General features: G+C 37.1%; 3 protein-coding genes and 1 pseudogene across 5 annotated transcripts in view; 3 read left to right on the forward strand and 1 right to left on the reverse strand.

Moving 5' to 3' along the window:
* Positions 1-1,368: 1,368 nt before the first annotated feature.
* Positions 1,369-9,652, forward strand: LOC105426925 (uncharacterized). Of its 2 annotated transcripts, XM_011638373.2 has the most exons (3): positions 1,377-2,719; positions 6,601-6,782; positions 8,879-9,652. In XM_011638373.2, exons 1-3 carry the CDS (start codon positions 1,855-1,857, stop codon positions 9,095-9,097), a joined length of 1,266 nt encoding a protein of 421 aa, XP_011636675.2. In that variant the 5' UTR covers positions 1,377-1,854; the 3' UTR covers positions 9,098-9,652. The 2 variants fall into 2 exon arrangements, with proteins under 2 accessions (XP_011636684.2, XP_011636675.2); XM_011638382.2 differs by lacking the exon at positions 6,601-6,782 and having other exon boundaries at positions 1,369-2,719.
* Positions 9,653-45,562: 35,910 nt separating this feature from the next.
* LOC105426972 (dolichyl pyrophosphate Glc1Man9GlcNAc2 alpha-1,3-glucosyltransferase-like) lies at positions 45,563-47,712 on the reverse strand (annotated as a pseudogene). The gene is made up of 8 exons (XR_016138948.1): positions 47,697-47,712; positions 47,504-47,525; positions 47,131-47,404; positions 46,813-46,979; positions 46,546-46,755; positions 46,239-46,458; positions 46,020-46,163; positions 45,563-45,886 (listed from the first exon to the last, which is right to left on the reverse strand). The product of XR_016138948.1 is annotated as a dolichyl pyrophosphate Glc1Man9GlcNAc2 alpha-1,3-glucosyltransferase-like (transcript).
* Positions 47,713-48,107: 395 nt separating this feature from the next.
* The window catches only part of LOC105431312 (putative RNA methyltransferase CG11342), a 238,840-nt gene continuing 214,858 nt past the window's right edge, over positions 48,108-72,089 (forward strand). Inside the window, exon 1 of the mRNA XM_089075702.1 lies at positions 48,108-48,248. The gene's annotated coding sequence lies outside the window, so the exon portion shown is untranslated. The remainder of the gene's footprint in view (positions 48,249-72,089) is intronic.
* Positions 48,123-72,089, forward strand: part of LOC105426937 (uncharacterized) — a 26,496-nt gene continuing 2,529 nt past the window's right edge. Inside the window, exons 1-2 of the mRNA XM_089075680.1 lie at positions 48,123-48,248; positions 71,624-71,907. Of these exons, the coding sequence (XP_088931806.1) occupies positions 48,235-48,248; positions 71,624-71,907 (298 nt within the window). The 5' untranslated portion in view covers positions 48,123-48,234. The remainder of the gene's footprint in view (positions 48,249-71,623; positions 71,908-72,089) is intronic.

The following is a 72,089-nucleotide window of genomic DNA, read 5'->3' on the forward strand; positions in this document are numbered from 1 at the left end:
TTTATTCGGGGGTGCGGGCGTCGGGCGCTTTATCGGCTCTCCTATCGGGACTCATTTGTTTTTGCTTATCGCGAAGTTACGTGACGGAGCCACCGTAAATATGACGGACGGGTGCGCGACGATGGAATCTCAGCGCGCCCGTCAGAACAAACGAGCGTCACAGACGAACCCCCAAAAATCTCCCGACACGCGGCAACGTGAAGCGATGCGACGGCTCGATTTAGGGGCTGAACGTCGAGAGGGAAGTCTCGAGACTGAGAGGGGTTGACGTTCGACGTTGCGAATCGATATGCCTACCTACCTACCTACCTACCTACATGCGCGAGCAAGCCGTATCTCCGTTACTGGACATCATGGAAGACATGGCCGAAAATTCGGAAATGCTCATATTTTCATGTTTCAGGCACGTTTTTGTCGTTGTCGATACAACATTTCATTCTTTCAGCTATGATTTTGACATTATGTAAATTGTGACATTTTATAAGTTAATTATGTCATAATTAACCTGATATAGTAATTATGACTTAACTTTTTTTACATATTGTAATCGAAGTTATAGTTATAGTTTAGAATAATAAAACAGCTTCTATAAACAAATCGCTTATTAATTCACAATAAACATGATAATAAATTTCAATGTATTTTTAATTTTTAACAGTAAATTCGCTGCTAAATTTAAAATCATACGTTTAATTTTAAACGTCCAATCTGTCGATTAAAAGTTAAACCAGAGGTCTTGTCATTTATTTTTTGTCTTGTAATTGAATTAAAAGCGATGCTATCTTGCCAATCTTACTTTTGAAACGAGATCCCACATTAAATTGTTATTAGAAGAAAAAAAAAAATATTCAGCTATTAAAAGATTTATCAAAAGACAAAGTTTTTTTCGAAATGTTTTTAGTCCGCTTCCAAATGATGTTTCACGTCGACTAATCCAAACATGATCTCTCCGCTTTATCGGTGTCACTTAATGCAGCGACAATTGAAAACTATCTCATCCGCACTCTTAATTTTTTTTCAATCTTAATCACCACGCCTAATTGCTCAATTGCGCTCATTACCGTCTCCGACGTAGTAAAGCGAGTGGCGATTAAATCTCTCCCCCGTCGCCCCCCTCCCCCTCTCCCGTGCCGCAATTCCCCGCTCCGTGACGGCACGTCGCATTTGCACGAGAGAAACTTATCCCTCGGTCACAAAAATCGCTGTATAGATAATTCCTGCTCCTGGGTCCCAGCCACGGGGCGGAGCGTCGCGAGGAATGCCCCCGTTGGCAGTTTCCAGCCTCGCCCCGTTCTCTCCTTCTCGCTCTATCGCCCTCTATTCCCCACTTCCACGGGGGAGGGGGGGGGGGAATCTCTCTTCCGTCGACGAGCGTTGCGAGCCGTCGGTCCCCACTACCGGGCGCTCAGCCGGAGGCAAAAGGAAAAATCAGGGCGGTGCTGGCTGAGCGGTCAAACTCAGTCCACACGGAGAGCTCGGCTTGGTTAGAGGCTACTCAGAGCCGCTGGTCAGAGCTGGTCATCACTGATCCACAAGGGCACTGTCAAACGTCGGACGAATATATATTCCCGGTGTGATCGATGTGCCTCGCGCGCGTCCTTCCCTGAAGCTGACCGTGGACGAAGGAGATCCGAACATCCGAACGAAGATCCGAATTCGTGAGAGGCCAAGATGCGCGAGTCAGTGAAGAGTCATTCGTGAAGCAGTGAAGCCACACCGAGCCTCTTTATCGCGGAATGAAAGGATAGCTTCTGTACAAGCACAGGAAATTTCACGAACGTGCATCTCTTTCTTTGCGAGTCCGAGCAGTGCTAATCGATCGGAAACGGAACGGTGATCCATCGACGTCCGAGAATGACAGTAATAAGGATGACCTCGCCGGTGACGCCTGCATCGACCAGCCCAGACTCGGCGGACGAGGCTCAGGCGCTGCGGGCGAGTCCTAAGCCGGCTCATCGATTGAGCTTCTCCGTCGCGGCTCTGCTGGCGGACACCAAAAGGACACCGTCGGAACCGTCGACGAGGCAGGACACGCTTCTAGCGTCGTCGAGATCGTCGGCGTACGCGCCAATTCGACAGGAGCCTCGCGTGCTGAAACACCCGTACGACTTGAAAACGTCGAGATACGCTCTGTCGTCGTCGCCCAGCCTCAATCAGGAGGCCAGACTGATTCACTGCGTATCTCCTCACAGCGCTTCGGAGTCGAGAACACCGCCGAGGTATTCCGAAGCGATCGATTACGCCTGCAACATCGAGTCGCCCGGCAAACGATCGACTTCCGATAGCGTGGACTATCGCGTGCATCCATCCACCGACGCCAGTTCCACACCGGAACCAATGGTAGGTTGTTCCTCGTCTCCGAAGATCGTCGGCCATCACGGCCAGGATGCCGGCTCGCAGTCGCCAAGAAGCAGCTCCCACGGCGAGGCGCACTCGAGGTGTTCCGAGACGGACGACATCGAGGACGACGACGAGAGCAGGCTGGTCGACGTCGAGGATCTTCAACATCATCCGTCCAGCCCGACTCCCGTTAGGCCGACGCCGGCCTATCTCGGCGGTTTTTCCACCATCGGCGGTATCCCGGAGATTCCGCCTGGTCTTCACCCCGCGGTCTGGGGTGGCGGACATCAGAATGCAGCCGCCGCCGCTGCGGCGGCCGCGGCGGCCGCGGCCACGGCCTTCTTCCCTTCTCATTTCTCTCATCATGCTCCTCTGAACGGTAAGCTGCAATCTTTTGTTTTTTAACCGTTTACATTTATTTATTTCCTTAACGTTGAAAATGTCTAACCAATTAATTCGATATTTTAATTGATATCTAAGCGGATCGATGATCCGCCGATGATATACCGATAATATTAAGAGAAAATGACACTTGAATGAGAAATCTCATTTTCCTTTATGTCCCGCATAATGGTTTTCCTAAGTAGCCATTAATCGTTTCATTTAATAGTCATTAATCATTCGCTCGTTCTCAACGTCAATTTCAAAAGAGCCGAGCCGATTTCACCGTGCGACGACAACTGTGTTTGCGATTGTCTTTGAACTTTGGCGGAGTGCCAATCGCCCTTGTGTTCCTCGGTAGATTCTTTTCATGGTTCATTGCGGCTAAAGCGATTACGCGGTTACAGATGCGCGGTTTACGGATGGCAATTTCTCGCTGCTATATAGAATCCAGACAACTTTACTCCTTATCGATACGTAATATCGTACGTGATGATATTCTGAAAACACAAGCTCCGCAGAAGGTTATCTTGTGGTAATAATCACGCAAATGTACTTCTGTTTACGGTTTTACAACACAATGATTCAATCAGCTCGTAACAACTCAATAATTTTCTATTAGTCTCCATATAGTAAATCTTCAATTCTCTAATAGAAATAATTACAACATTTTTTTAACTTTTGATAACTGATTTGACGAACTGTACATAAACGGCATTATCTCTGGTAATTATTTTAACAATTTACGAATTACGAAAGTCAATTATCCAAGAGATAATTTGCTTGGCGTCATTTTGCTTGTGTTAAGGAGTTCACTAGAGATGGACTTAACAGAGGAGAACTTAACTACATTTTGCTCGTGAATTTTTTTAACGAAGGAATGGGTGATTATCGCAGAAGGATGTCCCGAGACAAATCGAGCAAACAGAAATTGATTCTCTAACGACCGCTTCAGCCACTGCTGAACGATAGCCTACCGTCGCTCAATCGGGCTAAACAATTCTCACGTATTCCCTGCTTGATAAATAATTGTTACGAGAGAGAGATTGTGATTTATACGTAAAAATTTACCTAATATTGTTATATAATAAAACCTATCTCATCCTTCAAACATTTAATCACTTTATCATCCAATTTAATAAGCTATTTTGTATTTCTATATTGACTTTTTTATATACAAATCCTTTTAAATGTTTCTTTTGAATACAAAGTTTTTCTTAATTTATTAATTAGTTTTCATTATAACGATTGTAGGAACTTTTTCTTATTAATTCTTTTATAAACTATTTGATTAACGTAGATTAATTTGTAATGAATATGCATTATTATGTAAAGCATTCAAGCGATTAAAAAAATGTCGATACTGCCGTAGTTATTACTAATTTAACTGAAATAATATTGATAATAAGTGTGTATTAAAGAAATATAAATACACATAAAGTAAAATTTAGTTCAAGAATGAAGATATCTACTTGTGCCTTATCGTAAGCATAAAAAAATCTCGGATAAGGTCTTATATGAAATATACGCACAGTACAGGCGAAATGCCATAATTCTGAAATATGAACTCTCATAGAAGGTACTTTCACAGATCGGCGCACCCCTTCAAAGTTTTATACCACCGTTCTTTTATCATGATTATCTTAAATAAGTGATTCCTGTACCATAAAAGAATTCACTGGTGATACAAATGTGAAAAAGTTCAAATAGTTTTATTTTTAAATTGTATGTAGATAATTATAAACAACACGTAATTTTTCTAAAAATATTATTGCTTTTTACTTTGAGTATTATTGAACAAATGAATATATGACAGTTTTATCAAAGTTGAGGTAAAAGATTTAAAAAAAACTTATGTATTTGAAGCAAAATGCATAAATTCATCTTTTGAATTTATTGAAACATTTTTTTAAGCTTTTCGTAATTATCTGTTTTTTTTATCATTATTTCTTTTTATACAGATACATACATGAATTATAAAGACTCCTGACTTTTAATGCTGTTTTTATTATAAAAATATAATAACAGCAATAGTCTTCACATTATTATTTATTCCGCTCGTAAATATCCGAATTTAAGTATATTTTTAAAAGGCGCAGAGCGCCATCGATACACGAGGGCGATGAGGAGGAAATCGAGCACGTTAATCCTTTCGATCGTTATGCAACGCAATAAATAAAAGACACAAGTATCCAACCGTTCACAATCCTTTCTTTCCAGTTTGCACTACGTCCGATGATCGTTGCATTCGTTTGGAGCGCGCTTGCTTATCTCGGCGGAATCAGCTAATTATTTCGAATGCACATTCTCGATCGGTAGCCCCGATCGGGATCGAAATCGGATTGGCCTCCGCGTTTTTGGTGGCCCTGCGACGCGGAGAAATCACCGGATGCCGAGACTAATTGGAATCCTTAGCGAGCGGTGAGGAAACGTATACAAAGGACAATTCCGAAGTAGGAATCGCGAGCATGGCGCATACTATCGCGTTATAAGCCCGGGCTGATGCGTAGAGAATCTTGGAACGGCGACAGGGAGGAACGAGAACGAGGCGCGGAGAGGCGAGCGAAGGGCGGTTCTCCGACGACGACGAATTTGAAATTCAGAAACGGCAACTGCCAAGACGACGACGATGACGACGACGACGACGACGACGACGACGTGGCCTTTTGTCTCGTCGTGATCTCAGCTCGTTGCTTCGGTACAGAAGCTGTTCACCTCCGCTCTACAAATCTGTCAATTGTCTCGAGACAAATCTCAAGGAATATAACCAATATATTCCGATACCGGACTCCCCGTCTTTCCTTTCCGTCTTCTGGCTCGATACGACTTCTCGATTATGTAAACATAGCGTAGAACATAGCATAGACATTCTCTGTACATTCAAAGATTTAAAATATCTTAAATATATACGAACAATTATTTTCTTCTCGAGTATTGCATTGTTTTTAAATATTATAAAATTTAGCAAATATCGTTTTGCATTTTATTTTGAGAGGCAAATAAAAAATATCAAAATATTGGATATTAAATCATTAGAAAGGCGCAAATTTTCTCTTTGCATTCTTCGTATCGGTTTCTAAGATTAAATTATTTATAAAAATAACACAAGTACTTTTATTATCTGCGTCATCTAAATTCTCGCAGTTTAATAAAATTTCCAGATTACATAAGGCTTTTTCTCACCTTAGATTAAGACGACGGTATTACAACAGTTCAACAAATTGATATCAATAAAATGCGGATCTATCTAAATTACCGTGCTCCTGTTTGAACACACGAGAGACCACACACAATTTCACGATGACCGTGACTAATAGAATAACGCAACATTAACCATTGATGAGCCGTGTTTTCTAACGCGCAATTAACGGAGGCCGCAACCGTGTCTTTTTCTAAACAACGAGCTCGGAGAATATCGAGCTCACGCCAACGACGACGTCTTCCCTCGCGCGAGCAGGCGTTACGATCGGCGCTCTTATGCGAGCGGTAGTATGCCGCGGCCCGGCCGTGTAGAAACAATTCGCGGCCGGAATTTTGCGGTCGGCCGGCAAAAAAGTAATGAGGCCAGTTTGCGGCGCCGTTCCGACGGAAAAATTATGAATTGCACCCTAAAAAGACGCGTTTGCCCTCGCCGGGCTATTCCCAGTCGGTTCGAGGCCGGCAAAAACGGGACATTGCGGTCTCGGGGGGGGGGGGGGGGGGAGGGGGGGAGGCCCTTTCCTCCGTTGGCCTACCTATCCCGAAGGAACACCTTCGCGAGAGGGGACTATCTGTCCGTCAGTTTGTTCGTATGAGCATAACGCTCGCGCTCGTCGCTCTTCCCATGCGCAACATGCACCCCCCGACTGAAAGCGTGTTCTTTTTTTTCTCCTCTTCCAGAGAACGGCGAGCCGGCTAAGATTAAGTGCAACCTGAGGAAGCACAAGCCGAACCGAAAGCCCAGAACGCCCTTCACGACCCAGCAGTTGCTGGCCCTCGAGAAGAAGTTCAGAGAGAGGCAGTACTTGAGCGTCGCCGAGAGAGCGGAGTTCTCTTCGTCGTTGCACCTCACGGAGACACAGGTTAAAATCGATTCTACATTATTATTGTTTCGCGTACGAGTTAACGGAATCCTGAATTTTGCATCAAATTCGCTCTTAACAGACAATGATGTTCGCTGCATCATATAGCATTTTTAACTCTAAATAGATATAAATGTAATCATAAATAATTGCTATCGACAAAATGCATGCAAAGCACTTGATTGAATAAAGTGAAAAATGTCTTCTTGTTCAATTCCTTTAATTTTTTGTAAGATATATAGAGATGTGAAAATCAAGATTTCTCGACATCGAATCGAATCTTACTTCTTTGTTTGCATCCAAATGGAATCGAATCGACAAAATTTTACCGGAATCGAATGAAATCGAATTGAATCGTTGAAACATCACTTTTAATTAACGACATAATTATTGTTAGGTTGAGTTTTAATATATAGATAATAGATTTCTATGTAAAAAAAAAAAAAAATAATATTGATATTAATGTATGTAATTTATATTTGAAATGTTTCGAATTTGTATTCGAATAATTCGTACATCTCCAGTGAAATATGACAACATGATTTTGCAAATATTTCTTAACCGTTAACGTAGTTAACGAATAAACTCGACTCTTGCGTTTATTCGACAAAAGCCTTAAATTTATTGTCGATTTATTGAAGATTGTTGTACAGCTTATATATATTATAGCTTATATTGTAGATTATTATTAGAGAGTTTACGGAGATAATTTATCGGAGAAGCGGAGTTGGGGAACGTTTTATTGGGAATCATAAATTCTTCACCCGTTATGCAATCAAATTAGCACATTAGTAACCGACCCGCGGTGAGGATCGTAATTTCTAGCGAGACGCGGCGCGATGCGGCGCGGCGTTCGCTAAAATTCGCTGAAACTGGCACCGGCGGAACGTGTGTACGCTCCCCTGCCATCTTTCGCCACTTTTATCTCCTCCGGTGCCGGGTTGCCATTCACCAGTCAAAACAGTCCGTGCGTGTCTCGCGAGACTTAGTTATGGATAGCTATAGCTGGCTCGGCGGAGCCAGTCAGATGTGCGGTAATTAGTGCGCACGTAAACGCGCGTTATCCGTACATGAGTACATGATGATACAGGGCAAGGAGGACGGTAATTTTATTAATAGACTACAAATTGTCTGAGATGCGTTCCACGCGATAGCACGCGATGACCGGCCAATTATCTTCGGTTGAGATCCCGATTCTCTGGCAGCGATTTCCGCGTCTGGAAACGCATTTCGCGCGCGCGCGCGCGCGCGCATACGAGCGGGCAGGGTAAGCGTGAATCGGTAAGCGAGCTCATTTCCGCGAGCGAGCCGTCGCACCGCTCCGAAACGATTCCCGACAACAACCGCGCCGATTATTTGATTAAGATAGACGTTCGATAAAATTGCAGCGAGGGGTAATGATTTGTTTATAGCCCGCGGAGATGCGTCGCCGCGATATCGCGGATTATTTATCAGTTTCCTCTCCTCGACTTTATCGTGATGTCATCGAAGCGCTCTTTGCCAAAATTATAAGTGCCTCGAAAGTGACATTTAAATGGGATTTAATGTGCCTCCATCTTCCAGTTTATTTTAAAGATTTTAAACGCGATGCCAAACGCTCGAGCTGCGAATCCCAACAGTCCGAACGAAATTACACGAAAATTATACGATGTTGTAAAATTGATACAATTTATTTCCATCGTAACTTCAAATTAATGTCAAACAAATTTTGTGTTGATACAAGTCTAGTCGATACAAGTATTACCAGACATTATTTTCAATATAATAAATTTTTGGCCCGTATTCTTTAACTTTAAGTAGGAAATAAATTATTTTTTGTATTTTTTGTATACATAAAACTTTTTAAAATTATTTTGCTTTTTTAATTGTATATTTTCTTTATTATTATTTGTACGTTGATATAACGTTATTCGCTCGGAGCGCGAATATAAATTTAGAAGCTGCAACTCAACATTATTCTCCCCCCTCCAAATAATTGTTACGTCGTCCCGGAATATTTGCAGACACGAGAGTAATCATATCCCATATTAGTTATCGTGTCGGAACTCATTATCCTAAATATGCCGTTGTAAAATCAAATTGATTTATTGTTGCAGGTGAAGATCTGGTTTCAGAACCGACGTGCCAAGGCAAAGCGTTTGCAAGAAGCGGAAATCGAGAAGCTAAGAATGTCGGCCGTGAGACAGCATCACACGGCGCTCTATGCTTCGCACCCGGGGATCTTAACCCCCGCGGGACTTTATCCTGTAGGAATGCTGTCTCATCCCGGGTTGACGCCCCATCATGCGATCACTCAGCATCCCGCGAGGGAATGAGAGCAGTAGTGTTCGATACTGGTCTGAAACCGCTGAAAGAATCTGTCATCGAATTGTTATACATTCAAAGGAATGATTTGGACTATGCAAAAAAGGCAGACTTGCAAATTATGCGATTGTAAAACATTGATTAATAAAATGGTTTTAAAATGATTGCAGAGAGAGAGAGAGAGAGAGAGAGAGAGAGAGAGAAAGAATAAGAAAGAGAGTATTTCATCGGTTTCGAACTTTCCAGTATTAATTTAAAAAAAAAAAAAAAAAAAAAAAAATGAGGGCTCGTGGGCCCGTTAAAAATTTGTCAGTGCCAATGTCGCCTGTCTTGAAAAGATTGGAAACTGTAAATAGAATTGTAAATATTATTCATATACCGCGCGTTAATAATTTTGTACATAAATATCTAGTGATTATTCTTGAAATGGGATTGCATTTGCGTCTGAGTGCAAATAATAAAACTCTTGGTAGTTTGGAGAAGATTCTTTTTCCAATTTTGTATAAATGTAAAGCAAACATAATGACGATCAAAAGAATTTATTTAATAAATTGTATTATCATAAATTATAGAATTTGTTCCCCTCCCTGTCTCCTCCTATCTTTCACAACAAAATTAAAAACAAAAAAGTCTTAATCACAAATATAAATTTAAATATGAACTAATTTTACATGTTATTTTATTACTGAATTTAGTAATTGAATTAAGTTTCTGTACTAATTTCATAAAAGTACAATATTTTAATAACATTCGTTTCATGAGAAATTTTTTGACAATCTGAAATCAATCATTTAAAATTTGCCATGATTATTATTCATTAACATCTTCGTATGTTTTATATATTACTCTTTTAAAAGTTTTGTTTTAAAAATTATAATCACATAAAACATAATATCCATTCAAATTCATTTAATAAGACAAGTTTACGTTTTCGTTACACTTCAGAATAAATTTGAAAGCAGATTTTATATATTCTGAATTTCCATAATTTCCATTAGTTTTAATTTTCAATCTTGAATCACTCCAATAAAATTTTAAAGTTTTAAATAACTTCTTTTTAAATAACTTCATAATAAAGTCTATCATTTTCATCAAAATTTACGAATAGAAAAATATTGACATTGAAATGTTGCATGTATAATTGTACAATAGGGAAAATGGACTATTTACCATTTAATTGTAAACAATGATGTGCCACGCTACGATATTGGACACCGGTTCAAAGTCCGTGTCCTCGTCTAAGTTTGAGCACCTACGTGAGGATGTCGTCCATGCAGATCTCCACGGCGTACGGCGTACGGTGATTACGCGAGCGCGATTACGCGGTACCCCGAGAATGGCGTCTCTGTGCGTATATGTCGTTGGGCTAAATTAGCCGTGGCAATTAGTTTCGGAATCGACCTCGCCGGGTGGTTGGCGCCACCATCTTGATTACGCCCGGGGAAGAGCCGTCGAAGACAGTAGCCAGCACTGTTTGCCGAAAGGCCCGCGCCGTTCGCGCGGGCTAATTAGCGATGCCCACCGAGATATCGCCGACGTGCGCTAATAATACCGAGTATAAATATTCCGAATTTTTTCGTCTGATAGCCCGTCCGCTCCTGCTACCCCCTCCTCTCCCTCCCCTTCATTCACGAGCGGCTGCCCGCGATATATCATTTTTGCATTTAGTTTAGTAATTGCAGCTTTGTTCCGCATCTCTCGCAATTTCGAACATTAGCAGACAAAAGACTCTAGGAGATCAGACATCGATAAAGTCAAACAAACATTCTACAAGTTTGTGGAGCTGTAGGTTGCAGTGCCGTAACTATTGCAAATTGTAGAAAGATCGTGCGCAAGTATGAGAGAGTGAGAGAGAGAGAGAGAGAGAGAAAAAGCTACGGAAAGAACACTAAAATAAAATTTTATAAAAACTAACATATTGCGTTGCATCTAACCAATGATAATTTATTATAAAATTTCCATTAGCATTAATTATTAAATACTCTATATTAACCGTATGAGTTTTAATAGTATGAGTTTTATTGAAAATAATTGGAATTCGCTTATTTATAAAGGTTGAAGCTGCACTGCGATTGTCAACAGATCCATTTTATCTTCCGAGGGTTAACTACAAACACATATATATATATACAAATTTAATCAATTTTATCTTATCGTTTTCATGATGCAACCAAAGTTAAACATCCTCATAAGGAATATATCATCTACCATTTATAGCGCAAGATTAAATACTGTTCGAGTAATTTTTATGATTAAATTAAAATTAATGAACGATATGATAATAAAACTTTTCCATTGCATAAACTTAGCTGGGGAAATTGCTTGTTTCTCCATTCACTTCAGACATTTCTTCATAAAGCTGTGATATATTTTAAACTTGCTTTTTATTTTAATTTTAACACCTTTTTTTTCAAATCTACCTAATATGTTATGAAAAACCCGATGTTGGAATGTTTCCCAGAAGTGAATGGTACGTGCCTGAATTTTAATCGCGCAATTAGTCGCCAGTCATTACTGCCTGCTTCGACGACTGTTTCAGGAAAGTAAGATAACGTCAGATTGTATCACGCGAACTACCGTACTGCTTGTTAGATTTTATTACGAAGGCAGATCGTACATTACATACTTGACTACTTCTATTCCTTGCGTCGGAAAAAAGCAGATCACATATTTACATCTTTTATTTTTTATATTTTATTTTTATACCAGAGTATCTTTTTAGTATTTTTTAAAATATTCTTATTATTAATATTTTAGTTGTATTAAAGTAAAATAGAGATCAGTATACCTCTAAATTTTTATCGTTACCTCAGTAATAAAAACTAACAAAAAAATAATATATAACATAAATTATAATTCTTATAACACATTATGTGATTACTTTAATATATGTAACAAATAACATTTTCCGTATAAATGTTCAATTTTTACATTTTTATAAAATATTATGTTAGCTATGGCATAATAGTATTAATTTTTTTCTTTTTTTTTTAAATAACGTTTTCTCTGTAATAATTAGATTTAAAAAAAAAAAAGATTATTGGTTGTTGTAATCTGGTTTAAGGCTTTATACCGAATACGTATCGATAATTCATTAAAAATTAAATTAAATTTTAATGAAGGCATTAGAAAACATTTGATGTTCTCAATAAAAAAGCAATAAGAATATTCAATTACATTTATAAAGAATTGACGTTATTATTGACGTCAAAATGCGTTTTAATTACACTTCTTACGAAATCAATGACGAGCAATAGTTCCACATTTTTTATGCGCATCTCATTTCCATCGTAAATATTTACAATTTCGATAAGGCTCGATTAAGTTCAATCAAATGTCGGGTCAAGATCTTTCCACGATTGACTTTAAAATATAAAATTACACTTTGAATGTCTAAATGCAATTCGATATATATTCATGAGTCATAGTTAATTTTCTATTATATATTTTGTAAAAATCTTTGTTTACTACATTATCTTTGTTTACTACTTAATATGCTAAATAACTGCTTTGGTAATTTAACCAATTCATCAAGAATCTTTGGTATTGATTAAAATATTTAAATTAATAACAATTATTAGTAATTCAAAATAATAGAGTGTGTCACATAAATTTACTACATTATATAGTTAAATTTAACTTAATAAAAAAATAGTTTTCTGGCAGTGGATAATAAGTATATGTGTATAATAAATACGACATTCAAAATATACATCATCGCTTTCCTTATTTTCCTGAAAATTATAATGATTAATAGTGTGTGTGTTTTTTTATCGAATCTTCAATTCTGGAAAAAACATTGATATGATACAAATTATTTTTCATAATTGCACAACTAAATGGCTGTTGTAATATTATAAACTGTTTGATTGCATCAATGTAAAAACAATATGATATCTCGATATATATATATATACATTATATCGTAACGTGCGTAAACAACGATAATTAATTAAAATATCATGTTTAAAATAATAAACATAATTTAACACACATTTTTTGATCCAACAATACATCATACATCATACGTTTCTTATATGTATGAATATTGATACACGCATCAACACGATATGGGGACCTTAACGACCCAGAGAGTCCGATTAAAAAGATCAAGACCTAGATTTATTTCAAGATTTTCAATTTATATATTTATTCCGCTTTGTGAAAAAATAAATTACGATAACTCCGTCCGTTATCGTATAAATGACAAATAGGAAAGGAACTTCTTCACTCAACCATCAAATTTTTTGACAAATTTTGAATTAACTTTTTTGTTTAATTCTTTTTATCAAAAAAATTATCATCTCTTTTGCATTTCAATCCGTTTTATGTTATGGTCTCCATAACAAGGCTTTTCGTTTATAAGATCGTCTATCCATTAGTCTCTCAATTAAATTCATCGACGGTGAAATTAGCAATGCAAGATGAAGACATTAATCATATAAAATCTAATAATCGGAAGAGAACGGGAACGGGTTTCGCAACGTTTTCGCAACGTATCAACGTGCATCGCTCTGCATAAAAAGGGCCTCCCGATGCGAACTCATCTCGCTTTCGTTGTTAGGTAACAAACGACAGTCGCCAGAAATATGTGATCGCGATCCATCAATATTCCGGCGCCGCGACGTCATTTTTATCGCGTCGATAGGGAAACTCATTTAAATGCCGAGTCCGCCTACGTAACGCAAGGGGAATCGTCGCCGTCATCGTCGCTGTCGATCGTTAACTATCCTCTGTAATGATTTAATTAGCGTACCTTCCCGTGGAGAGCTGATGTGTTCGCCAAGGCCCGATCGCGCCGTATCCGCGCCAGGACCCGGCCCGTGTTTTTCAATCCAATTATCGGTATTACGGCGCGATCAAAATTATCTGTTGTCGAATTAATGCGCGTGTCCCGCTTTTCGGAGAATGCGACGGGACGCGGGGCCGGGGACGGGAGCGAGTTTTAATGAGCGATTAACCCGGCGTTACGCAACGAAATTAATTATCTGCCGATAAATGCCTTCCACGAAGGGTGTATTAACGATCGCGATAAACCCGCGTGGCAGAAAACACGCGACGGTACAGATTGCAGATTATTTCGTGCCGCTAAACATGCCAAGTTATGCCGATGCATCGTCGCTTTATAATAACGCTTAACGAAAACGTGCTCAAAATGCGAAAATAGATAAAGTAAAACGTCTCACATTTTTTTGCGAAAAAAAGCGAAATAAAGAAATTAGTTATGTATTTTAATATCATTAATACGAGAAGAGAAATAAGCGGTTTTCTTCCCTCACACAGTAAAAACTGTGCCTTGTTAAGCTTTTAAATTTATTATTAAGAACGACTTCTCCTTCTAAAACTAATTATAAGTCATATTGATGACTGTATTAGCATAAAATTTGAAAAACAATTTCGAAAGGCACATATATAATTACGTCGTTATTAACATAGAGTAGCGAAGTAGAAATTTTCATTCGAGCGAAATCACGTTTCGTGTAAATATATTGCGTAACAATAATGTTGCCAGCTGTTATGGAAGGAGCGATAATCCCGTGTCACAAAAATCACAAGTGTTAATTAGACGATCAATATGAAATATCAAAGCATTAAATTGCGTAATTAGCCTTTCAGATTCGGAACAAATCGTGTAGCACAATAAACACGAAAATCACGAATCGAAACGTAAATTAATTAAACGTAAATAAGAAAATTAAAGAAACGATAATTTGTCTCGGAGATAATATTTTCTTGTTGGGAGAATTATACATAAGATCGATCATAGACTCTAATGTGAAACGCAAATTTGTTTATGATAGCACTCGTTAATCTTGTTAATTATAATTACATCTCATTCAAGATTAACGCGTAAAAAATCTTGTTTGCCAGCTGCGTTATCAATGCGACCGGTTCATGGTTATCGGATTGCAACATTTCATTTACACAATTTTCGTTCGTTCGTTTATTTGTTTTAAATATGAGTATCTGATTTTACAGCATTAGTAGAAATCAGTACGGTAAAACGCGCGCCTCGCGCGCGCCATTTATTTTTTAATATTACACGTTATATTTATTTTTATATAAAATATTTACATTACATATTGTATAATCTTGCTACTAAAATCTCACATTATTACTAATATTAACTAACGATTATTATCCGAATTTTCATTAAAATTTAATATTTATTCCTGTTTCTGATATTTCCTCCGTGTGTAAAGTCCAACGGAAAGACGTATACCTTATATAAAATTTTGTTATAAACGTTGAAATCTTTATGTTTGAGATAGCGATACAATAGCGCGCGACCTTGGTACTTTGTTGTTTGTTATTTGTTCAACGGGGTATTGTATACAACGCGCGCGCAACGCGTTATCATTCAACCACCGTGCGGGCGGGTGGTGTTACGTATCGCTCCGCATTTTCATATCTTCTTTACGAAACGAAGTCGCGACGAATTCTAGACGATGTTCGGAACATCTTACGATGCATGTTACGACAAATGTTGATAGCTCGCGCAGTTTATGTTATGAGTTTGTCGGATTTATACGTACATATCAAAACACGATTTGTTTTATTTGAATATTATTCCGGGCGGCGAAAGCTGAGTCGTATTCACTGATCAACACTTATCTTTTGAAGCATAGTAATAATTTATTTTTGTAAACGACACTGTAACGACGGCGGGTATTGCCTTAACGGAATGACGGAAGGGGTGATTGCGTATTCCGAAGGGCTTTCTTTAATGATCTAATTCGAGTATCTTCAATCTATAAATTCTCCGGGAATGGTGCTTCTCTGCTTTGAAATTCTCACCGATTTAAGTGCAATTTGCATTTTGTAATGCAACATGTGTGTGTTTCCAGCACACAGGCGTCCAAACAAACGCAAAATCTAAATGAAAGAGCAAATATATGACAATAGAGATTTTAGAAAGTAAAATATAACGATTATATTATTTAATGTTTCATTATCAATAGATGTTATAACGCTTCGTGAAAATTAAATTTAAAATAAATTTGTAACATGTGTTGAATTTCGTCTAGCCAAACTATTGTTGTTATTAATTAAGAGTTTACGTGCCGCGGCTGGTACGTCACGTGTTTACAAGCGCTCCGCGCGCTATCAATGTCTCACCGGCGTTCGTAGGGGTGTGACCTACCCCGCGGTGTACGCATCATTTTTCGCATTTCTTTAATGCTAAATGATACCAAATTGTGTTGTATCTTATGAATGTAATAGTAAATGCTTCTTAACGCGCGTGATTAACGAACCAATTTACGAGTCGTAAGCATATCGAAATGATGAATCTTCAACGAAGTATATACGTATCTAACGTGATTTATTCCTTTGATATTCATGAACTTTTATAACGATTTTATAACGATAACCTCTCCAATGGGTACGGCCTTGACGTGGCAGAGGGGCTCAGTATTCCGAGGGATTCCTTTGGGTTCCCCAACGGAATCCCAAAGACGAAGAAGCTAACAGTACCCGTTGCACCGTTATTAGTAACATTAATATTAACATTAGGTAATATTATTGTTATTAATACAGCGTAGCCACGAGTCGTTCAATGGCTCTTGTGTGGCAAGTTAATCGATCGGTTTTTCTAATCGATCGTCATTTTTCCGCCGCCGATTTTCAAACGTGAATGAACGAACCGCAACCAGTTCGTCGCGCCGCACAAGCCGTCTGCTTCGGGAGTGCCGTACAAGTGACCGGACTAAAAGACTTTTATTTAAAATTAGTCCGCGTGCGATTGTAATAATTCGCGAGTGTTTTACACGAGTGTCCTGTGCTGCGAGGACATCCGACGATTCGACTCTCGAGAGGAGGTGGAGGCCTAGGAGAGGCATCGAGCACCGGCGGAGCAACCTTGCGGTAAATATACAATTTCTTTCTCTTAATAACTTAAAATTAATCAGTTTCACATTTAGTTGGATTAATAAATTTCGATAATTTAAAATAGTTATAGTTTTTTCGGGAAAGAAAAACAGTTTAAAATATTGTACGCCTTTATTTCTATAAAGATTTTTATTGAAAATTATTTTATTATTTTAATGAATATTTAATTGAAAAACAAATATGTAGATTCAATATACGTAAAAGCTATTTTGTAAAATATCTATCATTTGGAGCGCTGTTATAATTTAAATGTTCTGTTTCTGTGTTACAGAATATCATCGTAGCTACGTGGCAGATTCACTCCGCTGTTGCGCATCGGATCGGTAAGTGACACAATTTTTTTTATGGGGATTAAATATCTTAAAATCGATATATGAAAGTCATATACATAGTGTGTATAACATATTATAACGCAGTTATGAAAACGATTTCCGCAATAACAGCCGCGTGAAGTGCAGCGAGAGAACTAATCGGCACAACGGAAAACCGACAACAATAATTTCGAGTATCGAAACTTAACAACTCGTATCGCCTTTTTTAGAAATGGATTATTTCTGTAATATTTGATAACTCAATTATAACAACTCCACTTACATTAATTACTGAAATTAGCTAGAAATGTTTTTTTCCTAGAAATATTTTTTGTATCCCTTTTCAAAAATTATATAAACTGCGTTCAGTTTCGATTATTAATAAGAACATTCGCCGTATTAATTTTTCATTATTTGTAATTATTTTTAATCGCATTTAAAATCGTTAAAAGTCAGTATCGTTGAATAAATTGAGTGTTGCGAACTTGAACTATCGTAATGATGACCTAGCCAGTCTTAATGATTGAATACAATGAGAATGCATAAGTATTAATTTGCATTACGCAATGCAAATTATCACATTTGCTCACCAGCAAGTATCGATATTGTTTTCTCTTGGCACAAGAATACTTTAATTAAAACATTCCGTCTATAAATGTAAATGGAAATTTACTAATATATGTTCTAAACATTTATTTAAGTATAATAAAATTCAATTTCTAATTTTCTAATGATTTTATTGAAGATCGTTTAAAATTTTCATATAAATCGTTTAATTCTAACTTTTACCAAATATATTTCGCTTAAAATTTAATTAATATTTTCTCGTCTTTTCGCGGTCTTGTAATTAAAATATTGTGTGTACATTTGCATATAAAGCGCGAGCTTTTTACAATTAATAAATTTGCAATTAGTAAATATATAACGGTAAGAGGGACAAGTATAATATCCATTCGAAGCATAACATCCAAATATCTTTCCTTAGAGAAAGTTATTCTAACGAAACGAAGATATCCAACATCACCTCGTTTCAATAGTCGTTAAATTTAATTGCGAGATAATGAAAATAACCGGTCTCTGTTTGGAAACTTTCGCCATTAGTATCGACACCGTGTTGGGAAAGGAATACGATTTATTTTAATTACCTTAATTTCGATTTAACGATATCTTCAAGATCTCCGGCGCCGCGCGCGCGCGCGCGCGCGCGCGCGAATAATATACAATCTCTTCTTTATAAGATAACACACTTCGCCTCGTGTTAGTCAGCGAGGGCATATACGCATCGTGCAACACGACGTCCAGGGTTAACGTCCGCGCAATTAAGCCTGATGGAATATATTGCAAACGCAATGAATCACCAGTGACATTATGTGGGACACACGTATGTACGCCGCGCGTGCCGAAAAATCGCGGCGAAAGCAAGAAGCGAAATCATAATGTTAGATTCACTCGACGTCAACATTAAACGTTATGGATAATGGCGGACTCATTTATCAGCTGCCGACAGTTTAATCGCCGGGGGTTGAATTAACGTTAACTCCAACACGCTATCGAATCGATCTTAACGTTAATTAATATCTCCGTGACAGTGGGAGAAAGAAATAGAAAGAGGTATCGAAGCTGAGCTGAAGTGAAACCTGACGGCAGCGAGCCGGTGTGTTAGTTAATCCTAAACCGGTTACAAATGCGTTGGTCATCGCGGTATCTTTGACTTACTAATTGGATGGATAAGAGACAAATATATTCTCTCGCGGAGAGAAGGCGGTGGGCGTTCGTGCCGACTAATTTACGAAAGATCAAAGAATATTTATGTCTCACTTGTACGTGTTTTTTAAAATTGATATATAGTTAAAAATTCGCGATTCGCAATTGCGATTATTATTAATATCGATATCGATATAAATTGTAATAAGTAGACTTCGTAGAACACTTCGTAGTAGAAAATTAAATTTATAACGATACATTTATTTGTTCCTGTTATTTACATTTACAAAGAGATGAGTCTATGAAAAAAATCGAGCATTAATAAATGTTTATCAGTAGGTACAGGAAATTATTGCACGCGGTAAATATTTACTGGATTGCAAATACATATATATCTCACGTCGAATAACTGCTCGAACATCTCGAAATATAATCTCGGGACAAGCCGCCATTATCGTGAACTTTTATGCGCTTCGATTATCCCGCTCGTCATTAACCCGAAAACGAGGCACTCCAGGAAGCCGTTGCGCCCACCGCGCGACGCTCGCGAGTCTCTCTATCGTGCCATTTATGTGACATAATGTCACACCGTAATTTCGCGTAATTTATTTGACGGTAGAGACATTTGCTGAATTGTCGTTCGTCGCCACTTAAGTGAGCGCAAAGTGGTAGCCCGTGTAGCTGACCGTAGGTGGCCCGTAACATAATACGAAAACACGGCCGTGTCGTAAACTTTCTATTATTATTGTTTCCCGCAACGCTCCCTTATCGTTTCTGCAAAATACTCCCTGTGATTGCCGTATCGAATATTTCGTACGTTAAGACCCTCCTCCGCTCCTCTCGTTTAGATAATGCTCATGCTCGCTCGTTAGTGCAACGTTATCGAATTATATTGAAAATTATGTCGCTCCGATAAAGCGACGCGACATTTTCACTTTTATTTAAATAAATTGTAGCACTTGTAGTATCATCACTGATTTTTTTTTGTTATATTGAGAACCGGTTGAAACTTTAAGCGCAAAGTATTGTATTTAAGTTGTATACAAGTATCGTTGTATTATTATAAATATATATCTCGATGAGAGATATAAATTAACGCAATTCGTATTTATTAAGACATTTTACGTTAGATAATACGTTAGATATTTTTCAAATTCTGAATATTAATAATCAACAGATGTAATATAAAAGCCACATTTAGCACGGGGAAGGTAAAGTTATTTCTACGCCACTGCATTTCACCTACAGTGCCCCGCACTGTTACACGGTTACTTTGTGATTTTCAAAAAGGCAGAAAACGGGGAGTCACTTCATAGAGATTGAATGGTCGACAGTAATAAAACGTCTTCTCTTGAAAAGGTCGCGCACTTTATCCAGCATTGTAAGGTTGGAGCTTCTTTCGAAGAACATCCTACACTTGACGGTGATTTCTCGTACACGAAAAATAGAATGATCGTATACTATGAAGATATTAACACCGCACTTTTCACTGATATTGTTAGAGAGGAAGAAAGAGATGCGCGCGAGAAAAAGTTTGTTATAGTAGAGCAGTCGAGCGAAATGACTTTATATCTCTACGACATCTTCAAGTTCTTTAATCTCGATCTCGAGGGAAGCGATCAGCTACTCTTATATTTTGGAAACATTCTAGTTTTCTTACTCTAAATATTATGCTATTAAAAAATTATTTCATATATTACAATTATTAAATCATTGTTGGGCCACTTTTTTTATGTTTTACTAAATATATATTCTACATTTCTGAATAACGGAGTGGAGTTTTTTCAGTCATTTTATCTTCTAACAACATTTCAAAATTAATTAATTTTCTCTTTTAGTATTCAAAATTAAAATATTTTTGCGGAAAACAAACTTCTAACATTAATTGTAGTTGTTCTTTGTCAAATAAATTTTCATTAAATTTTAAAAACTATAATGTTAATAATTTCTTAAAAAAATCATCCCGGAATAATACAAAAATTTATGCATGCGTTTGTTAATATTTTTAATAAGTATAAATGACATATGCGATAAAAAAAAATACAATTTTTTTTATCTAACGCTGCTAGTAATTACAGAAAAAGAAAGAATTGGAGAGATGATCCGATTTGTGATTCCATGGGGAACACGCACACGCAAACAAGCTGAACTCGCTGAACAAGAGGACGATGAAATTGAAAGTTTTTTAAGAAAAATTTGTAATTACCCAGGCCGTTGGCCTTGGTAGATTCACTCGTTTCCTCGTTTTTCGCCGATAAGGTCGGCTCGGCCACCGCCGAGCCATTTACCTCGCACGCTTTGCCAACCCTTACCGGAGGTGGTTGAAGGCGGTCGCTCGTGCAGGATGCTTATATCTGATTGTCCCCCGGGGCTGCTGTAATTAAACTCAGACCAAAATTGCTGGACCAGCCCAGCAAAAGTTCTGTCCGCCAACTCTCGCCGGACACAGCTATTTCTAATGACTACACGGTAACGGTTATATGTACTTTCGTGCAACGCGACAAAGTTTTGTAATTTTTATATTAATCCTGTGTCATTTTCGAATCGGTTTCTATTTTTGTTATTTGTTGCAATTACATTAAACGTCAAACAATTCAATCTGGTATAATAATCAATTTCATTATTAAAGTAGCTTTATATAAGTAGAGTGTTTTACATAATTATATTTTTGTTAAATTAAAGATAAAGTTAAAATTATTTCGAGAGAGAGAGAGAGAGAGAGAGAGAGAGAGAATATTATTTATATTATTGATTATTGTTATTTCATTGAATATTATTTATAAATTCTCTCCTTTAAAACATTTCAACTTTAAATACTAAAATGGAACAAATTATAAATTATAAAACTTAAAAAAGTGCAATTAATTGCAGTATATAGAATTATATAAAGTAAATAGAAAAAAATCTCTCATTTCTAAAAGAAGGGATTCTAAACACAATAAATACAATGTAAATAAAAGAGTTATAAGAGAAATTACGCATCACAAATACAACATATTTTTCAAAAAAGCTTCATTAGAACTTCGAGCGCCATTCCTTCCATTTAACTATCTTTTGTTCCCGCAGTCATGATGTGCGTAACGTTGTAAAAAGAGAAACCGAGGCAACGGAGGGATGAATCTGGCATAGCCACCGTGGAGCAAATACGGACAAAACTATCCCTGCGCTCCGTCGTTCTACAATAATTAACGCCATTATAGCATTTAATTGCCGCAAGTGCCAAGACCACCCTTCGCTTCTACCGCCATCTTGTTTTTCGTTCTCCCTGCTTTTCCACCCCGTGGAAAGTTTCTCCCCCCCGTTTCTCCCCGTTTCGCACCCTACGCGACTCGATGCTACAAGCGCAAAATGGTGGTTAATCCCATTGGGCGTGCGCTTAAATTTCAAGTTCCAGCAAAGTGAACTTCTGCCCCTTCGAATTTATTCGAAAAAAGATTTAGTATTTTTCGTTCTACAAAAACATGTAACTTATTTTAAATATAAACATTTTTATAAACACGTAAGCCAAGCTCACTCGTGACTTTAAACTACAGGAAGTAAAACTAAATTAAATCAAGGATTTTAAAAATTATTTTGTGCCAAAATAAAACTTCCATAATAAAAATAGGATATTTCTATTTTAATAGTATGCATATTCATATATATATATAGCTATGATTTGTTAGAGAGACAGATTATCGACAAGTTTCTTCTAATTTCCAAGTTCTTTTAATTTTTGCGAAACATCTTTTATCCAACTTTGCGTCCCGAAGACAGGTAATTTCCTTATTATAATCAGATAAATCGCGTGGAAGTTATAATTCAAACAGATAACGTGAAATAAGTAAGCCTCGGAAGCAGATCATTAGTGCCATAATGGTGCAGTAAAGATAAGATTCACAATTCTTGGAATGTTTTCATATATTACCATTCAATTATCATTGTAGCCAAACGTATTATTTTCTAAATTCACATTTTCTATACAGCGTTTATTTTTGTTTTTCGAAAACAAGATTTGTGTTTATAAAAGTAAGTTCATAAATTTTACATTTGCTTCAATACGGATTTGCGTCAATATGGTAATTCAAACTGACTGTGTAGAGTTTGTGCATACTTCATACGACTACGCTAAGCGATTCATAACTCGATACACAAGCACGAATGAAGATGTCTTTGTCGTGGTCGTTTTCTTGCGGCACGTTTATCGGTGGGAGACAATGCAGGACATAAATATTTCACTGTTTCTCATATGTTAGATAGTACCGCGCACGAGAGCACACATAAAGCAGAGTCAATGATGGCGAAAACGCGATGGACTGAACGGAGATGCATATTGTTACACGCTTTCACAAAAGAAGTTCAAATTCATAAGGAAATTTCACGAACTTTCTTCAAATTCACGTTGATTTTTCCATTCGCTGCTCTATGGAAATTCTAATCTCATGTAGAGATGAGATAAGAAAATAATGGTATAAAAAAATCTAATTTATGATAAAAAATTTTGTTTCAAGAAATGAAAATAAAATTTCAAGAATTAGTCAAAAGTCACGAAGTTTTGTCACAAAATTCATAAAATTTAATTTGTTGCATAGTTATTAATATTTAATTTTCATTATTTTCATTATTTTTTGACAATTAGAAAAAAAGAGAATAATCCTACGAAAGCCTACGAAAAGGGCATTATTTTTATACATCTTGTATTTTATTTACGCATAATTCTATATATAGATGCTAAAAGAACCAACGTACACTAACTCTGTCAAGGAGTTACGCGAGAGATTTTATTTCCCGCAAGCATACAATCTCATACAATCGACTTCTTCTGGATCAATGATATTTCCCGCCGTGGAATCGAATCTGTTAGGTTGGAAGAGATCGATCCGTCCCTCGCGTCATTTGTCATCGTATCCCGTCGCAGCCTTCATCGAAACGGGGAGAGAGGGATGGAACCGCGGAGGGAAACGCGGGGGAAACGGGAAACGGTGCGAGGCACGTGCTCGACGGCGTTAAAACGATGTATCGGTGGACGATCTAAAATCATTGGACAATAACGAGCTAACTGGATAACTAGCGGGGCTCTCTTATCTGCGCGCGCGATAAGCACGACGCGCGAGAGACCCTTCCCGACCTTCGTCATATTACATTAGCGCCCATAGAATAATATATCCAGGGGGCTGTACCCTCGTAAACGGGCTCGCTCAGCCCCTCGTGCTATACGACTATATTCACATGGTAATGCGAGGCCCCAGGCGCGATATCTTGCGCGACGAGGGTGAAGTGTTATTAACAATTTGGGGTATCGAGAATCGTCCGGTGTAGGTGAGACGCTGATTTCGGCCGGGGAACGACCGCTTCCATCCCCTCCGTAACGACCGTCGAGATCTCGGCGAGCGATACGAACGCGTAGGCAGCCGAAGGCAGCCCGATTTCTCGGATGCGAGGATTTCTGTGTACATAATGACGCGAAGAATTACGTCACGAAAGTTATCATAGCTGCGGATAACTGTTGCAAGTGCGATTTTGCTGTGGCTGCTGTTTCATGCACGTTATGTGTAAATGCTACTGCTAATTCTTGAAAGGTTACCTGACATTCGCAGAACATTGAATCGTTGACGAATGTCAGATAATCTTGTATACGTGTGTGTGTATGTATATATATATATATATATATATATATATATATAAAATTCTAATTATATTTAATTGTAGAATTTTTTCTCTCTTATACATAAATAAAAAAGAAAAAATTCTACAATCAAATATAATTAGAACAAAAATTTTCAAAATCGAAACAGATAAAACACAGTGGCGCATCGTCCCATTTAGGCCAGTGGGAGACATCGAGTTAAGGAGCGTATAAACCGACCATTAGTATCGCTCGGCCACTGTCCATTGTTTCGTTGTTTGCTGAAACAATTGACGGGCACCAGCCGGTGTTCGGTCGTCTCGTTAGCGCTGCGCCTCCAAGGAACACAGAAGACAGCATTGTCCATTGCTCTCTACTCGCCAGGATGGTTAGCGTCCACGGAAAAATTCTAACGAGCTCTCTCATTCACTCATTCTCTCTCTCTCCCTCTCTCTCTCTCTCTCTCTCTCTCTCATTTTCTTCCGCATCATTCTCCAACCTCTTTACCTTCAAATCGCATATTTAACATCTCGTATAATTTCACGAGTGTCATACTTCCGATTATGCTTAGAATAATGCAAGCGCGATTATAATTTGCTCGATTGAACGCTAATACGTTAATTTATATGCATTAGGATACGTCACAAACGTATGTATTCATGTTCATTTTCATGTTATTTTAATTTTCTCGGTTCGATCGATCCATTATACTTAACGTCCATCAGGTTTAATTTTTGCTTTAGTTTATATTGATTTAATAGCCTACAGAAAATATTAGCAGTGATTTAAATTAGGTAGCAATGTCCAAAATATGATGTGTGGAATGCATTGGAATGTATATTGGCCCGCGCTTCGAGTTTTTGCCACCTCACTAATAGCACCCGCACATTTAACACCTCCGCGATGAATCCCGGTGAGGACGGTAATGTGGTCGCGCCGGCAATTGCGTCGGTTCTCGAGTTTCGTCTTTTGAAAAGCTCGACGCCGCGCCGCCTTTGGTGGCCGCTGCTGGCTCCGGCCGAAGGAAGGTGAGAATTAACGACGACCGCTAAAGGCGATACCGTTTCCGTTGCGCCTCGCTGCGGCGGAACAGCGAGCGCGATTCATCGGCCGCCTGTGAGAACGAACGAAACGTTTGTCGGATTCTCTTGAGAAGGCGAGCCAAGCCGAATGTTCTCGTACAGGAAAGACCGCAACGGTATCCTCAATCTACTTATGTAAATAAAATCAAAGTTCTGGCCGTTTAGCCGTTCGTTAACGCATCTCGCTAAAGCGATAATTGTCTCCTTTATGTAAAAGATACGTAAACGACGATTGTTGTGTGACATTGGTTTAAAGACTTTCCCACATTAAATAAAAATTTATATACAAACGCTAGAGTTTAAAAACAATGGAGGCTCTGCTAATTGAATTTTTTATATACGCCATAGGACAGATGAATTGCATTTCTCTCCTCTCTTCCTCTTTCCCTTACTAAATCACAAGCCACAGGGTGCGATAAATATTCGATTAATATTCTGCGTCGTTGATCTCATTGCATTCCTTTCAATACCAGCAATTACGTATTCTATTCAATTATCTGACCATTGTGATTTTCAATTATTCGAGAAAATGGCGATGCAATCCATTTATTTCCTATTGAGTGTTACAAGATTATAACAAACGATTTGCATGATATAATTTTCTGAAGTTGAAAAACTAAGCAATTTCCTTGTCACCTCTGATCGTATATTTATGTAGATATAATTTGTTTAAATAAACACGAAATAATATACATTATTTTCCATGATATTTGACATGGCCACTTTGCCTCGCGCCGCTTCCTTTCCATTTTGACTGTTCCAAATTGGTCTCCACCGCCAAAACATTTCCCATCCAAGTATCGGAAAACGTCACCGTTAACCAATGGCCGTGGAGAGAGGAGAGAAAGAGCAACGGGAGAACGCGAACGTTTCGGAGAGGCACGCAGGGGTTTGGCGAGGGGATCGAAAAGCAGAGAAAGGGCGAGGTTAGAAATAGGAGCTAACCGAGCGTGAGAGATTAACCCCTCTAACAGCGGCCGCCCAGTATATCAAGGCCCCGTGATAAAACGCCGCCGGCCTCCGGCTGCGTGTTGCCACCCCTAACAGTCTCTATTGACTACCAGAATCCAATATATTCTACTCCAAAGCGGCAGAGAAAACCGACTAGGAGGCGCCGGAATTTCATACATCTTCTTTTGGCGATCCATCGCTTGGGGTGAGACCCATCCCCTCGCCCCTCGCGCAACGCGTCTACCTACCGATACATCCCACCCTCTTCGCGGCAACTATCGGTGGTGGTTCTCACGGATACTACGATAACGGGCGCGATCGCTCGGGATTGAACTCGTTCACCATTGAATCGAAAATCCAGGCACACGATCTGCCGCTGTATCGGCACTTGCATTTATTTCGCCGCTGGCTACCGGCGGCATCGGCAAGGGTGAGTGAGGGGCTACGAGGGAACGGGACGTGGTGGTGTGAGATGGCGAGAAAAGTGGCTCGTAAACGCGCGGGTGCAGGGAATGTGAGGCTATCGAAGGAGCAATTCTATTAATTGAGGCCGCACGTAGCAGAGTAATCGAACGGAGCGCACCGAGTGCATAATTGAGGGTATCGACGGGGGATTGAGAGAAATGCAAGACGGTCGTTCGACCGGAACATTAATCGAGTGTTTATCGCGACTTGAAGATAGTACAAGAGAAAAAAAGAGAGGAAAGAGAGAACGAGATTTAATTTATTTATATATTTTCACAAGGAGACAAATAAAAAAATTCAATTAGAAAATTTTCAAATGCAAGAAATGCGTAGGGATGCAACTGTCTATATGAATTTATGTATAATTACAATATTTATCATAAAAATATTTATTATAAAATAAATAATTTTAAAATATTTGTAATAAAATACCTAAATATATATATATATAAAATTAAATGTTACAAATGAGGCATTGCATGTTAAGTAATACACGCATGTAGTAGCTTAACCGCATAAAAAATTGTACCATTAAAATAAAGAAAACTTGTTTGATGTAATTACATATGTCTCGGATATTGAGTGGCGATTAACAGACAAGAGTGCCAAATGGCTAATACAGTTTCGGGAATCAGTGGATGTCAGAGAGTGTAAACATAGTGGTTGAAGCGGAGCAACGAGGGATGATCCACTCCGTTCCCTAATGCCTAAACACCCTAATAGCTCCGTAAACAGCGGAACCGGCCGGTAACGCTTTGAAGTAGACGCGATTTCGAATTTTCGAAAAGATCCAGGCGGAAACGCTGGGTCACGTTTGACTTGTAAGCGGATAACGTTGAGTCAATGGCTTATTGTTTCGAAGGGGTCGTGGATCGGAACAGTTCGAGGGTTATCGATGGGATTGTGTTTGCCCAGTTGGACCAATAAACGACCTTCCTTCCCGACACCGAACAGCTCCGTTTTCGGGATTTCCGCCGCAGAACGTCGCGATAGAAACGCTTTGTCTAAATTGCATCGGGCTAATGCTACTTTGATTATTAATGAACATTCAGTAATTCTATCTAGCTATTAAATTGAAGAAAAAAAAACAATGACAACGAATATATACAGAAAAAGAAAAAGAGAGTGAAAATGTTGATAGACGATAAAAATTTATATTCGCAGAACGCAATGGGACGTCATAGAAAAATGGACGACCAGAAAAAGAAGTGAGAATAAAGAAGAATTGCTGATAATAAAGGTCAAACGATATTCGGAAAACATTCTGTTCAATTCCGAGACTCAATTTTATTTGAAATTTGCCATTATTTTTTCCGTACTTATGATTTACAACTACCATAAAATGAATTTGTCCTTTTTTAATAATAAAATCTTTAAATTTCCTATGGATTATATAAAAGTGTGTTATACATATAAAAGCGTATAATATATTTATTTAAATTTTATAATATTAATTAAGATTTTTTGGCTAATAAAAAAAGATTTACTTTTTATTTGTTTTTTCATAGAACTGAAATGGCAAAAGTTTTTACAAAATTCTATTGCAAAATGCTATACAATAAAATAAGCGAATTATTTGGCGATTTGCAATGTAATGCCAGCATTCGAAACGCGTCTTGCTTGAAGAAAGTAATTCGAGGATGAAATAAAGGTGGTTATCCCAGGGGCCAGCAGGTGACGCAGGAGCATAGAACAGATAAAGGACATTTTATCTCGAAGAATAACGCCCCGTAGAGTGTGAATTCGCTTCTCCCTACTCTTCTTTACTACCCCTTCGGCAGCCACTCATCCTCCCGTGCCATCTCTCTCTCTCTCTCTCTCTCTCTCTCTCTCTCTCTCTCTCTCTCTCTCTCTCTCTCTCTCTCTCTCTCTCTCTCTCTCTCTCTCTCTCTCTCTCTCTCTCTCTCTCTCTCTCTCTCTGTCTCTCTCTCTCTCTCTCTCTCTCTCTCTCTCTCTCTCGTTCTCATCCGCCCTCTTCGCTTCCCTCGCTAGCTTTTTTTTATCCCGAGCATTCGCGTTATCCGCATCGAATCTTTCAATAAAAAATTTTGTAGCCCCGCGGAGTCAGCGCCATTTTGTGAGTTTAAATGGAAATCCGGCCGGGAGAGTGGCAGGGGGTGGCGACCGGGAGGACGGCGAGCACTCTTAGCATGCAAATTAAAGTGCTGCCATTTGAATGCGAATAAAACGCCCCCGAGAGCGGAGAGCAGCGTAGAAAAAGAGGGCGGAGGGCGGAGAAGAGAGAGGAAAAGAGATAGAAAGAGAGAGAAGGAAAATGACAGAAAGTTCGGAGGGAGAGAGCGAACGGAAAGCCGGGCTTGACAGATCGCGCGACAGAGGTGCTTACGCGGTCGAAGAGGAAATTTCGAAAAGAATTTCTCTTCCATCCCTCTAGCACGTCGAACTACGCCCACATTTGGAGTCGGCCAAATTTGGCTCGCCAGCTATTCATATTACTGCCAAATTTCTCTCGGTTTTTTCCCGAGAGCACCGATTTTATTTAGACCTCTTTATGCAGCTCATTTTTATATTTACATGATATAAACAATTTACATAATTTAACAATCGCAACAATCGCAACAATTTATGTAGCTTTTTGTTTTATCGTGTTTTATTTTGTTAGATCTTCCGTTAGCGTCTAAACTTGCTCACAAATAGAGGAATGAAGAACCGTCATGCAACATTCATAAGCAAGTATACCGAAAGGCGAGAGAGATACAGCAGGTTCAAATGAAACGTATAATCTGTTTCACCACAAATCACGAGTACATCCCCGTGCCGTCTTTTTCGAATTTCCTTCATTCCAAAGGCAGAGAGAAAGGGGGAGAAAGGGAGAGGGAGAGGGAGAGGGGAGAGAGAGAGAGAAGAGAGAGAGAGAGAGAGCCGACCTTTTTTGCTTTGGTTATTACTCGGAGGATCTCTTATAGCGACGAGGTCCGTCCTCGCGACAGTTATGAAATTTCTTTAGAATTATTTCGCTCGCCTAATGCCACCCCGTAGAAGTTCCTCGGCGCAATTCACCGGAATAAGAAATAATATTTTCTTCCACAAGATGGGGTGTCTTTATCTCCCCTGCCGAGCGTCCTGGCCACCGCGGTACGACATAACGCACTAGATGCCTTCGCGAGATTTAATACGGCTTTATGAAAACCATCATGAAAACTCTTAATTGTCGGAGAAGAATCTGAGAAATTATGCATCTTACAGGAACTGGGATCTTACTGCGGTCGTTCATGCGTTTCTTACTAATGTATAGAACAAAAGTAAAATGTACCGCATTGAAAAATACGGCGATTTAAAATTTATTTACATTTTGTTTTCATTCTTTTACATCTAATAATGTACATGTTAAATATCTATGTCAAATTACATACGTGTGCATTAATTGCACAATATGCGTTTAATATTTTATTTAAAACGACACTATCTCAATTAATAAGTATACTTAAATTGAAAAATACAATAAAAATTTAAAAACAAATTATTATTTAGATAATGAAGATATGGTTGAAATTTAACTAATATATTTTTGAAATTTGAAATAATGATTTCCTGAAATATTAATTAGCACCATTAAGTAGCACCATTTATGTAATCACGAGTACATATATATGTTTAAGCATCGCCGAAAATTTAATAGTAGAGGGATGTAAGAAGTCGAATGAATATTTTCAAGGCGCATGCCTCATCCAAAATCCTAGTGAGAATTAATATCTTCGTCGAATTCTGTCCCTTACTCGAGTATTTTCAAGAGCAATTTCTTCCCTCGCTTTATAAAGGTTGAAGAGATGATTGTTAAACTTTAAGCATCTACTTTGCGAATGCGAATTATGATATAGAGCGCGGTTGAGATACTTGTGATTTAAATATACCCAGCCTTAAATTTATTGACCGCGTAATTCTTATTAAGAATCTTCTTGATAACAACTTTGAATTTATTGGCATTATTTAGATGCTTTTATGTAACTTCTTTATATTAATTTTTAAAACACAAAATAAGACGTAAAATATTTTCAGATTAATCTTGATTTATATTAAGCTAATATTTAATAATTATTTATAAAGCTTTTAAGCTGTGAAATTAAGTGTTTTAATAATAAACTAAATATTTATTAAATATTTATTAAATAATTATCAAACAATGCCTTAACTTTTAAACAGATATGATATCTTTTCAAACTTAAGGAAAGAAAGAGATTGGAATCTTTAATTATGATTATATTATATAATTAATAAACTTTAACTTATAGCATGTTTAAATAAAGAATCAAGTTTGCGAGATAGAAGAGATCAAATATTTAAAAATTAAATATATCAATAATAATTTTGTAATTAGTGTTTAATTTTTTTTCATTATCTTTAAAAAAACATCTTTCATCTTGTACTTTTTTCTTCTTTTCGACGCGCGATAATTGAAATGAAGACAGTTTGCCAAGTATAAAACCAATCATTCGGGCTGTTGGAACCCAATCAGTACAGAAGTTGAAAAGGTCTGGAAAGAAGATCGTTCGATTCGGCGAAAGAGACGCGAATAAATGAGACGCTTCGATATTGTACCAATGAATGAAGAATCCGAGCAAACGAGAGATAGAGACCGAGAGGACGAAAGCGACCGAAGTCGGAGGTGCGGCGGGAAATAGAGATGAATAAAAATAAATAAAGAAGGGAGGGGAAAAAAAGCGAGAAAAACGGGGCGAGAGGGAGGAGGGAACGCTTGGGGAATCGGCTAGCGAGAGAGCTAGCGGAGGATTTGAATATTGATTCGTTTTATTTAAATTCCGTGCCCTTATCGCCGACCGGATATCTTCCGCTGGAAATTGGACGCGATAACGAAAAGCGAAACGGCATCCGGATCGAGCGCGAATAGGCTGGATTGGCGCGAGTGCTCGCACTCATCGAGGCTCGGGAGGAGGAGGAGGAGGAGGAGGAGGAGGAGGAGGAGGAGGAGGAGGAGGAGGAGGAGGAAGAGGAGGGACTATTTCGGGGCACGAGCGGAGATGGTGAGCTGTAGGACAGAGGAGAAACGCAAAGGGAAGCGAATGGAATTTATAAAACGATTTTTCTTCCTTCCCATATAAGCGCTCGCGCGCGCGCTCGATCGCCTTCTCTTCACCTTTCATGGTGCTCCCGAAATCGACACGCAGCGACGCGAGATATCCCCCCCCCCCCCCCCCCCGCGGAAACTGCCGCGAAATGTAATCGCGTATATTCGTCGAATCCTGACGGAAGCACAAAGACGCACCGTGGAAGCACGCGCCTCTAGAAGATTATTCTCGGTTCCTCTTCACGATTATTCCTTACCGTTTCTCTACATTTCTCCGCATTTATTCTGTCCAACGAATGTACGAGAGTCTCTCGGAAATCGACGATTGTCCTTACCGTTTCTCTACATTCGCATTTATTCTGTCAAACGAATGTACGAGAGTTTCTCGGAAATCGACTCCATGAAGTAAAAAGTAGAGATAATCAATAAAGGTTGTAAAGTAACTTTCTATATATTCCAATGTTGAAATTGAGCAATTTGTAAAAAAACTGAATCGATCAGTTTGCCTTTTGACAGACTAATATAAGTGTGACAAGAAAACGGTTTACAACTCATCAAACATTAATTAGGATTGCTATGTATCTTTCATGTCTGTTAATCAGTTCAACAGTAAACAGCTTGCCATATGAATAAATCTTAAGTACATCGTATGAATATCGAATGAATCGTAAGAGGGAAAGATCTCGTAAATGAGAATCAAGAAATCAGAAATTAGTTCCAAATTAATTATAAAAATTAATTTCCAAAAATCAACAAAAATGAAAGACATTGTACAAGTTAGCAACAATTTATCTTCAAATATGTCTGTGATCTTTTAAATTTATCATGTTTTCAAAATTACAGTCATTTATGAGGGTGAGTTATATTCATATATAGTTTCTCAATTGATTTAATATCTGCTGTGTTATTAAACTAATATAACGATATGCGATATGAAACCAATATATATTGGATACATGTATCTCCATATAAATAATATAACATAATATAACGTATCATTATTTTACGCTTAATATTGTCTTCATATACCGAATATAATACCGATCTCTGAAAGGTAATCTTATCGGCGACGACTTCTAAAGAATATATCAACTCACGAATAAAAAGAAAAAAACAAACAAAAAAATTTACTCCAAGCTTACTTCACTGCGCGGAAAATCTAAGGTTCTCGACGTATCGGTGGCTGCAGTCTTTTTCCCTCGGCTCGCGGCGTTTCCAGCGAAACAAAAGCCATTGTTTAACGCAAGTGCACCCGTCTACGTACGTATTCGCGGATTTACATGGCACCGCTTATACTTTCCATCGCCGACACCCCCCCCCCCCCCCCGCGCGAGCTTGCGGGGGATAAAGCGCACGATCGCAAGGAAATCCACGCTGTCCCGGGTGGATAAGTCCCAGGACCGGACTATATCCCCAAAGGGATGACCGTAGTCCGGTTTCCGTCGCGTCGAGCCGATCGGAATATCGGAATATGCGTTTGCACAGGAATCGACGAATTACGCTAAAATGCGTGGCACATCAAGATTCGTTTACCGATCGCCACCGATGGACTTTTCCCGGAGTCCATTAAAGTATCACGCCGCTCGGTATACGGCCGTTCATTCTGTCAGACATTTCACATATTTCGAGCAGGGTAAGATCGATCGATCTCGAAATCGAGGGGTTTCCCCCGCGGGTGGTCTTAGCTTCCCTCAAGCTTGCGTTGCCAAAATATTGGCGATTCCCGATGATTGACGGCCATGAATCCTTCTCGTTGCTCACATCGTGGCACGAATTAAACGCGGTCTATTTTTAACCCGTTTTATCAGTAGACAAAATCACTCAATATCATATGCCACATTCAAATTCAAATTCGTATTCAAAGATATTGACGTATTCACGAAGACAGAATTTCATATCTTTTTATCGTATTGGATAAATTATCATAAGTAACTACTCTATTAAATTTATTTACGTACGCATTTGGAATTTATTGGAATTTATTGCATGATATTGTAGATTGATGTGAGAGCAAAAATAACAAAAATTATTTATTACAGCGATTATTCGATTTCCTCATAAGGTACAATAATTTGCTGATACGCATTTATGATGAAGAAACAACGGGATTAGCATGTTTATCCTATCAATTAGCATTATATCGGGCATGTTATGAGTGCCGGTCCTATAATCAATGAATGATTGGCGATGAATCACGAAAGTGATCGCAAGCAAGAAAACGCACGCGCGGTGTTAAACGTGATCGGCCAAGCTACGCACGGCACGTAAAGGGTCCAAAAAGGGTGTCGGTCCTCGCGTCGGATGATCGATAGGACTAATAATGACGTTCCCCTCCCCCGTCGTTGTGCCGCCCGAGAACCGGGGGCTGCCGCGTGGAGCAGCGGCCGATAAAACACCACCGAAGTCGGAATATTTTAACCCTCGGATTAATAGGCCTGTAAACGATGCAATGATTTTCATTAATATTCATGGGCCGCCGATGCGAAACTCATGCATGATTTATGGTCTTTAATTTTCGCGCGGCGACACGCGCACGTTCCGAATTTACTGCGGAACATTGCCCGTCGGTTGTTGACATTGAGTCTTTGGGGTTCCTTAATGATCATGCAAACACGCTCAAAAGAGAGGAGGAGGAGGTATGACATTCGCGGAACGTGATCGCTATCTTGTCAAATAGTTTTAGCAAAGTTGTGAACGCGCAAAATGTTAATATCAGCGGAACATCGCTCAAGGGGCGTTTATCTAGCGACGAAGCTAAATTTTCTTCCGTTTCGCTCGTCAGCACAATTCGACATCTTTCCGACAAAATTTTCTCAAGCCAGAATATTTATATTTTAATTTCGTGCACAATTGAGTTTACGGATCCCTACAGCTTCACGTCGCCCCATGCGGCTTCACTCACGACGGCGGTTAAGTCCGGGTTGTTTTAGATTAATGTGAACCCGAGCGACAACAGGGAACACCGTGTTGCTTCAATCCTTTCTTGACACCAGGTGTAGAAATCCCCGTCGACATTGCCTAAACATCTCGAGAGGGTCCTAGCGAAAAGAAAAACTTTGCGACCGTCGTCGGCACCTTTGCGCGCCCTTGTTTTTCCAAAGGAGCCGCGCGCTCCTTGAAGAGGCTCTCTCTCTCTTGAAGAGACATGTAATTTAATCCGGAAAGAAACGCAAAAAATAGCCGCCACTTCTTTATCAAATTATAGCACAAGAATGTATAATTCAGCTACGTTTTTACTTTTATTACAAAAGAAAGGCTGAATATTTAATTAAATATTTTTTATATCTACATTCTTTTATTCAAATTATATGCGAGCTTTTCTGAATTTAACTTTTTGTTTTCAAGACGATTCAGTCGGTTTGCTGTTTTACTACAACTGTAAAACTCATCACTTTTGTAAAGGTGTAAAAGTGAGATTTACAAGTAATTACATTTTCTTTTTCGCGTTGAATACAAAGTGATTTGCGTATGGGGAGTTCAGTGTATGAAATCTTAACATTGTAATGACGCTTCGTTGAAAGGGGGCTGAGGACACGGGAGGGGGGGGGGCGGTGGCGGTGTTAGCCGCGACGAAAGGGGACAGGCGGGCGGGATCGGGAATTCAAATACCAGCGCCATTAAACTGAATAACGAGGAGAGCGGCCGTTCGAAATATGAACATGGCTATGATTTGCGGCCTCGTAAACCCGTTCATAACGAATAATAATGTCACCGCGCGCGGCGGTCGCCCGCCAGCGCGAGGGCGCGAGGCGAGGTGGCGGTCGGGGGTTCGCCAGCGGGGCCCGGTGGTAGGACGCGGGGGCACCAGGGGCGTGTTCTCGCCTGGAAATCCACCTACAATATCGTCCAAGACTTTTTTCATGTCTCATAACGCCTTGCCGGTTGAAATTAAATAATAAAATATACGCGTCGCAACGCCGCCGCTAACGTCGTTAACTTCTACGCCCCTTTTTCGCGCATTCGGCGTATCCGTCCTTTTCTACGTCTCTTTCGAGGCTGGCTGTCTGGTTGGTTGGCTATCTCGCAATTTCCATGATTATTCCGAGATTTTATTAGATGATACGATCGTTACGGAGATATACGGCGTAAAGCTCTGCAGATTCTTCCGAAAAATATTAAGTAGATGCGAGAAGAGAATCTTTGTCGTTCATCCTTGATATTTTTATTTTCAAGAAAAAGGGAAAATTATGCTATAAGAAATATTACGATTGGAGAAGGAAGAAAGTAAGAGAAATATGACGCAAAACTTAAATCCGAAGATGAATCATTATTTCTCATCATTAAAGTATTTCAAAAGTTTATTATACAGTAGTAATACCCGAGGACAGATTAAGAAAAATAACATTTACTTTGATGTCAAGAAATAACTGCCTTATATAGAAAAACATATACGTATATTTGCTCTCTATTTTTTTGTGTCTCTTTAATTATTTATCGCATTTCGATAAGTAAATCGAGAATTGCGAGAATTCCGCGGCCGGTATTAACGAAACAATTAGCGTCGTGGCGCGTTCTTCTTTTCCTCGAGATGGCAGCCATATCTTTTTTTAACGTGGCACCGCGGGTTTGAACGTTCGTTTCCAATTATGAAAACATATTTGTTCTCCTGGCAGGATGAAAATGGCGTTAAGTAATCCCGGCCCGGTCAGCGATCGCGATAACGCGACGGTAACGAGGCGGTAGCACGGCTTACCGAGTTATTCCATTTATGGACTGCCGGCTCTCTTGCCGTCCCTCGTTGCAAGAGTCCGGACCATCGAGTTCGGTATATACACCTAATAATGAAGATGTTGTTTTAATTGCCCGCTCGCGTGAGCATCCCACTAATTAACGCACTCGCCACCGGATTGCTACGGTCAACTCGTCACGACTTTCTTCCTTCGAAGAGGTCTGTCGTAGTAAAAGATGATTACATGCCTCTGCGCGAGTAGATCCGTTTAACGTTTAATTGCATATTTGATATCTACAGTGTTAATTTTTCGTCACTATAAATCCAAATATCAGATTTATTTTTAAATTGTAGCAATTTTTCAAAGTTGCAGCAGATCAATTGTTTTTCTTTTTTTTTTCTTTTTTTTTTCAAAAAGCGTAAAATTAACCTTTTTAAATTTTTATTTTTTTTAGGAATTATTTGTTAATATTCCAATTTTCGTTTTTTTATTTGAATTGATTTTAACGACTAAATAAACGTACAAATATGGCGTACAAATATTCGTATCAATAACGATAAATATTTTATTATAGCTTGCAAAATAAAGTGAGAAACAATTGCATAATTCTATTTTACACACTTTATTTTACGTAATTGAGAAAATAAAATATACTGTGGGTTGAATTTTAAAAATATTTTACACCAATTGTGCAGTGGCGATTCTTTTAATCGGTCTGGATAATCACGCCGCATAATATCTTCGTTTTATTAAGTGCTCTCTTTCGTTAGCACAGGAGCACCGTAACGTAAACGGAGTCGTGTTCGTGCATTTATATTTCTTCTGAAATGAAGTTAGCGATACCGCGAGAACAGAGGGGGGGGGGGTGCGCGCGACTTGAATCTTCAAGTTTTAATTATAATTAATACGCGAGCCGCATTAATGTGTGGAGTGACGATACGCTATGTACACCAAAGCTGATTCTGACCGACGATAAAATATGCCGGATTTAATAGACGCACGCTTTTAGGTAATGTGCAATAAAGTTCGTAACACGATCTCACGAGGTTGATATATGCGGATAAGGTTTAAGGAGAGTGCGCGTAAAAAGCGCATATTACTCCTGTGATACTTAATTAACATGCGGATTTTAATTCCAGTATACTCTCTCTTTCAGAAATGTCCAAGTCGCATAAAAAGATCGGGAAGGACGAATATAGTTAATTAAAATGTCTTTAATGACAAATATGGATTTTATCAATTTCGATTAACATAAAGTAGTTTGCGTATTTGCGTCGCTCTCGAGTAATTTCAATTTTTACAGCAAATTTTAAAATAATTATTCAAAATGTTCTCTAGTAATTAGATAATGTTACAATATCAATTATAATACGATATTTAATTAATAAAATTACTTCTGGTAAATATATAGAAAATATATATATATATATATTTTTTTTTTATTTTTAATAATGATACAAAGGACGATTTTTATTGAATATCACAGACAAAAGGCTGAAATCTGTCGCTTCTCCAATTTCATCATGATTGATCCGAAAACAACATATGGTATCGAATATCTCATCCCGAGTCACACGAGATTAATCTTGTAAACAAGTCATCTCAAGCCAAGTCACAAAATACGTGGATTTGTTTGCGGAATTACGCAAGAATTGTTGTCATTTGTTAACGTGTACCAAGATTTATCTCTTTCAACTTTTGTTTTCTTATCGTCCCGCTTAGAAAAAGTAAAAGAAACGAAAAACATTTTTCCTCTCTTCCTTTTTCTCGAATAAGATTTGTAAATATATCTTTTTTTTTTATTCCTTATGCTAATGCATTTTTCTTTTAAAAGTGATACGATTTAGTGTAATTTAAAGTAAACGGACGAGTTAAAGAATTATTATATCATTTTTTTGACACGCGAAAGGGTCAACTAAGGTGATCAACATTAAAAAACAAGACCCGCAAGCGATTACACTCGCGAGCGGGAAGCTGAAAAACTCACGCGGGGACGCCTGGTAGCCGCGCCATCATCCGTCAGGGCTTAATTTCTCAATGAATCAGGAGCGTCTAATTAAGGAGCTTCCACCGAGCCGAGCGTGGATGGGCATTAGCATCCAGCGGGCCTGTAATTTGTGCCTCTCTTAATTAAATCATCCGTTAGCCAACCCGAGACTCTTCTCGTGAAACCATTCTCCATCTTCTTCTCCTTCTCCGCTTTTTATTTTTCTTTTTTTTTTTTTATTTTTTATTTTTCCTTTTTGCGTCCATTCTACCTTTGCTCTTCCCCGGCCGCGGCCCGACGCGCATTTTCGGTCCCATCTTTGTTTTTCGCCGTTTGTCTCTCCTTGCTGGCCCCACCTTCCTCTTGCATCTTCTTCTTTCTCTCGTCGACGTGATTCCTTCGACGCTCTCTGCACGGTAGCTTCTTTTTTCGGGAGAATGCAAACAAATTTTATGGACGCAGCTCGTCGGTATTGGGATGAGTAACGCGTCGGTTAACGTTGCTCTCTCGACGCTTCTTCTTACTGGCTTCATTCAGGTTGAAGACATAGCGTTTTGAAGCGCATTCAATCATGATAAAAATATCTCAAATTTTATAATTAGTTAATGTTAAGTATACTTCTCACTATTGGTTCTAATTTACGAAGTGTTTCTTGTCATTTCAGTTTAAATATGATTCTTAAAAATTGCCTATATAAATGTAACTCTTATTCATATTTCTATTTAGATTTCAAAATTAATATGCTTTTAACGTGATGTCCATAAGTATAATTATACGCCGAGGTACAATCGCATTTTACATTACATGCAGAATATATATAAAAATCCAACAAATTTGTAATTATGAGAGATGAAATTGTAAATTTTCAATAGATTTTGATCTATTCGATCTTGTCGTTACCACATCTTTTACTTCCAATTCAACCTTGTCTTTTTCCTTCACTTCGTCGTCGTTTCGTTCTACCTTCGTTCTCCTCTTCCAGGTATCATCGGCTATTTATCTTTTGGATTTTTTGCGCAATTAACCACTCCGACTGTTTCATTGGCCCGCACTGAATTTGCGATCTTTAGTGTGCGAGGCATCTGTAGAATTCACCGAATTTGCATCGGGGCGAGATACGAGATCTACCTGGTACGGTGTTCGAAATACACGCGTTTGATTCTCGATGCCGAGAGTCTCGGCTGATTGCGCGCGGCCATCGCTTCATTAAGCGACCGTTCAAGTAATCGATCGTCAAACTGCGTTTTAATCGTTATACTTCATCGCCACTGTTCTTGAGTAAAATAAATTAGCCAAAACTTATTATATTTTTATCTTGATTTCCACGTGTGTAAAAAATAATGTTTGAAAATTTAAAACGCACATTTGCGTGTAATTGATTTTAAATTAGCCAAAAAAAAATTAGCCAAAAAAAATGTGTGAAAATATTTGGGAAAATATTATATATCTTTGTATATTACATCGTTACGTTTTAATTTTAATTTAGACTTATCTTTGTTATTAATCGTGAAAAGAGAAAAAGTTTCCGTTGTTCATAGATCTTTGAATGGGGAAATACAGATAAATCAATTTTTTGCCATTTCTTGTATCGTTCTATTTTGTTTCATTTTGAAAAAGAAGAAACATACATGCTCGCGATCTTCAGCATCGATCGAAGAATAGAGAATCGATATGCCGCGAGGTCTTCCGTATATATCGAAGATCGAGACAAAAGTTTGCCAAGTACATGGGGAGACAGGCGGCAACAATGCGGAGGCCCCCCGTGCTTTAGACTTTAATATATTGCCACTGGTTGCAAGACGGGAAAAGTATTGGATCTTGTTAGGCTTCCCTGCATAAGGGCCTGGTCTGGGCCTACTTCCCTTTGCTTTCTTGAGTTCAAAGAATTTTAATACAAAGAAAATTAATTTTAAAAATTAATTTTAAATTTTGTATGCAAGTAGACGAAGTAGAATAATAATATAGATTAAAGAAACGCCTTTTATATTCTATAATTTTTTTATTATTTTCTTTAATTATTATACGAAGTACGAAGTACGTATATATCTATTTTATTTTATATTATATTTTTATTATCTATATAAATATATATTTTTTAGATAAAACGTACCAATTTTTTTTTTTTAATAGAATATTGCTTGAATTTTAAAAATTATTACATAATCTTAAATAAGCGCATTCTAATTTTTCAGCTTCGTTCATTTTTCATTGTTGATTGACGCATAATTTATGAAATTATGACTTTATTTACGATGAATTATTGTCTTTCGAAATACATCTTTTTAACCATAATTCATTCTTAACAAATTGAGAAGCCAACAATCCTCTAATCATATGTCTTCGTCATCATGGAAACCAATCGCTCGCCGTTCGCGATATATTAATCTTTATGAGGCACGCGTAGGATTTACATGGGCTTTAGTCCCGAGCCAATCAGAATCCGCGTAATCTTCGGCCGGTCGAATGCAGCAACGCGATACACGATAAATAAACTAATAAAGCCCTTCGAAGCCCGCAGGAGCCCCGGAGGGTGAGCGACACCCCGCTTTTTAATAAGCCACTCGCCCCCGCGAAAAAAGCACCCTATCGAAAAGCCGCCACGGTGGGAAATGCACATAGTACGATAGAGATCAGCGCGCGTAATCTGGTCATAATGACATTACCCAATTTACATATGGGTAGGTGTAGATTATGAATTTATTGCCACCCGTTAATGTGCGTTATTGTGCATGCGAGGGGGTAGTGGCGCGATATGCGTGTTGTCGGTTACGTCTACACGGCGGCTCGTGTCATTCGGCTCGATTATTAATATCCGTGGACATTAGAGGGAATGGAGACAAGAATATCTGGGATATGTGGGAATATATTACGTGATAATGAGGCTTCTCTTTAATTTTGATGTGAAATTTACCTTGAGAACAGCTAATATCCGCGTAGAGGCAGACGTATATGCGCTGAGAATTTATGTGAATCCAATAATCTGCGAAATCCAACGTGTATCAAATGCTTTATACGTTCGGAAATGGTATTGCTCTTATCGATTTGCTAAAAAATTCTTGTTGATCTTGGACATAGTGTCAGAAAAAATCCTTTTATGATTTTTTTTTCACAAGAAGCTTGAGTCTTACCTTTCATAAGAATTTATTACAAGTTATACATAAGTTTCTCATTCTCATTCTCTTTCATATTTCTAAAATAATTTTTCTCAAACAGAATTTTTACATGTTATATAAATAAACAATGCTTGAAAAATATTTACTTAAATATCATCTTGATTATTAATTTGCAAAAACAGAAAATAAAATCAGTTATGTAAAATATTCTGCAGAATTACTACACTGTTGATACCGTTATTTTAAATCAATAAAAATTCAAAATCGGATAAATAAGCAAAAGCATTTGTCAAATCAGATTTATGTAGTAACTACAATTTCCCACGAAACAATGATCAATCCCCTCCTCTCGATCAATCCCGTTTACGTACCCATTTTTTGGCTGCATCAATTTCTTTGCAGTCATTAATTATTTTTACTGTGCGAAAGGCAAACAAGAAGCCAAGAGCTTATTTTTATAGAAAAGCAGTAATGTCAACTCGCACGATCCGATGTTTTGATCATGTTTACCAGAGGTTTAACTAGCCAGATTATCTTACGGGACCACTTTAAATCCTCCGGGTGGGAATGTAGCTGGTGATCCCCTGCACGAGGGGGAAACGTGCAAGCATATGCCAAAAGAATAACGACGAGCCATAGAAAAATAGCATACGTCGCAGCATCGCATCGAGGGTGTGTTAGGGGACAATCGCCCTCTACGGGCCTCCAATTGACTGCTATTGTTACATGTATACTGCCTGTGGTATTTTTGACGCGAGCTGTGAGTCGAGTGATGGGTGTCACGTGCCACGTGCGTTATTCGAGCAATCACAGAAAAAAGACGATTATGAATAAAGGTCTCGTGCTTTATGACATTACAGCTTTGAGTAATTCAATTGAGTAATTTTTCAAGATTGTTTGTCTCTATCGGTTTCAGATTGTAATAATTTTATATATGTTTTTTAATATCAATAAATATATTTGCGATAGATTTTTCTGTCACTGAAAAAAATTTCGAAAAAAATATGCATTTGAAAAATTTTGAAAAAAATATGCATTTGAAAAAGATATTTTGTTGTTTCAAACGGATTTAGAGATGGAATTGAGAATTCGGTTTTCATTCTTTACTACAAACTATTTGTAATGAAAACTCGATCTCGATTTTGCTCTCATTACGAGGACAAGCCAATTTTGGTTCTCATACGCTGTTGATTGATTTCTGTTATACAAGCATTGTACAAGAGTTACAAGTGTTAATACATTGTACAAGAGTGTTAAATTTAATATCTGAAAATCCATTTTAAATGATCTACGTGGAATATATCTATACCAAGCGGTCAGTTTTCAAATAAACTTGAGGTTAATAAATGTTGTTAATCGATTAAATGAAATAATAAATGAAACAGCGAATGCAATAATTTTAATAGCAACGTGTTGCATTCATCTTGTATGCTCTGTATGCTCTTTGTTGATAAAAAATTTATGGAAATATCAAATTTTTATTTTAAATTGATAGACAAGTAGAATGTTAACATAATAGTAACACATTGCGTTATATTAACTCACACATACACACATCAATCTATTATTGCAAAAATATTACTTAAACTTCCCTTTATTATTGTTCATATATTCTACGCTCTTCTTAATATCTGTTTATTATTCGTCAAACGAAAAGACTTTTAGCAACTCAAGAGCGATATGTATGATAACTGCTTCTGCTTAATGTTTTTATAAAAAGGAAAGGAGGAGAGGGAGGGAGAGAGAGAGAGAGAGAGATAGATAGAGAGAGGGAGAGGGAGGGGAGAAGATGAGAAATATGTTTCACGTATTTCTTCTTACGCCGCTGATTTTTTTGTTTCCGCTTGTCAGACAAAGTCAATCGAAGTGTCAAGTGTATGAACTCTCGATAACCACTTAACGCGTCGTTAATTATCACGGGCAATACACAATGTCATGCCGCGAACGAGATTGGCGCGACGCCTCCTTCTTCATTATATCAATATTCTGTGAAACATATTAAAATATTTTTTACACAATGTACACTCCTCTCTCCCTCTTAGCAAATATGATAATTTATCCGCAAAAAAAGAATCCGCGCGGTAAAGAGTTAATAACGTAAGAAGGCTCGCACAGCGCACAAAGCCCGTCCGAAAGTGCAAAGTAAGAGTGACTCGTTGATGCGCTCTCCTCGCCGGGCGGAGGGGCTGCTGAGGGGCTGCCTCGTCGCGGTGAGAGGAGGCCGATGTCGAGGAGAGTCGAAGATACAGGTGAGGCTGATGCGGAGGAATAAGAGAGAAAACAAAAGGGCGAACCGAGACGAGACCGTGGAGCCGGCATGCGCGCCAGTACTAATTACGAGGAGCATTGGCGCGGACCCTTCGAGAAAATTAAGTAGGCTTAATTAAACCGGGGCCAACAATATATATTTAAATTGGCCAGAACGTCTCTTCAATTTCTTCTTCCTTAACCTCGCGTTACCTTAACAAGCGTGATGTGTAACCGCGTTGCGTCGTCCTAAGTGGTCGCTCATTACTTTCCGTTTCACTCCAACTCGAGGCGAGTCGATCGTCAAACCCCGCCGACTCGAAATCTTACTTTACTTCCAGAATTGAAAGGTTTAAGATAACAACACGCTCCAAATAGGGAGAATCCAAATTAATGCCTTATGAAATAATGATGATGCAAGTGTGCGTTCAACACGCTTGGCGCGCAGCACTGGATCTGCATATTTTTGGCGTCACAGTTGAAATATGCCTCTCTTCCTAATGTGGACGTGGCTCGAGAGTTTCATCGAGAAGTATTATCAGCTTAAATTCGAACGAAAAGGTGAAGCTGGTAATCTTTGCTCGGCTATTTAAGTCCGTCGGACTTTTTTCTCAAATGTATCAGAAGTAATTAAGAGTTCTTGGAGAGAAACCAAGAATTCTATAAATGATATCGAAATTCTGAGAATAAAATACCACCTTACGAAAATCATTTATCGCGGTGCATCACGTTGTATTCTGATCATTGCAATCAGAGATTTCAATCTCATTTTAATTTCTGCATGAATGTGTTGCAACAAATACGTATCGTATTATTTAATTAAAAAGTTAAAAAACAAATTATATATAATATTACAAATTATATATAATATCTTCAATCGTATCGGTTTCGTAGCTCTCCAATAATTGCTCTACTTGCGCCACATTATCTTAGGCCTCTAATTGCTCATTCTAAGATATCTTAATGCACATGTCGCATAAATGTATTATGATATGATAGTTGAGTTTTTATTAATACATACCGAGCGGACAAGCACGATCGCGCATTGGCCAATTTATTCCTCGCACCTATAATTTTGCCGTTTTAATGAGCGTTTTACCGCAGACACACGGCGCCACGGAAATCTAGAGAGCTTTTATGGCTTTTTAATTATTGCACATCCGGCCATCGTAAATCGATCGACATAAGGTCTTAATTAAGCACGTTAGATTTACTAATCGTCAAGATAATAGACCGATTAAATTGTACAAAGCCGGCAACTTTCAGCTTGTGTTCGCTGTCGTGTTTAAATTGCATCGCATGCCTCCTGATGTCTATTATATTTTATAAAATACTCATAAAATGCATATTATACTTTTTCTACTATTCTATTCAGAAATAAAAAGATAAAAGTCCAACATATTCATATATGAGAGAAACATAGATATTATTTTATCTTAACCATTATATAAGTAAAAAAAGTTAAATTATTTTATGGCTAACAAATGTAAAATGTATTTACTCAGTGATATGTATTATATGCAACCAATCGTGTAATCGTAATAAAGACTTACCATGTTGATTAGTCAAGACTAAAATTGATGAAAGCGTATATGTCAGCGACAATAGTAATTTCAATGAAGACAAGTTGTTTGGATGCATAAGTGGCAAAAGAGCAGTCTGTCCAGCACTAATCCAGCTCAAAATGATAAATATGCGAGCATCTTACGCTTATCTATCGCTGCTAGGACGCTAAAAATTATTATTAAATCATATTACTTTTAAACTTCATACATATATATATATATATATATATATATATATATATATGTATACACAGCTGGTTTCATAGTTTCATAGTAGATTTAAGATAAATATTACTTACCACAAAGGAATAATTGCAGTCATTATGGCTTTCTTATGCACATGTCAGCCAAACATGAGTGAACTTAAAGCACACAATATGATGCATCTAATAAAATATTTCGAGTTCATGTAAGGCTTCTTATACAGCAGACACCAACGCAGGCTAAAATAATATTAATTAATCCATGTATGTATATATTTTTAATACAGAAACACTTAAAAATTATATTAAACTTACAAACATTGCTATGAAAGTTAGAAGAAAGATACTGATAAGGATTGGAATAGATAATATAACGAAATTTTGTTCCTGCACTAGATCTCCTGTCATTATCACGGATTTAATCTTTTTTAATCATTCTAATTGTTTCCATATCGTAGATACTTTTTTCACACTGATATACAGAGTCCAACCATTTGCAGTCCAATATGTACAATATGTACCAAGCCCTTTTTAACTGGAAATAAACGAAAAATTACTTGATAAAAAAGAATGTTAAATCAAATGAAATAATATAATATATAAATTATATAATAAATATTACCTATAACAACTTAGTTCTAAAGGAACCAAAGGACATTGCTAGGATGATCAGGATGATAAGTCCAAGACTAAATAACTGCTTGAAGACCTTTCCGTTGGTCAGACAATATGATTTTAGTAACCAGACAGTATATGCTGGTGCCACGTAAACATATAAATGTTTCAAATTAAGTAAAATTGCAAACCACACAGCACCTTGCAATACCGACATCTAGAAACAAATTGCTTTTTACTACAAGTAAATTCCAGAATATATTGTAAAATTTACCTGTCTGTCAGTCTTTGAAACATTTGCCATTGATATCAACAGAATGCCAAGTAGAAAGCCATTATATTGGAAATGTATATGATCAATTATCAACAGTTTTACATTGCATGACAGAAATATGAAAATTACATAGCTGTTCAAAGAATTTACAAAATGTTCTCCCAGCTCTGCAAAAAACATTTAGATTTTATATTCAACAAAATTTTTTTACATATCCTATAAATATCTTCAATCAAATTCCCTTTCTTTTTCAGCAATATATTTTGTTTCAAATTAAAGCTACATTTAATCACTACTGAATTTAATGGATATACTTACGCTCTTATTCCATATGCACGTATCAGATCGGAAATATAACCGTGCCTCTTTGGAAATATATAATAACTGGCGAGGCATAATTCAAATTTTCCACCTTGCGTATTTCCGAATCGAAAATTCCAGCAGCTTGACTGAGAGACAGTATGCGAACAAAGGCGGATAGTGAAGAGTCCAGGGAGATTGACTCACATATCTCCATTCTCCAATAGGCAGCCTGTATGTGATAGCTAGTGGTGATAGCCAATTACGATGTACTTCGAAATCGGTGTGACGACTGCAAGTTTGAAAAATAAATATAAATCTCTGAAATAATTAAACTAGTCTTGATATGAATAAATCAATAGAATAGCTATTAAAAAAAAAACTCGCTTACTAGGTAGGAAGATCGGAAGAATCTTAATACAGGTAATCAGAAGAAACAGCGCGCCATTTGCGTCCTTCCGAAAAGTGGAGAAGGATAAAGTCAGTGAGCCATCCCTATACTAAACTATAGAAAACCGCGGCCCAGCGGAGAAAAGGACGGGCTTATCTCCTTTCTGTACAGTGCACTTATTGGTTAACCTTACGGTAATAGAATAACATTAACCAATCCGGGAATCTCTTGACAAAGAGAGCGAGTCCAACTCGCACGTTGTCTTTTTTTAGTAAGTGAGACACCCCTACTCCTTGAAGGCTCACAATATATTATATAGTTCAACGGTCAGTGGGCGTGTTAATTTGTCGTTCCTCAGTTATCTCGCGATAAATCTCGATGCGTTGCGCAATTAACGTCCCGAAAAACAAACATTCGGCAAAGGTACGAAGGTATATACGTGTCAATTGCGTACAGACGCGCGCAACACGAGGTTAGGACGTGCGTTTAAATTACGTTAGATTTGCGCCAGACGAGCGCGCGATATATCCGTGTCCGCGAAGCTGCCGAATTGAATTGTGACAATCGTTCCTGGATCGCTGTCGGCTCTATGGAGAGCCGTGCATCTCACTTTAGCCGGGGTTGCGTGATATTTGGAGGTTTGGCCGAGGATACCGAGATCTACGAACGAAGATGAACTTGGTGAAGCTTTTGATTAAGGGGCACAAGGCGAAAGTTCGTTATTACCTTGAATGGCGTCGAAGAGGTAAGTTTTTGATTTTTTTCTATTACTACGCTCTATACAAGTTGATCGGCAGTAAGATACAATTAGAATAAGAAGAATTGGCAAATAAAAATACATGGGAAGCATTACATAGTTACATTAATTCGTAATATCACTATTCCTTTTTTTTTCATTGTATAATGTAAATAATATATTTTCATAATGCTATATTTCATATAACTTTAATGTTAACTATGATTGTACATTGTTAGTTAAAAAGAAATTATGTGTAACATGTGTAAATTATTTTGATATTTTTGTATGCAGAAAGATAAAAAAAACTGAGCGACAACGAATTTCAAAGAAATATGAAATATTTCAAGGTTCTATTGTCCAATAGTAATGTGCATGTTGCGTTCCCATTGAAATCTATACAATAGCGTGACCAAAGCGGATTTTAATTCTCGAGTGGCACATTCACCCCTGTATCATTAACAAGAAAAACAAATAAGGGGTGACTCGGGGTAAGAGGCGAGCGCGCAAACGCCTTCGGAGGCGGCTTCGAGCAAAGTCCAGCTAATAGAGTCATCCTCGGTGTAGTCGCCCATCAGAAGTATCGAGAGACCGCCACAAATCATAAGATTAGAATTTTAAATTCGACGTGGACCCTAAGGTACGCTGCGCCACGTGGTCGTATCCAACGTCGAGTTCCCTCGAAATCTCGATTCACGATCTACCTTTGTGACCTCTCACATAGCAATGCACAGGGCCTGCCGAATAAAATGGGACGGAGAGACCGGGATTTGAATAATTACTATTGTACAGACCGCGACTATGTAATGTAGCCGGCGCTACGCCGATATTTTGTGTTTTATAAAACAAACATTTTTAACCAAACAGGCGTCGCACAATGGTGTTGTGGCGGAAAAAATTGTTTTTTTTTTTTTTTTGAATTTTCAATATTTTATATTCAATTTTACAAAATAACATTAAAATATTAATATATTTTATTAATATGTTTTATTAATTTATTAATTGTGAATGATTCTTTTCTTTTAATCTTTCTCTTTAATTAATATCTTCAATAGACAAAGATTAAAATATTTCTATTATAAAATGTATCGTAATAGATAGTATTCAATTTTGAATGTGTTTTTGTATCTTTTTATCAATAAATCATAATTTAACATTTATAAACATTTTAATTAACTTTGAATCTTTCTTAGAGAACTGAAATAAATTCTTATCGATTGTATTTATGTATAAATATTACTTTAAACATGTCTTTCTTAGAAAGAAAAAGAAAAAGAAATATAAGTAGGACAAGATAATTTTTTGTCTAAACCTTCTTAAAATGTATTTTTTGTCTAAAATGAAAGATAATCTTTCTAATTTAAAAAGACATCAATATTTATCGGCGTATATTTACGCCATTGAGAGAAATTATTTTTTTATTCGGAGATCTTACACGTATTCTCTTTCGTAAATATTTTTCTTTCTATCTTAAGAAGAAGATGCAAAATCTGAAGATGCAAAATCTCTTCTCTCTTTCAAGACGAACCTGACCTGATCAATAATCTATTTGAGAATTTATTCTTATTCTCCTTTTCCAATTTAATGATAATTAAAATAATAATTAAACTTAATACAACTTAATTATAAATCATTATCTTTAAGTTAAAAAAAATAATCATAATTTTGTAATTCTATTTAAGTTAAAAAGTTACATAATTCTTCCCCCGGAAAAATTCTAATACCATTCTAATACCATTACGTCGTACCGAAAATATGTTCGTGCATAATACGTGCATAATCTTATCAAAATTAAATCAATTGTTGTCGACGTATAAAATTAATAACTTTTTAATAATTACGTATGAAGATCAGAATACATATTTCACAATACACATTTCTTTCAACTTCAAATATAACCAATCAAAGTTTACATTTTCGATACGTTAAATTTAAGAAATCAGAGTACACCTGCCACATAGCATTTGAGATACAATTGTCATTACCCTCCCGCATGATTACGACGTATTAACGACGATCTATCATCGGGGCGATCCAATAAGCTCAACCGGATAGGTTAGTGCATGTAACGACGGCGTGTAGCCCACGCGTTCAATCAACGTGTTTCTTCATCGTAGGCAGCGCGGCCCGCGAGCGATCCTACAAGGAGTAAGGATAAAAGAAAAGTCTAATCAGCATGCGACCCGTCCAGCCAATTAGAGATACTCTGTTTTACCAACTGTCACCGAGGATCGCGTATTGAGTTGTATTGGCCGAGTTATGTTCGCTTCGTTAACCGGCAATCCTCTCCGGCCACCGTGAGGCCCAGCCGCCTCCTCGTTCGTCTCCGCTTACTCTCTTCGATAATGTGCGCGCGCGCGCGCGCGCGCACGCACGCACACACGCACACACACACACACACACACACACACACACACACACACACACACACATACATGGCCGTACCTCTCGTACTGCGTGCATATACGTACGAATGTTGCGTGAACGGGTACATCGTCCAGGAGACTCCTCGTGGCTCGTCCGCTACGTGGCGGACTCTCTCTCTCTCTCTCTCTCTCTCTCTCTCTCTCTCTCTCTCTCTCTCTCTCTCTCTCTCTCTCTCTCTTCCCTCCTCTCTCTCTCTCCCTCCCTTCTCTCTCTGGGCCAGTGCTTGATTTACGGCCGACGAGTCAGCGGACTTCTCTCGGTAGTAAGAGAGACTGCTAATAGTCTCTCCATGGTCTGTGCGCCTACCTCGCAAATATTCCGCTCTCTAATTGGAATTGATTAGGAGGACCCTGGCGCGTCGCTCCGCGGAATAAAGACAGAATTGCTGGCCGACCAGCCATCGACTTCCGTGCGTTCTCCATCGCGATTTCCTTCCACCGATCGCGCTCGTTCGTTTCACCCTTCTCCCTTGTCCTCCGCCCTTCTTTCCATATCTCAAAAGAATCGGGATAGTCGACTGTAGGTATAACGATCGCAGGTCGTTATCGTATCCCTGTCGTCGAGAAGAAGAAGGGAGGATGTTCACTTTGGATGGTACGTGGTCCATGCTAGATGTCTGTCGCTAGAGAGATTATTCGATGAGTTCTCCGTAGTGCTACCAGAATTCTCGCTTCCATTATCAAGATGAGCACTAGCAAACTTTATATTAAGATATAAATCATGAAACTTTTGTGCATTCAAATGTAAGACTATTACACGATATACTATGTTATGTAAAAATATGCTTGCGATGCATTTGGTATATAAGAACGTCTTTAACATTTCTTTTATGTTTTATTTTATCAACGCGTAATTTTTTTGTATCTTTGAACATTTACATCTCGATATACTTATTTACATCGATACATCGATATACTTATTTGATATTACTGAATGTTTGGATACTGCAGGCTAAGCGAGAGTCTTGTTACATTGCGGAATAACGGATGTCTGAGAACGGAGAAATATGCAAATGATTTCGCTCGCGTCTGATCAAGGCACTTTTGCAGCGAGAGGATACGCAAGACGCGAACATTTTCTAGCTCGTCCTCTGCCTCGTTCTGCCCGCTTGCCTCTCTCTTCTCAGCCGCCAATCTTCCTTGCGTGGCAATCTTCCTTCGGGTTTTGCTCGGGGACGAAGGCCTCTTCATTTTATTTTCGCGTTCGAGACGCGCTCGTTTGCTATCTCAGTTCAACGCTGCTAACGAGCCTGTTAGCAGCAATTATTCTAATTAATATCTCTCCCATTGGTGGGCGACGAGAAGAGGGTCTCCACCCTATCCCGCGGTCACTCCCGAGGCTCTCTCTTCTTTCCGACCGAGGCTCATCCCGAGCCTCGTTTCGCGTGGACGCAGCGCGGAGGGTGAGAGATCATGTGAGAGCGACCGAGAGAGAGAGAGAGAGAGAGAGAGAGAGAGAGAGAGAGAGAGAAAGAAAGAGAGGGAGTATCGGCGGATTTTACGACGCTTCTCATGTGGTTTTTGCGTCTGCCGCGTGATTGGCTATTACCAGTCTCTTCCTCCTCGGCTATATACCGCGCCGCGGCTCGCCACGCAGGATTGAGTCCTCTTCGTCTTCCCCCCCTCCCCCTCCTTTTGTCTCTTCCTTCTGCGGCGCCTCCGAGCGACGAAGAGGAGCCTGGGATGCTGCACCCGGTTTACGGCGAGATAGAAAGAGGAGGGAGAGCGAGGGAAGAAGCCCTTCCGGGCCCTACCTCTAATTGTATTTGCTCTCGCGTTTAAGACTTTTTAAGCGGGCGTACCCCGCGCCAAGGAAAGGGGAGGAAGAGGCAGCCTCGGTCATTATGCCAACGGTCGCCAGGTTTAACAGCGAGGGCGTCCCAAGTCCCCCGTCATCTTATTCCGTTTTGTTCCATTCGTCGCGCATACTATTTTTGGACCGGGTTCTCATGAGGAGATACTTAACCTTCGTGTAATTGCGCTCGGCACCGACGAAACACGTCGGATCATCGTTACGTTCTGCGAAGTGCCGACCAAACGTACGACCACGTAAGCGACTTTGACTACGCCAATGGTCCTCTCTCTTTCTCTCTTTTTTTCCTCCTTTTGTTCACGAAGCTACATGGACTTTAACAGGAGCCCAATTGCATCGTCGGATTCGCGAACGAAACTCCTGGCACGCTTGAACCAATCCGATTGAAGCTAATTTGAAATTTTAAAGCTGTTCGGGGCATCCTCGCGAGGGTCGTTGAAAACAAAACAGGAAGGAACGAGCGAACATCGCGAATGGCATGGAGGAAACGAAAGCGAAGACGAGTATCGTCGAGGATCCGAGGAAGTAGAACGAAGAAGAGAAGATGCGAAGGATAAAAAAAGGAGAGTAAATAGGAATGAGTGCAGGTCTCGCGGTACAGAACGACAAGGCAGGGAGGAAAGAAGAGAAGGACTATGAATCTGTGAGGTAGAGTGAATTATCGTGATATTTAAATTAACAAATGACATTCTACATTACCATAGCCTGTCCGCGGATTTAGTATAGTAGCGACCTCGAATTCTTCGGTCGTTGCCGAGAAACAAAGACATCTAACGCTCCATTTATCTATGGATCGATATATCCAGACCTTTTGCCCGCAAAAATAATAATATAGATCCGCAGAAAAAAAACTTTTATTTTTTTATTGAAATGGGTAATATGATCATCTGATTGATTTTTGTTCTATCTTTTTTTTTTTTTTTTTCTATCTTTTTCGTTTAATGTATATAATTCAATGCTTGACTTCACGTCATAATAATCAGGAAATAAATAATTAAGTGAGAATAAGAGATAATTATAAATGAGTGTAAATACAGAAGAAGTAGAGGAAGGAAGAAAAAAAAGGAACTTACCGCTGAAAAACACGAGTCGCGATGAAACACGAATAGAACCGCGAAAAACAGAAAGAAAATAATAGCCAGAGCGCGTTACCGAATGAAAGAAAAATATGGGGAAAAAAAAAAAAAAACATTTACGTCCCACGAAGGACCGTGAACGCGAGAAAGAACGAACGAGAAGAACGCGGGAGTCTCAGGCGAAGCCGAGAGAGCGGTGGCTGCGAAACGGGAAGATTCGACGAGACCGAGACAACGGGATGTAAGAATAAAGGACACTCAGAAGGAAGGGAGGTCTCTCGGCGAGCAAACGGTGGTGACTACGTTGCGCGGTGTATAGCGAGGCCCGGAGATCTGGTGACTTAGATAGCGGGGTGATCTGTGAGGCCCGGTGTGTGGTACCCCTTTCGCGAAGCGCGTTCTGCACGCTTTTGCGAGGAGGGCTGCGCGATCGGGCGAGCTGAGCGCGGCCGAGGGGGATCGACGAGTGGAAGAGGAGCGGCTGGGTGATGAAGGCGGTGGGGAAACGGGGAGGGGGCGGGGGCGGGGGCGGGAGGGGGGAAGCAGCGTGTTCCTCCCGTGGACCCTCCAAGGAGGCCTCTCGAGGAGAACTCGAGGATTGAGACGTCGTGGCCTCTTTGTACCGCGCCGTGATGCTTTCGGAGCATCGTATTTACGAGTAACGCCGTGTAACCGCCTGCGCCTGCGAGCGTATTTTCCTTTCTCCTCTCTGTGCCTCTCGTTTTCACATCGTGATAACTCTCTCTTCGTCCGATCTCTCCACCGCGCTCGAAGAAAGAGAGAAGGAGAGCGAGGCCTCGCCCCTGCACGCCCGGAACGCATTTGAATTCGAAGAAAAGGTACGGTCGGCACGACGACCGACACCGGCTTAGTTTATTCTAAAGAGGAAATCGAGAGATTGATTTTCTCGTGCGAGAAGGATATATCGGAGGTAATCGATAAATGTCCAAGATGCACGGCATTGTCGCAAAAATGGTCTCCTCCGAAACAATAAGCTAATAGCAATATTTTTTTTAATTTCTTCAAACCATAAGAATATCTTGTCACAAGAATGGTCTCTTTCGAAATAATGAACTAATAGCAAAGTTCCTTTTAATCTCTTTAATCATAAGAATATCTAAAAATTAATGTTATTAAGATTGAAGATTATTAGTATTTACATTTTGTTTCTATCATTTCAAGAAAAGAGTTTGAACGATCAATATTTGAAACAAAAAGAAATCTCAAGTAAGTATATTCATGAATCATATACATAATTGTTTTATCTAGCATTTTCCGAAACTTCTAAATATCACCCTTAAAAATTTTTTTATTACAAATATTATGATTCAAGTTAATTTTTTCTCTGAGACAAAAATATTAACTTTCATATGAAAAAAAAACATAAAATTATGACATCCTATATCTTCAGATTTTTTGCATTTAACTGCCAAAACTATTTTCGAAAAATAACTGTTTAAAAAACGTTATAACTTTTTGCAGTAAGCCCAAATTTTTTATTCATTACATCTCTTTAAATTTATCAATGACAAAATTTCACGAATAGATTTTAGAATTTTACATAGAGAAGCTTTACATTTCGCTTAATGTTTAGCGCTATTTGAACATAAAAAAATAATAAAAACCATTTATCTTTGCAAGTACGTCACGGCAAGGATCTTCGTGCACAGTTTGCGGATGTTCCGAGAAGAAGAACTCGGATTGAGACATTGAGAGTATCGTGGTCGGTTGTAACGACCATGATACTCTCGGAGCATCGTATTTACGATCAGCTCTATGTACTCTCGCGAATCTTCTCTTTCCTCTTTCCCGATACGAGACTTGGCTCAATCTTGGCTTGAGTTTGAATTCGAAGAAAAAGAATTAGCATTAGAGATAGCTAGAATCAAAATGAAGATGACTTCATAGATAAACGTTTCTAATATGTTTATAAAAAATACAACAAATTTTATCTTCTAGATTTAAAATAAATTGAAACGTGTACAAATTTTTTAAAGAATTTTTAAAAATTGTCAATCTCAAGCTGTCTATTCGACACATTTCGACCTATCTATGTCTGTGGTTAGTGGTTCTGAGAAATGACGATATATATATTTTTTACAAAACAAGGAACATTAAGAGTTTAATAAAAAAATCTAAAGACTAAGTAAGGGTTAATGGTATTTGAACCGACAATGACGAATTCTCGATCGTAAGTCGCCCGCCGACGAAATAGCGGGAAACCGGAGACGCCGTGATGTTGTCATCGCCGTTGACTGTGCACCTCGAGGGCGCACATAAAGACGATTTAGTACCCTTGCAGATTAACGCACGTTCGCGGGATTCTATGATTAGAAACGGGCCACGCCCCACGTCGGCTGTCGTATTCCGGATTCGTTGTATGATTTCCGAGTTTCCACTCGCGACACTTATGACGCCGAATAAATTTCGAAAATCGGATGTCTATATTTTTAAATAGTACAAATGTACATGTAATATGCCAAACTAAGTTTCAAATAACAAAGAACGGAGAATGGCGAAGACAACTGCTCGACAAGAACTCGATCTTAGAAGTCTGATAATTTCTTGATTATCCATTTATTAGAATTACTTTTGAGCTGCTGCGTCGTAAAAATAATCCGTTACAAATAACGGCATGTGGTTCACGAGATAAGGAATATTAATTTCAAATTTATATATATATAAATTCAATAAAAGAAAAATTATCAAATTCCTTCGTCGAACTTTGTTGCCTTCTCCGTTCCTTCCCCGTTCTGTCTATATTTTTAATTATAACCGTCGAAATCTAAAACCAATATTTTGCACGTAACATTGCAATTTCGCTTTCAGTTATAACCGACCTTCACCCGATGCTAACTTGAAGTGATGATTGAATCTCGAGCTGGTAATCTCCCTGTGCGTTACCGTCAAGGCACTTTTATTTCTGCTGCTTCTGTCTCATTTAATTGCTAATTGAACCGATCGCGTGATTATCGTCGCAATAATAGGCATAAGCCTCGTTCCTCGGGCGCGAGTGTTGAAAAGGCCTTTTCATCATCGGCGGCATATAAACTGGCATCGCGAACTCATCTAGTCTGTCGGCTCCGAGGGATTAATTACTCCTACGTAAGTCCGTACCATCGATCGCGAACGATCGACTCGAGGGTGGCCCGCGCACGAACAAATCGCGCTCTCATCTTCGATATCTCGGCCAGATCGGCCGGGCGGCTGCCTTTGACGTAGATGACTCGCTCTAATCCGCTAAGTTAGACAAACAAATGACAATGGAGATCGATTATCTAGCCGTCGAGAGAGAGAGAGAGAGAGAGAGAGAGAGAGAGAGAGAGAGATTGAGACGAGGGAGGACTTGAAAAGAACGGGAGAGGTAATGCATAGGTTAATACGTATGTATATTGCTGCTCTGTCGAGGGACGCGCGTTGTCGCGATAAACGGGGCAGGTGGATGCGATGACATCAAAATCATAATGAGCAACCGTACTACTAATTGGCATCAATCTTATCCCTTATATCCTTTATGTGGCGTATTCATTTCAAACGCTTACTCGAAATTTTACGAACATATTCCGTCAAATAATATAAAGTCGATTATTGAAAGTATAATAGAATTATTGTGAAGAAATTATGCATGTGTAATTCGTGAATATTTTTATTTTGAGATTCTTTTTATTTTATTGCTTCAGGTATCGATTGCTCGAATTCCTTTCTTGAAATCGTCAAAAACAAAATGCAAATGCAAACCTAATGTAATTCCATTATGCTATAATAAAAAGTTACGCTAATTTTTTATTTTAATTTTCTTTAATTTTCTTTAATCTTAAAGATTAAAGAAAGACTTGAAAGGAACGTTGTTATTAACTCATTATTTCGAATCAGATTTTATATAGAATTACCGTATTGGAAAATTGTATAGTATTCACGATCATGCGAAATGTCATTTTAAACAGAAACGCTAATTTTCAACAATCACAATTTTATTATGATTCAGCTAATAATAATGTTAAATATATAAAGCGAGTCGTCCCCATAAAATTTTCGACCGTATAACGGTCCAGTAGTATCCATACACACATTAAATCCTTGAGACTCCTCAGAGATTCCAGCATGAATTCTTCCCAAAGGAGTAACTCCGCCAGAGATATATATCTCAAAGGTACTATAAACCATCATGGAAACGTCGCGTCGCCGCCATACGTTTATAGGATCCTCTCACGAATGATACCTATATCTCTCCCAAAGGCATAAGTTTCAAACGGAGGGAATTATTTTAACGATGACAAACGACTCCGCGCCGGTTGCCGATCCGCTGAAATCTCCGAAAAAATTTAATTTTTTCCACCACACCCCCCAGTGCGAGCTAGAAAACACAAATTACTCCAGCTCGAAATATACGTCGTTCCTTTCTCGAGGGTGGAGGAGGATTAGATGGGAGCCGAGTTAAAAAACGATTTTTCTTCCATAGGGTGGGTGACCTTATTGTGAGCTAGTTTCTTTTCTCTTCTTCAACTTACCTGATTCGATGATTCCGCGTAGGAGCGAAGCTGATCTGTCGCGAGCGGTCATCTGGAAAATTTCTCAACCGACTCCCACGTGGAGAAATGTTCTGTATATGATTTTATTAAACTCTCGACGATACGTCCCCTTCTGATCTAGATTTTCTCAGGACCGCGCTTTATTGCGCTGTTTCTTGGCCATCTCGGTGAGATACAAAAAGTGAACTCGGGCAAGCGAAGCAAAGTTATATCATCGCATCGTAGCGGCGAGTCTCTCGTCGAAGGGACTCACCTGCGTTTTGTATTCATCGGTAACCTCTTAATCGACCGTAAAAAAGCTACTCAAGGCGTTCAAAGGAGAGCCACTCGAGTGACACAAAGGCGCTTATGTTCGCACCACTGTGACCACGTCTAGCTTCAACTTTCTTTGGTTGGAATAGCAAGAGTGGATGCTCCGACCTGTCAACAATATAACACTAGCATGCTTTGAAGTCGATGGTGCTAAAGTGACATGCAAATTTGAAAATTTTGATTAATACATCAACTTACAAAATAAATAACACTAGTAAAACAAACGTGTTTACATATGTAAATAAAATTATAGATACTTATTATTAATACTTTTATATTTAGTACACTTTTTAATATTATCTCTTTATGTCTCTTAGTGTCGGCCCACAATAAGTGATTTAAGCTTTAAGACGTAAGAAATTGACCAATTATAATCGAATATGAAAAGAATAATCGACTATGATTGGTCAATTTTTTACGGCTTAAAGATTAAATACTTATTGTGGACCGACACTTAGCTCTCTTAAAAATAATAAGATATTTTGAAGTAAGAGATAAAATGTCAAAAGAAAAAAAATTCTCGATATGATAACAATGGACAATAGTAAGGCTAATAATAATCAGCCTTGTAAGTGCAATCATGTGTTTAAATTTAATTTAGTTTATTAATATGCTAAATGTTTTGACTCGAATTTGAGACATATAATTACGCACCGTTTACGGCGCTGAGTCTCATTAGCCTTATTATTGTCCATTGTTAAAAAATAAAAGTTTTAAACAAAGTTTTAAATACAAACAAAAAATTTTGCATACTATTGGGATATTTATATATATATATATATATATATATATATATATTAATCATTCTTTAACATATTTTTGCAAATAATGAACATATAAAAACTTACATAAGTAACTGAAGTGTGTTAAAATTAAATTTTGTATTTATTAAATTTTAAAAAAATTTATATTAAAAAGGAAGAAAGATTAATCAAAAGATTAAAATCCAGGATGAGAAAAAGAGAGGCTATTTTAATAATGTTAAAAGGTAATATTCCCTAAGATGATATATCTTCCTAAGGAGAAATGTTCATAGAGATTTATAGAAAAATGGATAGAAAAATAAAAAAAAAGAGAGAACGATTATTGAGCAAAATAGTCGGAGTCTAAGTTGCGAAGGAGTAGGCCGTAGTTTTGCGTCGCTTTCTCGCGGTGAGCAATCAATAACCATGGTCTCTATGACAAGCGACGCATACGGTCGTGCAGGTGTTGGTACCGGCAACGGGGCACCGCTCGAAGAGCCGACAAAGACCCCGGCAATGGGCGAGTTGCATTCGGCATTTGTTTCTGGGGATACTTAGATCGTAATCTCTTCGATGCTCCGACTTCGGTGGTAGTTATATGCGCTGTCCTTACCACCCCTTCGCCGATCTTAAATTCAACGTGTCTCCCTTCGCCAACACCCTTGCGCGCCTGTCTTTGTTTCTAAGAATGCCCGACTCCGCCGGACTATTTAATATATATGGACTATTTTATATATATATATATATATATATGTATATGTATCTTTTGTTTTATTTTATCAACAATAACATGATTGAATGAAAAAGATGTCATTGCATCAAAATTGAATTAAATTACAAAATATAAATATTAATTTTATATCAAGATATATTAAAGTTAAGATAAGAATCTTAAATTTTAATTTAGAGAAATTAATACATATTGAATCTTTATTTGCTTTATCTTATATCATTATTTAGTCAAATTTAAGTTACGCTCAAGTAGTTTAAACGTTCTTACGAATATATCTTGGTGCGCTTTGCTCTAATTTTTAATATGGATATGTAAATAATTCGCCAACTCTGCAAATTTGCACACACATTCGAAGAAGAATTAATTAGGCGGTTGTATACAACGGCGGGATTAAAATCATCGATCCCGATGATTTCCGATTAACAGCAGTGGTAGCTTCTGGTAATTAGTAAGTACCTACCGATCAGCATCTGCAAGGTGAACGAGCATTACCATGCTTAATGAGTTTCAGGGAGGGAATAAGAGAAGGTAGTGAATCTCGATTCTAGTACACACTCTGAACGTGTTGCTCTATCTCTCTATTTAATCGAGAGATAAACCGAAGAACTATTCTTCTCAATTTTTAAAAATGTTTACATGTTAAATGGAAATAAGTTTGACGTAGCCTTTCTATAATAATAACATGTAATTTTCCTTGTAGAAATATAAGAATAAAAAAAAAATCTATCATAGACGACAAGTGGAGTTTAAAATCGATCTGAATTGTTGTCGATATCATGACACCGTTTTGCGGCACCGCGCCGCAGATTTGCGTTGATAATTGACGTAGCAGATCGGTCGTAGCGGGGTCTTGGAGCCCAAAGACTCCTCTCGGCGACTAAATAGCCGTGCGATGTTCGAGCACGGGCCGAAAAGACATTCGTATCAATTATGGGAGGTAAAGTTTCAGTGCCCCGCTAAGGAGTCCACGGTGGAGACAGACCAGCGCCTTTCGAAGGAACTGGCCCGCTATATTTTACCCAGCGGGGGTACCATCCTCCCCCTCCCCCAACAGCTAAAGAATATTCTAACCTGCGTCTTGTGCCGTCAGACCGTCCTACGTTTCCCTTTGTCCTTCTCCTTCTTCGTCCCCGTCTCTCTCTCTCTCTCTCTCTCCACCGTCTCTTGTTGGCATTCCCTCGTCTCTTCTTCTCTTCGTCCTCTCTTCCCGTTTCTTCCGTACAAATTAAATTAATTTTCAAGCAGCGAACATTATTCTCTTATGAATTCTACCGCAACCCTGTGACCCATGGAATGGAGATGTTTTCACATCCCACCATTCGTGGTTTGAGCCTCAGAAGTACGATTGAGTCTAAGAGTCATCATTAGTAAACCGTAGTTTCTCCGTCTCGTTTCTTTCGGCTTTCTTCGCGTCTTTTGTCCGTAAATCGGCCCTTAATTTTATAGCGTTCATTATGGTGATAGTGACATTTTAATTCGCGTACGTTTAATCGAAACAAATAATTTTTAAGAAGGAAAGGATATCACGATGAATTTTTTGAACGTTTAATTAATTAATTTATAATTAATATAATTTTTGTTAATAAAGTTATAAGTCTCTTGATATAATTAATTGCGCTTCTGTGTTCCCCGTTGTTTTGCATTATATTTTTGAATTTTTCAAGATAAAATTATATTTATTATACAATGAGAAAAAGTTTAGCGATTCTGTTTGATTTGAATTTGTTTAAACCACATAATTTTATATTAAACATCACTTTGTTGAATTAAGAATTCTGTTGTTTCGTTAGAATGCCATGTGGTTTAATAGAAAAAAAACACTGTTATTTAAAGGAGATACTTTTTAAAATCTAATCACTACTTTGTCTGGATTATTGTCTGGAAATAAAAATTGTTTCAATAAAGAGAATCTTTAATATTGTTGAAACATATAATAAAGAGCGTTATTTTTTCAAACAATTTATTAAACAAATATTTTATTTATTGAAATAAAGCTATTTATTATTTAAAAGACCAAACAATCGAATTTGTTCAATTAATCAATAATTGCTTTGTTTGAAACTATTTCAGAAGATAAATTTCTTTAAATCTAATAAAATTTATTAAATCCAAAGAAATCCTTCTCTCTGTATATTATTCGGACTTTGTGAAAAGGAAAGAATGTGTAGTTTGTTAATATAAGCATTGAGATATAGTAACACAAGTCTTCCAGTATCCTGGACCCTTCATTAACAAACGAAATCAACATCGATTCAAAAACTATGTTTGTCTTCGACGAGACGATAAGGCGATCCAACAAGCTGCCAGCTAAAAGACGATAAGCAATTTGTAATCCGTTCGAACCGGAAAAAAGAGAAGAGAAGAAAATGCAGCGACAAGCAGAATAGAACGGGTGGAGAGAGAGAGAGAGAGAGAGAGAGAGAGAGAGAGGGGGGGGGGGGAGAGAGACGAAGAAGAGAAGATCTCTTAGGGATGAAAGCGAGAAAAAAAATGAGACTCGCAGTTAGTAGAGTCGACTAACAGATATCGTCTCGTCGGGTCTGGTCCGTGATGAAACATAAACGTTATTCTCGCTTGTGTAATTCATGTCTAAACTATTTAGATAAGCCACTATCGCGCTTATGGGCGAGTCACATACGCGGGCTCCCCCTTACTCTTCCTTCTTTCCTTTTTCTCGGCCGATATCCGTATTTACGTAATCTCGTTCCATGCCTTTCGTGCTACATCGCTTATATTATCTTCGTCCAGAGGCTACAAATCGGTACATCTGACTTATGAAAGAGCATGGACAAATCTTATGCCTTCGATGAATCTTAATTAAACCATTTGCCTTTGAAAAATTGTATGCTGCAACACAGATAAATTTTACATTATACATTGTGTTTTTCTTCATCCAATTATTATTAAACTTATACGTATTAAAATTTAGATCTCTCTCTTTATATTTTGTATTTTTAAAATTACTTTATGTATATACAAAATGAAATATTAATTATAAATTAATATTAATTATAATATTAATTATAAAAGAGACGTAACATGTACATACAATGTTAGCTTTTCTGTATCATGTTTTTGAATACAAATCATTAAAGTTTGGAAAAGGTTCATCGAGCACGCGTGAAATGACCGATCAAGGCAGCCGCTCCTTCCGAAAGCTTAAACGCTCGAGGCTATATTATTAAAGATGAGCTCGTAACAATATCGAACCGGCAGACAAATTGGACCACCCTGGGCAATACCCCCTAGTGCATCTCCGCGCACGCTGTCCAAAGCAAAAAAAAAAAAGCCCACAGATGCTACCAGCTGAGATATCGAGATAATGATGATGCCGAGGGGGGCGCTTGTCTTCCTCGTCAGGAATTTGGCTACAAGATATGTTCGATGATCTGTCTTCTCGTAAAGGTAGAGCTTAAGATTTCATCGAGCTCTGTCTCTTAATCAATGTTACAAAAGTCATATCACGTGAGGAACGACGTTCTCTTATGATGATTGAGACATAATTTTTGGCTGAATAAGAAATATTTCCAAATCAATAACGCGACTCCCAAAAAGCAAAGTAATTATTAATAAAATAAATAATTTTATACAACAAAATGACTCTAGTCTAATATTTACGAATAATTAAAAACGCTGGGTCAATGATAAAAAAATTTTGTTGACTGAAAATTCCATTTTATTCAATTTATCTGTGTGTGTTATGAAGACATAGATAATGCTATCTTAAAGCACAGTAATTAATCAGTCACGTAATTTTCTTCCTTGACCTTTAACACAAATCTGATGGAAGCTTACTGCATTATTGATTGAACGGAATGCCAGAACGGGGGGAGAAATATGTTCCCGCTTCGTGGCTAATCTAAAACAACGAGCGCGCGATATGGGCACAAAATCGGATCCCGTCGGAAGGGTATGTCCCATAAATAAGGAACTCGGATTTCGAGAAATTCAATAAGCGGACATTATCGGAAAAGAGAAACGGCCGACCTATGCTCTGGCTGACAGAAAGCGGCCTCCATCAGGAAAGTCGATATCTCAATTGGCCCGTACTATCGGACGTTAATGAATTTTCAACGGCGATTGCGGCCGCCTAATGTTACGAAATTAGTTCGGCGCTCGTTTCGTCCGTTCGGCCCTGACGTAGCAAGAAGGAGTCGGAACCGTATTTTTAAGGATCATAAATCACGAAAAATAGGCACAGGAAAGATCGTCGGCGTAAAAAAAAAAAAAAAAAAAAAAAAAAAGAGAGAGAGAGAGAGAAAAAAAGAAAAGAAAAAGACCATCGAACGACGCGACAGAAGGAGGAAAGGTGGATATCAGATTAAAATTCTTCTCGCTCTTTCTCATACTGCCCCTTCGTGCCCTGCATGTTGGCAGATGAATGTGGCCCTAAAGAATAATTAAAACCGCGGCTGAGAAATTTGCGACGCCGAGAGCTCGCTATTACGCACGTGGAGGAAGCTCGGGCAAATCTTAATTAAAGTTTACGGTGTGTAATTTGGTTTGTTCTTCGCTTGACGTTAGACTGGATTTAATCGTATGACTTTTATCTCTTTCCGGTGTAATTGAGCGTAATGTTAGTTAACTTAGATCGAGTACACAGTTTCTTGATCCTACGGTAGTTGCTTTAAGTTGTACTAGACAAAATTATAAATGCCAATAAAAATGGATGTTTAGTGTCGGAAAATATCTACGCGAATAATTTAATTTAAAAATTGAAACGAGCAGCTGTATGTATGTTAAATATTAAACAGAAAATTAATTATTTATATAACTGTCCAAAATGAAGTTTATTTAAATTTGTGACAATCGTAAATTTGTAAAATAATTTGTAATTTGTTGGATTGTAAATGTTTGAGACTATAAAAGATAGTAATATGTGCCATCTGTCTATGGAGGTAGGTACTATTCTTTTAGTAAACGATTTATCTTTTTCTTCATAAATACAAAATTTATAAAGATTTGTAAAATATATTTAGAATATATCTATAAATAATATGGTACAAAATATATAAAGAGAAATGTATATCTTGAATTTAATTTTTAAGTATTACTAATCCATTGGATAACATAATATCTAACGTTGGTAACATAGAAAGTATGAAAGGCATATGTATATATGTATATATACATATATATGTGTATATCAACTGTAGAGAGAGAAAACGAGAGCTTACTATAAGTTGGTATAAAATTACCAAAATATTACGTGCAACAAATAAAATATTTCATTAATAAATTTTTATAATTTTTGAATCTATATTTCCGAAATATTAAAATATATTTACATAGATGCGCTAACATGAGTTTAAGTATTTTAGTTCTAATTATTTACTTTGTTGATTTGATTTTGAATATTTTATATTTAAATTAGCATTTGTAAAACAATTTACAAGAAATCGTCTTAAAATCAACGACAAATTATCAGTATTTTTATTATGTATTTTATCAATAGGATAAATAATTAATTTTTTTCTTATCATATCATCAAGTCTTTTTTAGCTATAATAAAAAATATTTGATATACTATACTTGTTAATTATAGCATACTTGTTTTTTTAACTTATTAAAACAAAATATTTTATAATTATTATTGTAAATTTTGATTTTATTATAAATTGATAAATTAATAGAAATTATTTTTGTTAGGGATTATATTCATATAGATAGAATACGTAAAGCCGAGATCATTGTTTTCTAAAGATATGCGAAGTCTTTCTCTTTGCTTAGAAATTTCTCTCTTAATTTGCATAATTTATTTAAAAAATATCGGATTATTATAATGCAATAAACCTTTCAATCTGCATAGTTTTTTAAATCAATTTTTATTAAACTTATAATCAAAAATTAAAAAATATTTTTGATAAATTTACATATATATATATATATATATATATATATATATTTAAATAAATTTATATTTATATTTTAAATATATACAGTAATATATAGTATATAATATATAGTATAATAATATATATTAATACAAAAATAAATATTCGTTGAATTTTATTGAAAACAAAATTGTTATGAATTAGGCAAATAAACGCATTATAGTCAATTAGACTTTATTGACACAGTAATCTCTTAAAAGATAAGAAAAGGATTTATTTATCTTTACAAGAGCCTATGTGTTCCCACGATATATCTTTTATCGAACTTTAAAATTTAATAAAAGATTTCATATTCTTATTACATTTTGCAATGAACAAATTGACACATATATGAATTTAACAATAAACAAATGAAATCTCAGAGTGCTTAGTAAAATTAAAAATTAAAAATTATTATAATAAATTTAATAAAAAATAATGGTTAAAAGATATACACATTATGAATTGACAATTTCAAAAATGTGTCTTTTTATATGTATTTATTTTTATAAATATGAATGAATTTAATAAAGAGTTAAACTTTTGTTTTTGAAACTCCGAAATTGCCAGAGGCAGCATACGATTTTGAAGAATATCACTTCTTGGTCATCACAAATTGAAAGCTAATTGTCCCTTTACTGTGACATCTGACACGGAACAGAGGAGGAGCGTGTCATAATTTGGACAGGGTGGTTTTGCTGTTAGTATCGGGGCTCTCGGATAACGGAGTTAAAGCGCAAACAAAACAATGCATTTTTCCCCGGGTAACGGGAGGAGTAGATCTTCCTCGGCCCTTTTCGACTGCGACTTCGACGAGTCGAAACTAACATAATCCAGACGCGCTTCTAGAGGCGCCCGGAACCCTTGACGCACCCGTGGCTGGAATTCGAAAAATCGCCCCTCGAAACTCAAACTCAATGCAACATATCTAGATTTACATATAAATATCTTGTGCATATATATGTATATATATATATATATATATATATATATATATAAAAGCTAATATATAAATATAATAAATTAAACGTCTATGATTATACTCTTTAACATTTTCCAAAAGTACATCTTAATCTTAAAATTTTTCTATATTATTTTTCACTTTATTTTGAATCGATTTGTAATATTTTTGACATTTAAATGTCGAATTAAAATAGCATCAACATTTTCACGCAATCATTCTTTAATAGAAAAAATGAAAATCATATAAAGTACAAAAAAAAAAAAGAATAATTAAGTACATGCGAAGAGCATCGATATAGAAAATATCACGAAACAGTTACTTTCATAGTTTTCTTATTAACTGCGACGCGAGCTTATTAATGCGCCTTGTTAGTTACGCGTGTAATTATACACGCGCACAAGAGCGGCGCGTGCGTGGACATACGTTGGACTTTATGCGTGGTAGGCGCCAAAAGATAGCAAGGCAGGCGCCTTCTTAACTGTGGGAAAGAAGCGCCGGCGTCTGGAGAGTCCTGCGGAGGCGCCGTGTGAGCGTCCTCACCAATTTTTTTAACTTTTCTTTATTTTTAATTCGATTACAGATAATAATATTTTCTGGCAAAATGAGCAATGAGTATTCTCGGAAATATAGATATCATATGTATATATATATATATATATATATATATATATATATACACATAAGATCATTATTTGGTATGTTAAATACCTTAATTATATAATAATTATTAATTAACCATTTTTAATAACAATATTGATCTAAAAATCTACCCCGGATTTTTAAATTTTAAATTTTTTGTAAAATATAAAATTTCAGTTTATGTCAAACATAATTATTTATCTATATGATATTTTGAAAATTTGTTAATTATATAATAAAATTTAATTATTATAAAGATTATAAGATTTACCCCTTTTGTCGTAAGTTTTCGAGTTAAAGTTATTCAATATTGAAATAAGCAGAATCGATGCATTTTAATCGCTCGCACGCTAAACTGAGGTTGTGAAAAGAGATCTTAACATAATGTGGTGTCCAGTTGCAAGACGGGTCCGTCCGTGTTGCCGCATAAATGGACCCTTTGTGCTGTCGTCTCACATCTAAATAGCCGCATGCAGCCTCGGATGCCCTATCCGTGTATAGTTTATAGAAAAATCTCGCACGGTGGCATGTATTGGCCAAGCAAGTGGGGGGGTCCCATGCCGCCCATGGCGACTCGTCTGCATTTTCGGAATCTGCTTTTCTTCTTGTCACTATCGATGATTGTTATGTATTACTAAATAATACCAGACGGGTACCGTATTACCGGACCGGAAGGAAGTCTTACAGGTGGGATTTTTGAAAAGAGCTAGTGTGGTTACGATTCGTTACACAGAAGGAAAAATTTTGGATTGTGTCGATAATGCAATCATTGTAATTTTCCCTTTTTCCCAGATTTTCTATATACATAATAATATAATTAGAATATTACTTTATCAAACATTTAATTAATATCGATGAATTAAATTGGATTTCTTGATCTGGCTTATAGGGATAATAATATAAAATAAATAAAATAAAATAAAAACTTTTTAAGTTTTAAGTAAGAACTTCATTAAGTGCAGAATTAATCGATTTCAAATTTGATTATCGATTTATTAAGAAGGAGAGAATCTACGTAGCTTGGAACGAGTTACGTTGCCGGCTAAGTTCGGTAATTTAATGATAATAATTTAATGAGAATAATTTAATGATGATGGTGATTCGCGATATTAGCATTTGCCTTGAATTTATATAATTAATTCAACGAATTAATTCAAGAAAAAATATTATTCGACTAAGATTCTGTCTGCCGATTAATGTCATTTATGATTTGATTGTTTAAAAACTTTAAATAATTGATTAATTTTCCACTAGGAAATATAACTTTTTGTAATAAATTGATTTGTTTCTCTGCGATATGATAATAATAATATATAAAAATTTTCTAGCTATATTAAAATTTATATATTTTTTTAATCGTAACAACATTAAGTGTAATAACGAATTATTTAAATATATTAATTTAAATTAATTATATCGTTAATATATTTTAGGCGCATTTAAGAAAGGTCTGTAAATGAAATTTAACATGTATATTCACGACTTCAAAGATAAAAACAAAGATAAATAAAATCACACTGAACGAATAGAAAATGTAGTTAATAGTATAATGGTATTTCGCGTGTGAGGAAAAGGAAATGCTGATAGATACATAAAAGTAGATAAATCTGGAAAGAAATCGGGAAGATACATAAAATAGTAAAAAATCTGGAAAATGTTTAATGTTGTCTGCATATCCAAGCTTGCAGACTTGCAGGACTGCAGACGGAGGATGCTTCCTATTATGCTTGAAGAGGTCAACTCATCTGTATATATTTCTCGCTCAGGCCTATCGAACGAGACTTTTGTCGCTTTCTAGTAAGTGGTCCAGACAATTGCGAGTATCTGGATGTCTAGACGGCGGAATTGTTTCACGTTTTCTGTTCGAACAGAAATCACATTAATTTGAGTTTCTTCCATTGCTTAGCTACATCCGACGATTGCCGACGGAGAGCGTTTACAGAGAATAAATCTTTTTCACTTTTTTTTTACAGCGATCATCTTTTTGTAATTGTTCACTGTTATTTCCACCACCTGAAACGTCATTCAATAAGTATTTTTTATTTGACCGTTAATTATAAAGTCTTCCATTATCCCAATTCAATTCAAGCAGAGAAATACGCGGTGGTATATTTTAACAATGCATTAACTTAAAATCTATTGTATAACGTCAAATCCACTCATATTTAAAAAAAAATCATATAATAAGCAGCAGGAAAAATTATCATTGAAGGAAGAATTATTATTAAATTTATTCGACTTTATCGAATTTTTTTGTAGAATGAGTTATGAGGTATGTTGAATTAATTTTATAAATTTCATTTTTAATTTGTAATAAATGTGTAATGAATTTTACGACGATCCGAAAGTATGTTCGCTAAGAAAAAAATGTCAGTTTATTACACTGCGCATTGCTTCCAGGAAAGACAACGATGATTAATCGATGGAGAACGAGAGAGAAACGTATTGCGCAAATGATCGTTTAATCGTGGCTTTTAGAAACACGACTCACAGCATATTTTGATTGGTTGGATTCGTCTCATATAGGCGGGTCTTTCGTACTCTCCTCCGCCTTGCGTTACTGGCGGCTATGGCTGTCCTGAACAACGCAAAAAGATATTTTGCCATCTTCTCAATTATTCAGACACTTCCGATATCAATATTTATTGTACGTCACAGTCGTTGCTCTCATTCAGTTGTGCTTTTTTCTGCAATCTCTGGAATTAAAGGTCGAAAGTTTTTTTTAACAGATCAATTAAAGTTGATTCATAGATGCTCGTATTATTATTTGGCTTTAAGATATTTAGCCACTTTGTATAAAATAAAAAAATAAAATTCTTATTTATATACACAAAAAAAATTAGTTTTATCAAGATTATATATTCTCATATATAAGCAAGAATATTATCTTCTTAGGAAAATTTTAGCCTTAATTTGATTAAATTTATATTGATGTAAATATAGAATATACTCCTCATTTATAAAAGAGTTTTAGTCTTAAACTGAGCAAAAGCAATGCATCAAATTCAACTAAATTAAGACTAAAATTAAGACTAAAATTTTTAAGAAGATTATAAATACTCTTGCTTATATATAAGAATATTTCTCTTTAATTTTTTTTTCTGTATATTCCGCAATTTACAATTTTGACGATAAACTGAAAAGCCTCTTAAGTAAATTTTTGAAATTTACTTATTTGAAATTTTACTAATACTAAAATGATTTAGACTAAATTATTTTAAATTACTAAAAGTTTATGATAAATAAAATGCCACATAAACTTTCACAGTAATAGTTCTTATTATCTCAAATAAATTACATAAAACTCACATAATTATATATACAAAATTTATTATACGTATAGAAATTATTTAAAGAAATATTATTTTCTAATATTACTTTAAAATATCGTTACAATAATTTAAAAGTAACTATTCAAGATTATTGAAAAAGTGAAAATAATCCGTGAATTTTCAATATATGAAGTTATCATTGAAAAGTGTACGCGATCGTAGTAGTGAAAATCTTGAGTACATCAACGCCACCCTCACACTCACATCAGTGTATCGCCATGACGTTCCTGTGCGACGGGACCAACGCTTGACTCCCTTGCAAGACCAAGTCACATTATACGTCTGCCCTCCGACTCGACCACTCAACCGTGACCATCCCTCGAAATAGAGATAGTTTAGTGCATCGATAAGCGACTGTTCGATAATTTCGCCAATTTTGCAAATGCTTGCATATATCATTGGACACAGTGATGTGTTTGTTTTGTCATGTGTTGGTATCAAATTTTGATAGTTCAACTATCAAATTTTGATAGTTGATAAAATCACGAAGGAACTGTTAAGACTTTCACGTGTGACAAGTGGGAACTCCTTCACGATCTCATAACTGAAATTTGACAGCTCGCAACACGTGAACGCATTACAAAATTCCGCGCATGAATTTAAAATTCTTCATATATATGTATAATAAAGTTTAAGAAAGTTGCCAAAATCATGAGAGATAAATTTATTTATTAAATATTTATTAAATTCATATTTGAAGAATTGACTATTAAACGTAACAAAACAACTAACTCGAGACTATCATGATGATGTAGCGAATTTCAAAACTCTGCAAAGTAAAACTGCAATTGCTAAATTTTGTTGATGAGTTTTGTTGAGTTGGAAAAATGAAACTCATTTAAGGAGAGATGTGTAACGTGTGACGGATGTTTTTTTTTTTTTTTTTTTTTTTTTTATGAAGTGAGATTTGACACATTAGAGTGATTCGATCGAAGATGCTTTAGAATGTTGTCCTCTTCGATGTCAACTCCGTTCAGCGTTCGTGATATTCTCAGCGAAGATCAACAGCTCGGCGTCATGGATTGTTACACGCATCATCAAAATCAAGCTCAACAACATGTGCATCAAGATTATTATTCGTACAATGTTGTGCCTGAAAACAATTGGGAAATGGACAAATTTAAGGATCAACCGATGCCCAGCTATCAACATTATCCGGATCTCAATCATGTTCACCAGTTGAGCCAGGTGGTACCGCCATATCAAGAAACATCTATCACTGAAGATGGTAAGTATAAAAATTTTACTACAAAAATTTAATTTAAAGTTTAGTCAGTTTTATAAAATAATTATTCCATAACAATTTTTTAATTTAGAATTATATATTATATATTTTATCTCTCACTCTTTTGTTCTAGTGGTTTTAATCAAATAGGATATAATCATGATAAACAATAAAAAATGATGATT

This window comes from Pogonomyrmex barbatus, unplaced genomic scaffold, assembly GCF_055798465.1.
Source record: "Pogonomyrmex barbatus isolate J1 unplaced genomic scaffold, ASM5579846v1 scaffold19, whole genome shotgun sequence".
In the NCBI taxonomy this organism is placed as follows: Eukaryota; Metazoa; Arthropoda; class Insecta; order Hymenoptera; family Formicidae; genus Pogonomyrmex; species Pogonomyrmex barbatus.

Excerpts from the sequence above, each read along its gene's own strand:
- LOC105426925 (XM_011638373.2), top strand. The coding sequence starts at position 1,855 with ATGACAGTAATAAGGATGACCTCGCCGGTGACGCCTGCATCGACCAGC. Across the intron at positions 2,720-6,600 it reads TCATCATGCTCCTCTGAACG|AGAACGGCGAGCCGGCTAAG; the intron begins GTAAGCTGCAAT and ends CTCCTCTTCCAG. Across the intron at positions 6,783-8,878 it reads TGCACCTCACGGAGACACAG|GTGAAGATCTGGTTTCAGAA; the intron begins GTTAAAATCGAT and ends TTATTGTTGCAG.